Source organism: Aspergillus luchuensis, chromosome 5, assembly GCF_016861625.1.
Source record: "Aspergillus luchuensis IFO 4308 DNA, chromosome 5, nearly complete sequence".
Taxonomy (NCBI): domain Eukaryota; kingdom Fungi; phylum Ascomycota; class Eurotiomycetes; order Eurotiales; family Aspergillaceae; genus Aspergillus; species Aspergillus luchuensis.
This window is the reverse complement of record NC_054853.1, coordinates 1,833,533-1,889,642: the sequence shown is the minus strand read 5'-3', so window position 1 is coordinate 1,889,642 and position 56,110 is coordinate 1,833,533. Positions and strand designations below refer to the sequence as shown.

The 56,110-nt window shown below is 36.8% G+C and overlaps 7 protein-coding genes across 7 annotated transcripts; all 7 read left to right on the top strand.

Annotated features, from left to right (window-relative positions):
- Nucleotides 1–228: 228 nt before the first annotated feature.
- Nucleotides 229–1,044, top strand: AKAW2_50621A (uncharacterized protein; the record flags this gene model as incomplete). Its single annotated transcript, XM_041690460.1, has 2 exons — nt 229–385; nt 434–1,044. The coding sequence occupies 2 exons, from the start codon at nt 229–231 to the stop codon at nt 1,042–1,044; spliced, it is 768 nt and encodes a 255-aa protein (XP_041544042.1).
- A 3,811-nt stretch (nt 1,045–4,855) lies between these two features.
- On the top strand, nt 4,856–5,743 carry AKAW2_50620A (uncharacterized protein; the record flags this gene model as incomplete). The annotated part of the gene is made up of 2 exons (XM_041690459.1): nt 4,856–5,196; nt 5,254–5,743. 2 exons carry the CDS (start codon nt 4,856–4,858, stop codon nt 5,741–5,743), a joined length of 831 nt encoding a protein of 276 aa, XP_041544041.1.
- A 22,983-nt stretch (nt 5,744–28,726) lies between these two features.
- AKAW2_50619A (uncharacterized protein) lies at nt 28,727–29,044 on the top strand (the record flags this gene model as incomplete). The annotated part of the gene is made up of 1 exon (XM_041690458.1): nt 28,727–29,044. One exon carries the CDS (start codon nt 28,727–28,729, stop codon nt 29,042–29,044), a length of 318 nt encoding a protein of 105 aa, XP_041544040.1.
- A 1,239-nt stretch (nt 29,045–30,283) lies between these two features.
- AKAW2_50618A (uncharacterized protein) lies at nt 30,284–30,850 on the top strand (the record flags this gene model as incomplete). The annotated part of the gene is made up of 1 exon (XM_041690456.1): nt 30,284–30,850. One exon carries the CDS (start codon nt 30,284–30,286, stop codon nt 30,848–30,850), a length of 567 nt encoding a protein of 188 aa, XP_041544039.1.
- A 682-nt stretch (nt 30,851–31,532) lies between these two features.
- AKAW2_50617A (uncharacterized protein) lies at nt 31,533–31,874 on the top strand (the record flags this gene model as incomplete). Its single annotated transcript, XM_041690455.1, has 1 exon — nt 31,533–31,874. The coding sequence occupies one exon, from the start codon at nt 31,533–31,535 to the stop codon at nt 31,872–31,874; it is 342 nt and encodes a 113-aa protein (XP_041544038.1).
- A 2,664-nt stretch (nt 31,875–34,538) lies between these two features.
- AKAW2_50616A (uncharacterized protein) lies at nt 34,539–34,892 on the top strand (the record flags this gene model as incomplete). The annotated part of the gene is made up of 1 exon (XM_041690454.1): nt 34,539–34,892. One exon carries the CDS (start codon nt 34,539–34,541, stop codon nt 34,890–34,892), a length of 354 nt encoding a protein of 117 aa, XP_041544037.1.
- Nucleotides 34,893–40,212: 5,320 nt separating this feature from the next.
- AKAW2_50615A (uncharacterized protein) lies at nt 40,213–44,115 on the top strand (the record flags this gene model as incomplete). Its single annotated transcript, XM_041690453.1, has 1 exon — nt 40,213–44,115. One exon carries the CDS (start codon nt 40,213–40,215, stop codon nt 44,113–44,115), a length of 3,903 nt encoding a protein of 1,300 aa, XP_041544036.1.
- Between the last annotated feature and the right edge of the window lie 11,995 nt (nt 44,116–56,110).

Sequence of the window (56,110 nt, the reverse complement as noted above, 5' to 3'; positions counted from 1 at the left end):
CGTATCAATACAGGAATGGCGCGAACATCGACCCTGTGATGACAGCCCAACAGGCTGCAACTGGAGCCCCTTTGATCCACTCCCGCAGTAGCTGGTGTTGTACGGTAGACATTAGAAGCGTAGAGTGCTAATGATGCCCCGCCTTCCGCTGAGGCTTGTCGCTGATGCCCGCAAGACGGTTTCACTTCATTTGATCTGAAGCTTCTCATATCATACTGTTCGAGTGCCATGAGACAGTGGAACTCAAAGATGTCCTCTCCTGCTCTTCGATCTAACTATGAAGGAGCATGCATCGATGATGAAGGAGATTTTCTCTGCAAGTGCGGGTTCAGCATGCGCATATCCACAGTGAGTGACAGGAAAAGCCCAAATTTTGGGAAGAAGTGTTAGTCGACATCTCATGAGCTGAGTCAAAACTACTAATTCATCCAAGATATGGCATGCAGACGAGGAAGAGAAAGCGCAAATCGGTGCCGGATTTTCATTTGGTACGAGGAGCTTCCTCGGATAAAGCTTCTTCTCTCTACGTTTTCAGAACCTGCGACACCAAGAAGAACGTTAGATATCCGACAATTTGGGGTTCTCACACCAGTTACCAGTTCAAGGAAAGGGCATCCACCCATAGACAGGACAACTAGCCGAAACCAATCAAGCCAAGTTACAACCCCAAAACGCCCACTGTTTTCTACATCCGGGCAAGTCAACAAGAAGCCAAGAATATTGGGTACTCCATCACGGTCCCCTAGCCCCGCACAGTCCAAAACTCTCGATGTTGGCAGCCCTACATGGGGTCCTGACACTGAAACTTCCCCATCATTAAGATCAGAAACCATGCATTCTATGAGGGGAAGATCGCGCCGATGGGAAGAATACGAGACGGATTTACTAAACACACCTACCAAGCACAGAACCCATATGGAGAATTTCAAGCCAAATGATGGGAAAACAGAGGTGGCGAAAGGAGAAGACGAAGAAGATCTTCTTTCTGACTGGGATGACACTATCGTCTCAGAAGTGATTCAGATCGCCGATGAATCTACATGAGGCGCGTGACTGTCTCAACCCTCTTGGAACTTAAAAGAAGCACAAATCCTTTGATAGCCTTCCGCCACACACTAGGCACAAAACAAGAATGCTAGAACTTGGGAGAGCTAAGGGCAGGGATGTTTCCTTGAGCACATTTTGGCCTGAGGAGTTTTTCTTTTTTTTTTTTTTTTTTTTTTTTTTTCCCTTGGTTAATTCCAGGATCATATTCTTTTGACATAAATCGACTTGTATAAGGAAGGGGCAAACCAGAGTTCAAGGCCCGACCGGGTTCGAAGCGCTCTTCGTATAGCCCAGTTTAGGCCAATAAGAACGTGTCTTTAGTTACCTGATCTACTTAGTAATCTGTCCCTCACCTAATCGAGAAGGTTCCCTGGGGTTTCTTCCTTGCGGCAACATCTGCAATTGTCAATATATGGGACGAACATCCCTTGGTTACGTAGTAAGTGATCCTCTCAACAATACTGTATTAGTAGTGATTCAATTTACAGACTTTCCGGGAACGGCTTCACTACTTATATCCTTTCATAGTTTCCCAACCCTAATACCAAGATAGCCTATTCCGCCCTTTGATAGACTCCGGATTTTTATGGATCAGGATATGGTAACGTATCGTAATGGCTTCAACGTAGATCCCCGCCCTGTATTTTTACTCGTTTCGTTCCCTACGCCACTTATCCCCATAACTCAGAGGCAATGTCTGAAGATCCTAGGATAATTACCGACCAGCCAAGCTCCCTCGGTCAACTCCTGATCTGATCAGGCTTATTTGATTTGGAAAAGATCCCTCGACCATGATCAGTAGGGACTCACCGTGAGGTTAGGACCAGATCTAATCGTTCGAGTGATCGATAGCTTCGAGCCAATCATTACTTAGAAACCTTAGAAACCTTAGAAACCTTTACCTATTTTCATGCCAGGAGGTTGGTTGCTTCGTCCTCATTAAAAAGAGGAACACGGAAGATTATTAATCCTTTCCCCCCGGAGTAATGGCATCCCTTGATTGAATCCAAGAGCTTCATCTTCCTTCATACAAGGAGCAACGTTCACCATATTTCATTATCATACCTCTTAAAGCCGATGTTATTAGCTTTACCATGGATGACTCAACCGAAGATGTTCATAAGCGCATTCTGCGCCAAGCTCGAGGGATCCTTTTCGATTTTCTTGGAATGATCGGTTCAGGCACGATCCGACTAGTATTCTTAACCAGAAGATTATTTAGGATCTATACGCCCCTTTGCCACACAGGTCCAGGATTGTCTCCATGAATACAATACAGACAATGAGACTCGTTTTGTCGCAGTCAATATCTACGCCGGCAAGCACTCCTATTTTGTGGTTGATCTCAATAATACCAATTATGGGTATCAGACTGCTTATGAATGCAAGACGTCGATACCCGTCTATATCCTTCACCTATCGAAAAGAAATCCGAAGATCTTCAGGAACTGAGAACTGGATAGACAAATTGCCGCGAATATCAGGATCATGCACAATGGCCATGGTCAAGACCCTGTACCTTTGTTTGACAATTATCATGACGAGAATCGACAATACGGCAACCCACGCAGCCTCCAACGTTGAATTTTTAGTTTGCCACTGACGATGCATGTACGATGTATCTCGTTATCATCCTGTTGTCCGTTGAAAGCCGTTATTACCTCCGAACGTCTGCCTGAGGGGATCAAGGCGTTTATTTGGTCGATAACATTATGTAGTTAAAGTAGGTTTAATTCACTTGGTGTTGGGGGTACGGTATGCCCCACCAATTATTTGAGGCACCCCTTGGACCTTGGGTTCTTCGCTCTGTTGGCCTCGACTCGCACGCACAGCCAATCGAAACCCGCCACATCCATCACATCCATCGTATCGTTGCGACTTTTCTTTCCAGTCATAAAGTAGAACAGATGTGTCCAGTAGAAATATCATATTGACACGCTTGGGCCTCAAGGCTTATCTATATAAGGATGTCTGACCATCCCTTCCAGTCTTTCATCTCATCCGTACACTTTCTTTCTCGGTTCGGAAACCCAAGCCCAGGAATTGAACGAGGTCTGCTCACCTAGGTACTTATCGATATCGAACACACTGATACCCGTGACAGATGTGCTATTGGAAGCAGACAGTTTATCAGCTCTGTGGATGCTTGGGTATGGGGGAAAACCTAGGGCACATGGACGAATGCAATGGTATTTGTAATATCAACATGCAGCCATCCAGACAGCAAACTAGGGTGGAAACGAATCCAGGATGATGCAACATCCATACTCACCAAATGACCTCATCGAGCAGTGAAGGATCTTTCACCTAAAACTGGCCTATGTGAACAGGGTACGTTATAGTCATCGACGGAACATTAGATTCGAAACTCTGAAGCATCCAGTGGTTACAAGGAATGAAAACGCTTCTGCTTTCTATCATTTCTGTGGACAGTGGCATACGAGAGTGCGATTGCCTGTTGAGGTCTGACAATCGCGGTCTCATGCTGCACTTACCTGGTGGCTTGGGCATATTTGTCGTGGATGTCTTACCGCAGGTTCTGTCTTTCTGCCCAGATTTGCAGTAACCACCTATATACGTAGTGAAATGAAGAAAGCTTTCATTTTGGGAACCGCCAATGTCAATTACGTTTTGGCGGATGTGACTATAACTAATGTCTAGGCTCACCAAACTTCTCCAGCGATGTGAAGAGCTTCAAGGAGATAAAGGAAGAAAGTAGAAAACCGTGCCTTTATATGTAAGAAGTCTGAACATCCCACGAGCGAGTTCTGGGAGCTGAAGGCCCAACTGTAAGCTTCGTTAAAGACCGCTACGCTTACTGATACGGAGACTGACAGTGGCCATAATTTGTGCATTTGATGACGAGTGTCTAATCAGCAGTAACATAGTTGTTCCGTTCTATTTCTCATTATGAACTGGGCTTCATGAGACTAAGATTCGGGAGACTACGGAAAGGTATAGGTACTACAGTAACAACCTACTATCAGAAGAGTGTCTGCACCAAAGCTCGATCAAAAATGTACCAATACACCAGCCATTACACGTGAGGTTTCATTTATCTGGGTATATTTCACGCGATTGTCTCGTCGAGCTTACACCAGGATCATCAGTTGTGTTCGGAAGTCACATCTTCCGTTCATCGGCTTTATATGATAGCTCACCAGAATCGACATTGAATATCCTTAAGAGGGTTCTTGATTTCTGGAAGCTTTCCCCTGAGACTTGCTAAGGCTACAGAGGGTATTAACTCATATTCGAGGGGCTGTGTCATATACCTGGTTACAATACCGTTGGGTCTTGACGTACTATGCTCTGAGTCACAGTTAATTTGATAGGAAGCCAGAGGAAAATTTGTTAACGCTGGTCTGGAAGGGTCAGACTTCTTAGTTAATCAGCTATCTATGAAGCAAATGCTGGGAATAATCTTGTGGGGAGTCGTATATGTTATATTCCACCACCATTAGTATTACTTTTACTCCGGGAATCGGGATGGAGGCCAGCGACCGTGCGCAGGAGAATGTGGCTTTGTCGCTCAAGAATTCCTTAGCGGACGTGTTCCAGCCAGTCGTCTTACCCTTGTCCCATGCCTGACTGTTTCCGGCTATTTCAGGGTTATATCAAACTGCGTCCCAACGTTTGCTGTCCAGTCAACTGCAGGTAGGACAATAGCGTGCGTCATGACTTGGCTTTTGTATTACCACAGCGCTTTATATACACATGGTTTGACCTGTCTCGCAGACTACATTTTCTTCAGAGGTTATCCTCATCGAACTTTTCGCATATATAGCTTGTGCAAAGTCTCGCAGAAATGGCCAAAAAAGGAAACAAGCACAGAAAAAAGAACCTCGTTCGAGTGGCAAAGCCTGTTGCTGAAGTAGTTTGTGAGACTCTTGAGTGCCCTGCTGCCGAGAACTGGGAGACTACCCCTCCCTGTGACGAGACTGGGGATGCGGAGCCTATCGCTGAAACAGTCTATGACGCCGTTGCGTGTCCTGCTGCCGAGAACTGGGAGACTACCCCTCCCTGTGACGAGACTGGGGGTGCGGAGCCTGTCTCTGAAACTGTCGGTAAGCATGCTGTAACCGCAGGTTATGACAGTTATAACGTGTCAACTCCGGGTATCCATGAATATGACCAACCTGAGACCAGGTAAGTCACTCCACGTTTAACGAGGTTTCAGCAGCGGGCTAATCCGAGATATCTAAGCCCATATGGAGATCTACCAATAGTAATTTCTATCGGCCGGGGAACCCAGTATTTTGTCCCCAGGGACATAGCTGGTCAAATTCTATCTCTTCAAGATCATTGGGACAAGAACGATAGTCGGATAGCGAGGTTTCCTGAGGTTGATGACGACATTGGGCATACCTTCATCCATTACCTATATACAGGTGATTACCAAACCTTGAAGCCAGCGTCAACGAGCAATATGCCTTGGCGCGCAATCGAATACAGACGAAGTGTCCTTGCATATTCTGCTGGTACACGTTGTGGTGTTGATGGACTAGTCCATCATGGAAGAAAATACATGCAGATATTTGATAAGGATGTTTCCCTGTTTGACATGATAGATCTGGGACGCGAATGTTTTCCAAGAATTGATGAGGACCGGTGGTATTCCGAGTACCTCACCAACAGAATTATGACTAGCTTCGAGTCTGAAGAGGGGATTTTTCAGCAAGAGGAGTTCTATTAAGGCTTTGGCGAGAACCCTTATTTTGATATATTCCTTGGGAAGATAATGGCAAAGGCCTATTCCCTTAAGATATCACTTATTCGTGCGACGTCAGACGGGAGGAGGATGGACGAGAGACCAACCATGGCGATGGCAATGAACAAAGGGTATGCTGCTAGTAGCATATATGAATGCGCCCGTACCAGGCCGGAAGGACGCAAAGAACGATACTCACACGTTAAGCCTCAATTAAACCGAACTGATGGATCATCTCCCCCGTTGACTTCAAGAAGACTGGATGAGGCCAGGTCAGACTTTGAGGGGGATGAGAACGAGCTTGAATTGTCTCGGACAAGTGTTGTGACACCAGCTTCGAGTACCGTCGAAGCGTCCAACGGGAACTGTGTTGGAGAGACATCTATAGGAGAAGAGCCTTTTCAGTCAGGCTCTGACCTCGGCCGTGATATTGGTCCGCACTGGGAACAACACATCATGCATGAAAACTCATGGAAGGGCTGCCAGATGTGCAAAAGTTACATCCTGATTATGTTTACTAAATTGTTTGCCTCATGAGAGGAATGGACTGTTTTGATTCGTCTTAGGATCGCTGATCTGTAATCACTATAATATAGGATTTCGTGCATAGACTCGTGGATCAAGCGCTCTGCCGTCTTGAACATATACCAACGGGAAATATAACTGGGGTATCCGACCTCTAATCTTGCCCTTCCGTTGTGAATATACAGTGGGCCTGGTCGACAGGCTGCACAATGAGACGGGTGGCTGGTTCTCGAATCTTTTGGTTTTACCAGTCTTCTACTGCTAAGATAATGTATGTCTCCTGGACCGCATATCTACTCACATACCTTTGGACGGGTCATTCTTGACTGGCAACGTACGAGAAACAACATAGTTTCCAGGACTATTACAGATGTGCCTGTGGAGTTTGAGACGGTAGTCCACGTACTGATGGACTGCCCGAAACTCAGAGACTGGGACAACAATCACGGGGAAGATCGGGGGTGTATTCAGCAATATATCAAGCATGGTGGGGGAGCGCAATCCAGGCAGCGGCTTATTATGAGGGTGAAGAAGTCGTGCATGCTCTTCTGGATGCCAGTGCTCAGGTAAATGCTCAAGGAGGATATCATGGTAATGCATTGCAAGCTGCGGCAAGGTATAGATGAGTATGCTTGGTACAGATGTTACTGAATGCTGGAATAGACAGCAATACTCGTGGGGGGATCTATAGAGATACTTTAACAGCAGCTACAAGATAAAAGAACACAGAGGTTATTAATATTCTTCTGCAAGCTGACGTAAAAAATGACTTAAGTGAAAGTGAGGGTTTAGGTGGATCTGACATGACTGAAAATATAGATAGTAACTTGTTTGATTATGCATATTATTTATCTGCTATATTACTCCCACCACTGTTAGATGCACATAAAAAATGAGATTATAGATTTCTTTATACCATCTATGCAACAAAATGGGACATAATCATTATTAATATCAGTATTATTTATTTACTGAGGCATATATTTGCCCATCGCAACGTGTGGGACTAAAGCAGATAATGATTCAGTCTTTGCTTATTAGTTGACTGATATTGCTTACATCATACATCGTCCCCCATCAGCCGTTAGGGTTTCTTTATAACATACGGGTATTAAGTCCACATACACGTCTATGAAGACGAAATAGAGAATAAGGCCTCCAAGTATAAGTGGGGTCCGTGATATTTCAGCTAAACCTGTGTACCAGCGGTCCAGTACCCAGCACTAGCTTAAAATTAGTATATAAATTATTTCTCTTGATAGAAGCAAAAGAAGACGCCCTGACACTGAAGACGCCACCTTATTCCACGATGTAGCCTTCATATGCAGGAGTCAGATCCTCATTAAAGAGAAAGTTCGCGGTAATGGTATCGGATATGAGTGGGTTCTGGGCACAGGCGATGGAGGACTGGTAATTATTATAGGAAAACTGGCGGTAGATCTTGGTGTATAAAGTTGTATTTAATAGCTATAGAAATATAAAATAATTACCTAGCTATCCCTATGTTTGATGTTATATGGAAGGGTGATACTGTATTAAGGAAATGTCCATGATCTCTGCGGTAATATACTGATACTGATTTTCTATACAGCCAAGTCCTACAGGTCCTTTGGATAGAGAGCTGCGTAGGTGGAGGAGATACTCTTTGAAGAGATTTAATAGCTTGGAAGACCCTTAATTTAAATGTTTTCCTAATTAATTTCAGCAAGATACTGTAAGGAGAGACTTATATAGTAGTATAATTCTATAGTATTATAGCAGCTGGGCAACTTATAACATGAGTATGTTTTATTTATGTTTCTGAGGTTAAACTTCTTATATAGAATAAAGTTATAAATATACTGATTTCCAGCATGGTGTGGAGATATCTATTTATACTAAGAATTAATTCTTAGTGTTTCAATTTTATTTAGTTCTAGATATATAATCTATAATAAACTGAGGATTATAGAACAGAAGCTATAATTTATATGATTTACTTTTAAAAGATATCAGGTCTGTGCCTGTACAATTACTTTATTAAAAGAATAATTAAATCCAGTATTATGCGGGGTAATATAAATAAAGTTAAATAATAAAATAATATATCAGATGCCTACTTATAAAGCATTTTTAAGATCTATATAATATCTGAGATAAAGTAGAATTATTATATTAATTTTACTCAAGCATTAATTACATCCAAAAGTTTATTATCATAATTAAGGGTCTAATCACTCTTCAGTTACACTCAGCTTGCTGCTTAGATAATCTTTTCTTATTCTTCTTTTTCTTATCTAATCCCTGAAATTCTTAATTCTAATTATCACTATCTTTGTAAGTATAGAGAACTTCTGGGTTGGTCTCTTTATAGTTAACTGGAAGAAGCTTAACTGCAGGCTTATTATATGAATAATTTTAATCAGAAGCAGATAAAGATAAGTTATTTACAGTTTTATATATTTTAGACAGTACTTTAAGATATTTTTCTCTATTATGTCCTTCAGTAGGCTCAGATTAGGGTACTGTAAATAATTATTTATATAAAGGCTTGTTATTATTCTTTATCTTACTACTGTTATTAGTAATTCTAAGAATATTTTACAAGCGTGAGGTCTTAGTGGTAAAGGCTTTAATTATAATCTTTATTATAGTTTTGCTGAATGCTGGATTATCTATAATTTCTATATAAAACTTGTTCAGCTAGAATATTGTTTTATTTTCCGCGAAGCTGCTAGCAAGTTTAGAGTCTAAATAATAATAAAACTATTCTTTATTCTTAGACAATTTTAAAAATATTAATTTGGTTCTTTGTAGGACCTGGAAAATTAACAAGATTTCACTGAGAATTATAATATAATTTTAGATAAGTATATTGAGACTGTCTATTTTATACTTTCTAGCAGTATAGTAAACCTGGATATTTCTCTCATATTTAAGTTTAATATAGTATGTCTTGCTTTGATTTTTTATATAAAAAACTATTTTATATTTCTTTTTATATAAAAAATATAAGATAGTATAACTAACATCTGTGTTAACATCTCTAAGTAAAATACAGGGATTCTGAGATTATCTTACTTAGACCAGCAGGTATCTTAAGAGATAATTTTCTAGAATAGAGTAATTCCTTTTTCTGACAGTAATAATAATAATTTTTAATTATTTATAGAAACTATAATTAAAGTAAGAGAATTAGTATATATTAACAAAGACAGGGCATAGTTGTCTTATAATATTTATAGTTAATTATAATTAATTATTAAGCACTTCATAAAAGCCATAAGTACTTTTCAAATCTTGAGCCTTATTAGTAGTTTATTAGAGAATTAGTTATAAATTAGACAGAAGATATAATTTAAGAAAAGTTTAAGAGTAAAGAATTAGAGACTAACTAAATATATGGAGAAGCCAGGTTTTTATAATCTCAGAGCTTTAGAAGAATAAGGATTCTGAAGATCTAATTTATTTAATCTAATATTAAGACCTCTTTCTGAACATTACAGTGGAATTAGGATGACACGGGGCGAAGAATATAATAGAGTATCTTATAATAAGCTGTCTTAATATAAACATGCTATCTGAATAATAAATATCTCTTATATACTAGTCTTGCTAATATTCTAATATTTCTTACAGAAAAGATCTCTAGCTCAAAAGAGAATATATATAATTATATTTCTGGTATAATAAATTCAAGCAAAAGAAGACTAAAGAATATATATTATAAGAACTACTTAATTAGTATATAAAAGAGCAATCTCTATTCAGTAATTAAAAAGCTTTACCAGAAACTTGCTGAGCTGGCAGTCATACTTATATATCTCAATCTTCTACTAGTCTGAAACAGAGGGAATGCTAACATAAACTCCTTGCAGATAAATTCTTAGCCTGGAAAGGAAATCACAAGGGTATACAAAAAATTTACCTTCTATGTAATATAATTATTGCTTAGCATATTATTACTATCAAGATAATATACATGCTTCATAGGTTATTATTTATGTGGATGCCACTCTCGCATAATATATACATAAATCATGATAAGTAAGCTATTGCGTGCAGTGCGTAAGCAGATAATATATATAAATCATGATTACTGTTTATTATAGTGAAATATTTCAGCCACAGTATATATAAATAAAAAATATCTTTGATATTCCAGACTTTATATTGGGGTTAAACTATTCTGGAAGATAAATAAAGTAGTTACTGATCCTGGCTAATTAGAATGAAATAAAATAAGATATCACTATAAAAAATTATAATTTATCTAGAGAATAATAAAAAGATCCATAATCCAGCAGGGCTGTTGTGCTTATACTAAATAATATATTTATCTTTTAATTATTAAGCAGAGTATTGGATAAATAAGTATTTTAGTTATATAGTCTATTATAATAAAAATAATATTAGTTCCAGAGACAGTATCATGCAGGAACTTAAGATCAGGAACTTTTTAAGAAGATTATAAAATAAGTCCTGTACCCAGAGCTTGTCTAAATAATATATAATATACTGAGCTAACTAGTCTAATAATTTATTATATTGTGGGAGCCTGGGAAAGAAGAGTTATAAAATATTAATTACTATAAATTAAGTATTGAGACTATTTGATTTATCTAAATCTATTAAATAAATAATTAACTTTTTATAAGCCAGTTATTAAAGATCAGGAATAAGATAAGTCTCAGAGAATATATATAAATAAATATAAATAAAAAGGAAGTAGTTCTCTAATATAAAATTAATTTTAGGAGTTATATTTTTAAACTTCTTATTAATATCTATCTCCATATCTTCCAGTAAAATTGGAGTCTGTCTAATATTTATTCTGCTGATTATAGCAGAATAATTATCTTAGTATATCTATTTAATAAATCATGTAATTATACTTTCTGCTATATCTTTAAATATATATATACTGTTCTGGCCTTTCTTGAGATTACTATCTAAAATTATAAATAATAATAAGGACTTTATATGGAGCAGCATTCAATAGATTCTAAATAAATATTCTGTTTAAATAACTTGAAAGAAAACAGGATTAAAATCTAGAAATCTGACTCAGATTAATATTTACTATATATATATTTTCTAGAAAGGAGTAGTTTATTTAAAATATAGTAATTTTCATATTTCTTTCATTATACTTATTATTTCTTGAAGGAATGAGATTTGACAAGAAATAAGTAGTAAATCTTTATTTAAAATTAAAGATTCTGAAGAGATAATCAGACTAAGTAATTATAGTAGTTTTTATTTCCTTTACTTTTTACCTGCCATTTCTTTCCTAATTAAAAGAAAGGATAGAGGATCTCAGGATCTGTCTTATCTTAAATATAAATAGTTAATATATATTCTATCATAATGGATAGAAAAATATAATTAATAAGTTAGATATACTGCCTGTAAGGAACCATGCAGGAAGTATATACATGTTATAGTAAGCATTCTAAAAAGAATCTTAATAATCATTTTCTTTTTCGCAATGTCAGGCTTGTCATGTTACTTTTTAATAATTTAGAAAAGAATATCTGAAACTATACAGCATCTAGCTACTGAAGTAACCTATATTTTGCAGAATCCTTACTATAGTTCCTTTTCTCTGTGATTATACATAATTATTCTTAATATTTCAGTGATAGAGATTAAGTGGCTTTACTTATTTATATTAAATAGTTGAATGGGTCTTAGGACTACTTCATTTCTTATTATTATTATTTAGATTAGATATACTGTAACCGCTGATAATATTTTGTTAAGAGTTCCTTGATAAACTAAACATGTCTTCTTCAAACTTTCTGGAGGTACCCATCCGTCTGACACAGACAGTTGTGTTCTTGATAGCTCTTATCTTCTAGAGAGGTAAGTTCAAGACATTTAACATTATCAAGTGTTCTAGACTATAACTCAAAAACTACATTGAAAAAAGCAGAGTAGATAAAGCTAAGTCTTGTCCGAAGAGAGCATAAAGTTTAGAAGTGCTCATTTAGTTGAATCGCGAAGTACCAGAAACGGGAAATGTATGGTCCTATTACTGAGACCTACTAATGCACATGATAGTGCAAGTTACACATCTTCCCGTCATATTGGATATCCAAATGAGCAATATACAGCGATAGTCAATGAAGTAAATATCATTCAAGCACATATAAAGGCATCTGTCATGATATTGAGGAGAGCCAAGACATGCTATTTCAGTTCAAAGCCAGACGGCTTGACCCTTATTAAGGGGGGCCAACCAGAACCGATCATCAAACAACGTCGCCAATACCAAAATTGCTGCAGAGCGAAGCTTACGATTGCTGAAGCTGTTGCCTACAGTCTTTTCTATAACTTTTGGTGCAGCCTTACCTTATCTCCCGGTTTACGCAAGGAAGTGGATTTCCATATGAAGATATATTACTGGTAAGATTGACAGTTATATGGTTTACCGGACGAGCAAGCTAGTCTTATATAGATTCTCAGAACACTTTGGCAACGACAAGGTATATGGCTTCATATAGATAGGACATTGCAAAAACCACATCGATTAAGGCTATGTTCCTAGCGATATATAGTGCAATGAGAAAAGGATAGCGTGATACCTCTATCTGTAGTCTGCACGTACATGCCCCTTAAATGATAAATACAAAGACATGGACTTCGGCCTGTGTTATCACCACAGGCTAGATAAAGGAAGCGGCAGGGAGAAGACTCAGGAAACGCGCAACGTGGTTATCGGGCTGTACAGTATAAACTGCGCTTGCAAGGTTCACGTGTCGGTTGCAGAAGGGGCAAGGAATATATGTAAGTATCGTGACGCTATACACTCCCAACAGTCCCGATGGGTTTGCCTGTAAAGTTGTCACAACCTTGCTGTGATATCCAGCTCAAAATACCAAATTAGAATTGGGCTGCAGTTAGTGGTATTACTTTCATAATTATACCAGCATGTATTTATAAGTATCCGTGACTCTTATAATATATGTTAAGAATAGCCCCCAGAAACTGCAGGGAACATGACTAGAAGAGAAAATCTACCAGCTAATTATAAGCCTGTCGCGTAGCTGAGTTAATAAAATCTTTACTAGTTACTTAATTTTCAGGAATATTATAATATTTTTCTGTTACTAGTCTAAGAAACTAGCAAAGACTCTCATAGATCAAGAATATTTTATAGTAAAATATTCCAGTAAAAAGACCCAAATCTTAAACAGTTATTTAAGACTAACAGGGGATCATATAACTAAGATTTATATTCAGAAAATCCAGAGACTTAAAAGATTATATAGTCCTGGTTATCTTCGGGATATAAATAAATAGTTTAACTTTTTATAAAGACCGAATATCTGGTAAAAATTTATTAATTTTATACTGACTAAGAAGAAGCAGTCTTGGGTTATATATATTTACAAGAATTTAATAAACAAGCTTAAGAAATTTATTATTACAGTTCTTATCTCTCAGTTAAACAATGCAACTGTAGTCCTGTATTATATAAAGATATAATACTAGTAAAATCAGAAACCTGTATTGGCCTGTAGAAGTATACTAAAAAATCTTAAATATAGACTATACTATAATATAACTATTATCAGGTAATTTTCTATTAGTTATAAAGTAACAAACATTATCATGGATATGATGAGGGACGGTAGAAAACTAGAAAAAATAATAAATTTAATACTTTCTCTGTATTTTATAGCTGATTTATTATTCTTATTTCTTATATAATAAAGCAAGTTATTACATGCTCTAATTTAAGCCTTGCTAGACTTCCAGAAATCTTTAAATTATAAAATTATCCTATATTATTATTTTATTAATAAACTAACTTCCTAGCTTATCCTACAGTATATATAGCTGGAATAAAGTCTAAGCCTCTTACTCCTGTATATATTAAATAATCTCCCCTGGAAGACTTTCTTCTCATAACAGTTTATTCTATATTTTCTAGTATTTATAATATTATAGATCTTGAAATGCCCAGAGTAGATATAAGCTCTAGAAAATATTATATATCTAGATAAGAGCCCACTAAATCATATTAAATAATATTATAGATATATTGTATGGAGGTATACTATAACTTACTTCAAATAGAATTATAAATATTACAGATTATTCTTAATTCAGTCTATATATTCTATTACATACTGAGTAATACATTATCAGTAATAATATAAATAAATCTAACAGAGTTTAATTCTTTTAAATTATACTTACTTTATATTACTTTATCTTTAAGCAAACAAAGATCTAGAATAACTGCAGCCCAGTAATCTATAGAAAGCTTAAGATTTATACTATACAAATATTACTAATCAAGAAAAATTAAATAGTTTTCTATTTATTACTTAAAGATAGATAATACCAGTCTCTTACAGTAATCCTCATAATTAATAATAATAATCTTATTATACTTATTAAAGAAGATAGCAGCTTCTATATCAGATAATACAATTATAGAAAGCTATTAATATATAATACTTTAATTACTTAATTCAAGAATCTGTGTATCCATATCTATAATAACCCTGATCAGGGAATATTACTAGCTAATAAGATTAAGTAATTATTCTGCCTGAAATTAAAGACTTATTATATTCTTTATTATAATACAGTATCTGTTTTTCTCTCAGAGCAAAAGACTCAGAACTAATATATTAGTATAAAAAAGTTATAGTAGATCCTGCTGCAGCACAAACTATAGAAAAAGAAATCAGTTATCATTTATCCCGCTAAAACCTATAATAAGTAACTGATTAGATATTAATAACAGATCCCATGCTAAGATACATAATTTATAAAAAAATTCTTTGGTCTCCTTGGAAAACATAACTCTAAAGAGATAAAAATTAATAAGATTTTTTTAGTAATATAAATAAAGATACAGAACCTCCATAAAAATCAAGATATCTTCTAGATTAACACCAGTAAGCACTTGGAATTATAGGATTAAAATAAATCTAGCTCTACAGATCTAGTCCTGGTATTTAACTTCAAAATCATTCTTCTTACCCAGCAGAGTAAAGTAGTGCTAAACTTACTTAAAACTGAGACTATAATAATAATAACTCAGATATATCAGAATAATTATAATATCTGGATAATTAAACTTAGTATACTCAGACAGAATTCTCTTTATACAGAACAAGACTACTATCATGTATCAGCTCAGATAAAGACTATAATCTATAAATTATCTTTTTCCAGTCAAAACAAATATAAGAATACCATGAGCTAAGAGACCTTACAAAACTAGTAATTTCTGTAAAATAATCCCCTATCCAAAGGTATCTCAGAGAAATTAAGACTTCTGTAGTATCAGATAAATAAAATAAATAAAGTTTAGTATTTATTAACAGATCTATTAGCTCTAAAAATACAGTAGTAGTCTTATTAGCCTATACTTATTAATAGCTGAAAGAACTATACTTATTAAAATATTTACTCTGTCTATTCTCAGAAAATAAATAATTAAATACCAGATACCACAGTATTCAATATTCAGACTGGATAAATCCTGATTATAAAATTTAATTATCTATTATTCTACTAATAACAGCAAGCTCTATATAATTTACTATTAATTACTATGCTTATCCAAGGACTGCTGGCTTCTAATAATATATATTAATTAAAATTTCAGGTCAAGAATCTTATTACTCTTATTAATAAGATTATAATAATTATCTTATAGCTATATTTCTAAGTTAATTATCTTCTAAGCTAGTTTTAGTATCTGTTTAATCAGGTCTAGTCTGACCAAGTAAAAAAATAATATATATTCTAGCAGTATAATTAAGACTCCCTGATATTTCTGATATTGTTTATATATCTTTCACAAACTTTTTAATATCTTCTTATCCAGAGGTGTATTCCTGGAGAAAGAGATATAATAGATCAGACAGTTTAGAATATGACCTAGTACTTGTATAAGTAGAGTTAGACTCTATTAAAGAAGAAGCTTTAAGACAATAATTCACAGTATTATAAAATCATTTACTAAATTCAGTATAACTATCAGAATAATCACAGTAGTCTTTCCTTTACTTATATTTAATTATAAGACAGTATTGCCAGGCTGGTCAGAGTAAATTATATATTATATAACTTCAGCTTATTAAATACAGATAATAATATTATTTTTAATTTCAAGTAGAAACTATTCTAGGCTTCTTATAGTATCCTAGTCCTTACTTTCTGCTATCTCAGCTTCCTTATAAAAGCTATTAATATTAGATTAGTTATAATAAACTAGCAGACACTTAGATCAGTATAAAAACATCACACTCTAAATAAATATTAGTAACATAGATTTCTATAAATCTGGAACATACTACTATTAGTCAGTAATAAGAAGCAATAAAATTAAGAATATACTGATATATAATTAAAGCAGAATACTAGAAATATATTCTACAGATCTACTAATAATAATTAATATTTCATAGAGACAGTCCCAGAGATTATCTCATTATCATATATAAATATAGTAATATTATTTAAGAATATCCTACTATACAGACAGTGAAGTAGGCAAATATAGCTATTTATATACTTTTAAAGTCTCAAGACTATCTCGCAGGCCTTCTTCTAATTCGTAATAATATAAATCAGAATTACTATAAAACTTAGAAATAAAAGAATCAAACTCCAGAATAATATTATTATTATAGCACTGTAAAATACATAATCTGTTAGATATAAAGAATATTAATAAAGATAAGATTTCTATCAGAATATCATATGTCCGTAATAAGTCTAGAAGTAAAGAAAAGAAGAAAAATCTCTTTATAAAACAAGTCTATAAAAAGAAGATAAATAGAATACTCTAGTTCTACTTATTAAATTCAATACTTAGTATCTCTAAGCGGGCCTGGACTTCTTATAAGAACTGAAGGAATATATAGTTTTAATATTACTAGATACACAGCAGAGTACAGGCCTCTGAGACATTCTAACAGTCTAGACAAGGAATATCCAGTAACTAGAATCTTTTATACAGCTATTAATTAGTAACAATATTCTAATATTAATAGATATAATTCTTCTTTTTATCTAAATATTTTTCTTACTTTTCTTAGATTTCTCTTTTATATACACCTGACAGACCTGACAGATACAGTAGATCTTAAAATAATATATAATAGAGACTAACTTAATCTATTATTTTAGATAAAATAAGCTCTTTCCCCCGCTGCAAGTAAAGTACAGATTACTCTCTGAAATCAGATATTATAAAATTAATAAATTAACTAGAAAATATAATCATAAATAATAGATACAAGCTGAATAATTATTCATCTCCCCGGAATACAATAATACAAAAAAAAGATATAAGATTATATAAGTTTTATTACTAGTTTAGTAACCAGCACAGCTTGTACAGAGTACTTTATATATTTCTGAATAATAATTATAATAATTTATTACAGATAAGACTATTAACATACAGGTTAACTAATTATATATACTCCTAATTACTAATAATTACATAGAAATCTAAATAATAAAGTACACCCGTTGGCCAGTCATGAACTAGACTGGTAATTTTATAAATATAATTACTTTATTCACTCCCGCTGTTATAATCATATATTAAATATAAAGATAGTTTTAATATACAGTATACTATATTATCTCCAAACTCAGTAGAATAAAACTATACATAGCGCAGATAAGTCCTTGTAATTAGATATAGCTCTTCCTGGTTCTAGTAATATTATACATACATTTCAAGATCTTTAATACTGATATTATATAATATAAAGAATAATTATATATAATTAATAATCTTCTGAACAAGAAACTGAAAATCATTATATTATATTAATTCTCTAAGATTATTATTCCACTCAATCATCTGCATATATTATAGATAAGATAGATAATATTTTTAACAGAATATTATTACTACAAGATATTCTAACAGTTTAATATAATTTCTTTTAAGAAATAAAAAAGAACGCAGTCTTATCTGCTATAAGATCTAAAAAATCTCTATAATTTCTAATTAGTAGATAACAAGATCTTTAAGAATAAAACTAGTAAATATATATATATAAGCTTAATATAATATTTCTAATATATCAGAAGATTCTTGAAGCTCCTGTAACTTATTATCAAGGAAATACTAGAAATAATAATTATAAGAGTCCTCTGGTAGTTCAATATAAATAACTGTATAATATTTTTTCTTCAATAATTAAGTATTACTATATAATATTAATACTGATTACTAATCTTTTTCATTAACATCTTACAAGATAAGTTTATTCTTTAAATTATAAAAACATCTAATATTCTGGTTATAATTCACAGTAACTTAAAGCTTTAAAGCTTCTAATAATCCTTTTCTATTAATAAAAAACTATAAATATACCTTGGCTAACTCTACTATAACCATATTTTCAGATATCTGATATATAATTATATAATCCAGCTTATCTAATACTATCAGGATCTTAAACAGTTATACAAAAAGCTGACTGTATATATTAATTATAATATAATAGAATTATATTATAACTACCAGTCCTGCACTTGTAAGACTTATCAACAGATACTAGTTACTAAAATTAGATTATTATACCTGTATCACCAGATAAAATTCTAATATTTTATTTTTTAGATTAAGCTAGTACACATAATCGAGAAGTAGACATTTAGAAAAGTTACTAATAAATTAATCATATAGAATAAATCAGAGCATTTAACTGTCTTATTAAGCTGTAATAACCAGATAATCTTCTTTTATTCTAAAATAAATCTGGAAAATATAATAAGATTTCTAGATCTACCAGTGCTCGCTTAGAGAAAAAAAATTATCTAGTAATTCTTGAATAACTATACAGATATAAATCTGGATCCGGGCAGATTTAATAAAAATATAATAAATATTTACTAGGGCAGTCAGCATAAATATATTAAAGAAAAAAATTTATAATTTCACACTTACCAAACTAAAAAGATATCAAAAAATCAGATATTATATATAGCTCTCCAGAAGACAGCCAGGAAGAAAATTATTAATAAAAAGTTTATTATTAAGTAAATTATATTATACCTACTACTTCTATCATACTCTATTAAGTACTAACTAATTTATCACCTATCAGATTAAGCTACTATAACTAAAATTTCATAAAATAATAATAGCCGTGTTTAATACACTTTTTTAAATTATATAATTAAGACCTAATACATCTTACTGGATCAGCTGATATATATATACTTCAACATAGTATAGAATTCTGGAGATCTATATTTATATAACAGTTACTGTTAGATTATTCTCTCTTATCTCCAGTGATATACTCTCAAAGATAATAATAGAAGCACAGATAAGATAAAAGAGATTCTTTATATTATATAAAAGTATCAGAATAAGATATAACTTAATAATATATATAAACTAGTAGATTTCTCTGATTTAAATAAGTAATTACTATTATATATAACCCTGTATACCTGTCTATAAATCTAGAATAATAATAAGACTTTCTATCTACTATATTATAACCTGCTGGCTGTAATATAAAAATACAGCTACCTATTTAATTATAATACCTACTTCAGATAGGCTGAGGGTGCAGAGTATAAGAATAATCAGTATTTCCAGAGTATAATATTTATTTTAATTTATTTTAATAAAGTTAAGCCGGCATTCCAGAATCTCTAGTAAATACTTACTAAAAAACTTATTCTCAAAAACACAGTGGGCCTCTCTTAATTCTATACTTTTATTAAATATATCTAGCTTCTATACTATCTAATAGATAAAAATACCAACAGACTCTTTATTTAATAAGAAAATAAGAAATACAAGTTTATATATAATATTAAGTTATTATATATATTCACCTGTATACAAGCAGCCAAAAGCAATGAATTCATATAAATTCAGTAACTAGTAGTAGTATACTTAGTCCACAAAAATCTAATTCTAGATATATTAGAAAAAATCTATTATATATTAAAGATTAAAATAGCACTTTTATAGAAAACAAAATATACATAATAATTTAACAGTTAAAAATTCTATCTAGTTAGTAATCTAATTATTCCCATTACTATTACTGTCAAGAAGCCGGAGTTAAAAAAAATACAGTTAATTAATTTTCTGAAAGTCCACTGGAAATATTTAATAATTATAATAGATCTATTACCATAATTTTATCTTTAAATTTAGAATAAGGTACTAGTCCTACTTGACAGTAAACCTGTAGATTCTATTATAATTCAACAGATTCTGTTTTATATCCTGCACTTTCTTCAGTTCATATTAATTAAAATCCTGAATAATTTTCCAGGTCAAATTATACTATACTATAAACTAATAGAGACAGACTAGCTTAAACAGTACAGATCTTAAATTATTTTTATTATTTAGAAGAGATTATTTATAGCTTTTAATAATAATATCCTCAGTCTGTTCTATATATAAGCACTTTTTATATAACTATATATAATTATAATATCCTCACAAGTTCAGCTTTATATTATGTTTAAGTTATGCAGCTTAAATATATAACTTATAGTATTTATTTAATTTTAGATTTTATTTTATTTTTTTTTTAGTTGGCCCTGGGCATACTACTTAATCTTTTATTATAATAATAAAAGTTTAATAGATAATTTATAATATAAGACTATAAAGCTTTTACTTCTAGAATTATAATATATTAAACTATATTTTTAGTCCTGATACCAGATATAAATATAATTCTTAATTTCTTTTGCTCTGCATATTTGGTAATAGTATAATAAAAATAATAATTCAAGAAAATTGACTAGAATCTCAGGAAAATACTTTTTTAGAAGTAGATATACTGTAGTATATATATAATTAAAAATAATCTATAACTTTAACTGGATTAGTTACATGACTAATATTGTCTCAGGATTACCTGTGAAGAATTCAGTTATATATTTATTATACTAGCTAAATTAATCTGCTATTATATAAATAAAGTTCCCTGATAAAATCACTGTTTTAGTCTAGATATCTATATTATATTTAACCTAATACTCAAAGTCTAAAATAGAGATAAAATCATATTTCTTTAATATAAAAAGATTATAATAATCATATTAGTTACAAGTCTAGCTATGAGAATTAAACTCTAGGATTCTTATAATTATAAGATCTAGTAATATTACTGCTGTAAGAACAGTAATTAATTAAGAAAATATTAAATAGAAATCTTACAGAGTATATATAAATCTTTCTAAAATAATAATCAAGTTACTTTCCCTGAATCTTATCTGAATATTTACTAATCTGGTCTTAAGTACTTTTTCTACTGAAAATATATATTATACTATAAAATTATTAACCTTATCATCAAGTTTACTGATATAATAAGTAATCTTGAACTGGATTACCTGTAGCTAATCAGTATAAAAAGTACTTAATATAATATTAATATTCAGGGTAATTTAGATAATGAGATAAAACATGAAATTCTTATATTAGTAATATCTTTTAATATCACTAAAAGTATATTGAAGAACAGTCTATAGTATAACTTATATTATAAATTAAAGAAGAGATTATCTCCAGGAAAGTCTACTATTTCTTCAGTTAATCTTATCGTACATGTACTTGTCAAAGGATAGCTAATTATTATAAATTTCTTATACTAAAAGCTGGATCATGAGATTTTTAGTAATTATTCCAGAATAAATAATATCACGCTTCTCAAGAATTTATATTCCTACTTTCCTAGTAGTAGAGACCATCTTATCTATTATCTTACTAAAGAGATAATTAATCTCTTCTGTTAATTAGAAGCAGAATTTTAACTTATTAATTATACAAGCTAAGACAGCTATGCTTAATCCAGGAAATTACTAAAAAAGACTTCTCTCTGTAGATAAAATATCTGCTGCACAGGAAAATGCTTTAAATATATCAAAAATTAACTTATTATTAGTCTGGTTATAGTAAACTAATTAACTATAATTCTAAATCCAGATATGAAGTACCACAGTCCCTGTTCACTAATATTAATCAAATCCTGGAAAAAAAAAAGAATAACTATATTATAAACTTATATATTAGAGAAGACATTTCTTAAAGTATTTTTATATAAAATATCTCTTTTTACAGTTAATATCCAAAAATTTAATATATTAATTATAATATTCCAGGATTTTATTAACTCTGGTAGATAATTACTAGTAAAATCTTTCAGGATGCTTAAGATTAATTAATATAACTCTTGCTCTAATAGCTCCTTCTAGTCAGAAGCTTCTGTCTTATTATACTAAAACAGTATTAAAGAATAAACAATATAGTAATAGATGTATTTAATTACACGTATAGATATTTTAAATAATTAATTATAATTAATATACTAAAATTAAATAGTTATTTTTCTTATTTTTTTTTTTCTATATCTGGATTGTCGGCTTTCTTCTCTATTATGTCTTTGAACAAATAATTTAATATTCTTAATCCTCTTCCTTAGATTTATATTTGTGCTTTCTACAGCTTAATTCTATTATACAGCATTATTGGTTCTCTGTCAATGTATAAATATTAATAATAATTATCTATAAGGCTGGATAAGGCAGTCATCAGAGTATTAAATGCTGAACTCTAAAAGAAGATCTAGACATAGCATTTATTATATAGGATCCCTTTATTCTATGTTTGTATGATATACTAATATAACCTTATATAACAAAGATCAATTGTCTATAACCTTTCCGTGGTTCAAGCTCGGTGTATAATTCGGTCTCCGTAGGAGACAGACATTCTCTGAATGTGAATCATTGAAATCATGCTTTGTAACTAACATAGGACAAATATTAATATTTTATTATCTGTCTGCCGACGCAGTGGCTAAGTTCCGCGAGTTTTGGCGGGCGAGCAAATATAGCGTCCATTCAACAATTAAAATTCACAGGCCCAGCCTTGGTGGCATCTAGATTACAATGTGTCATTTTATATCATTTAATTTGCATTAGTGGATCCATTGATTTGCTGCGCGTATAGAATATAGATAGTAGATAATATATTATAAAGTATGGCAGTAAGTAATCTTTTTATAGCAGGATCCATTTTATATATGATTTTACTAGAATAAAACCCCGGTACTAGACAGATCTTATATTACATGAATCATACTATTCACAATCTTTTCTGTATTACCTCTGCTATAGAAGAGTAAAAGACCTGAATAACTAGATATTTTATATTACTAAGAACAGTGTGCTTCTTTACTGAATAAGAATTAGTTATATACTGTAGAATAACCATAGTAGAAGACTATAGAGTCTCCAGGTATTATACAGTTAAGTTATATATATTCTTTATTATCTGCTGTAATTTATTTAATTATCCAGTCCAGGCTTTCATCTGGGCCTAGTTATCATTAATTATTAAATATATATTAAAGACAGGAATATCATGTTTAATATTTAAACTGATTTCTTTAAGAATATTTCAAGTCCATATTAAAGCAGAGTCTGGTGTAAATATATTCTGAAAGTCTTTATTATGATTCTTGTATAGATTTTATAGTAGGATTATAGATATATAATAATATCTGACTACTAATTAAACATTATTTTTATAGTAGTTTATATCTAGTTAATAATATTCTTAAAGCACTTTAGTGCCCAAGAATATAGGATTATTATTACCAAGCTGAAGCTACTGATATATAGTTACTAGTAGAATCTTTACTAATATTATATCTGTGATATTATATAAATCCATAATATTAGTCTTGTATATTAGTTGGAGCTATTCAAATAATATAACTTTATTAGTCTTAAGTATTATTCTATAAGACAAGGAGAAAATGCTAACTAATAAGAATAATATATTATATTTATAAGAATCTATATTACTTAAAGTTTAGGAATTTAAACTAACCCTTAGCTTGCTGACCAGAGGCCTGCTGGTATCACTGGTTCTGGCTAGTTATAGTTTAAACTAAGTTTCAGCCTGTTAAAATGCCCATTATGAATTTATTTTACTGGAAGCTTCAGTAAATAAGTAAAAGTATAGATATTATACTTATAAAAGCCTTTTCAATTCATCGGATGTAATAGTATTATAGTGATATATTTATAATTTATAAATATACTGAAGAAAAGATATATCTTTGCCTATAACTTAGCAAGTGAATATAACTTGGTTAGGTAAATAGTGATATCTTCTTATTCAGGGAACTGAGGAATAAAATTACATTTCAGATACTGTGTATTCCTCTGAAAGCACTTGATACTAATTATAGACGGATTCTCCTCAGATATATTAAATTTTAGTATGGGCCTTAATTTCCAATGGCATTGCCTTATTCCTTTCAAGGATTATATGCCCGCCACAACATGTCTCTAGTATATTCAGCAGTCAACATTCTGGTCCCTTCCAGGACTAGGAAAGTTTCAATCAAACCGGCATGATAAAGGCAAAAGGAAGCATCACGACACCGTCGCAAGAAGACTCAAGCTGTGGATCTTCTCATGCGTCTGAAAGTCCCACAATAGTCTTGCTATACAAAACCATTGTCAAATAACATGGAATAACATCTCACTGACGCGGAAAATAGAGCATTCTTGCCACCAGTTTTAAAAACATGTATATTGTAATGTCATTCATCCCAATACTATCCTCTAAGTTGTCCAACTACTGTACTGACTCTGTATTCATCAATCTCCTGCTAGGATGATGACTTATTATACTTGCACAGAAGATGGCAATATCTTTTAGACTGATACAGATTTAATCAAATATTTATAAAAGCAGCACCATGCTAAATTTATCAGAAGACCTGGTTACCCGGGAATCATGGACGGCTATGGGCATATCTAGTATTACTTTAAATATGAACAGTCTATAAGTAATCATAGAAGTTTCAACTTTAATAAAGCTATGCTGAACCATCTTAAGCATTACCATTGAGATCTTACAGCTTCTGTCTGTGAGCATTAGCCCGAAGTACTTCGGGTATCATTATGTACAGTTGGCTTCACATAAAGATTCAGATTGACTCACAGAATCTGTCGCTGGTTACAGTGGATGATGTTGACGCTGATGAAATTCATAGGCTGACCCTCTTGCCGTAATTAGGACCTCAGCTGTTGCCGGCTCATTTTGTCCAGAGGACAAAGGTGATAGCAGCGAGGTTTCGTATAGTGACCCGTCATGGCTGTTTCTTAGGCCCCGTTTTCAAAGTCGAAGTTGAAACCGTCTTCGGCAAAATACACGTAACCATATGTCTATTTAATTTATGGTGTGATTAATCATATAGCTATCATCTACTATTTACATATCTTCGGGCTAGTGCAAGGACCTATATCCAGATTTGTTGTCATACTTAGCTTGCGGTAGCAAAGGATTGCTTTTGTGTATCACTGCGCCACTTTTTTCCATTGGATTACCTAAGCCCGACTGCGTTTGAACATCTATCATTTTTGCACACCCATCAAATTTCATCACCCGTCCTTTTGTTAAGTCTACCGTCGTGGGTTTGTTCTATTCTGGTTTTCAGGCTATCAAAAAGATGCATCCCGACTTTAAAGGGACTTTCGCCATGTGTCTTACAGCCGATTGGTATTCAGTATGGAGACCTTCTACATTTCTTTTGCCAAAGACAATCTGGCACTGTTCGTGAAGGGCCTGAAGTTATGCAGGTACGATCCTACATTTACTTGAGAATCTTTCGATTAAGTCTTATATTACTACCAGTCCATATTCCTTATTTCTGCACACGCGTGCAGTACCTCTTACCTATATTATTAGGCGATACAAAGTCGTTTTCACCTGTACAATTCTCCTCTATATGGATGCTTTCCACGTGACTCCGCCCGCCTTTTCGTAGGTTGGTAAATTAGTTTTGAGTAATGGAACTCAATAATCAGGGCCCGTCCCAGCTCAGCGTTCCACAGAATATTGGCCAGCCGGAGGTCCTGGTGCAGGATTCCCAGTGAACGAATCTCCTTCTTAGACCTTGCAATCTTACATGTCCTCTTGTCATGCTCAATCTCAGGTATAGGTTCACCTCCCTAGGCCATGATGAGCATGTGGCAGATCTCGCCAGCTCCATGTATGTAGTATGTAATGATTCGCATCATCCAGTTCAGTGGGGCGATTGAAGGATTGGTAGCGCCACCAGGCTACCCGCCTCTGTCCTGGGTACAGTTACCCATCCAGCATTAAATCCGCACCGAACCCACGCGGAGACAAATTCGGCAGAAGAGGTTATGACGAAAGAGTCACTTTGGGCATCGTACGAATACTCTGGTGCCCTCATTTCAAGAGAATCGGATTTTGCCTTTGATGCGCAATAGGCTGGAAAGGAATGTAAACGCCTCTGAAAAGCCAGCCTTATCAGGTATGACGCGGCAGTTGGTCTAGGTCAGCGAGAGGTAATTGCGAGGAGTTCATAGACTCATCCCAGCTCATCTTAGACGTGACTTTGGTGCTTGATGGACAATGCCGTGGGAATGAGGTGAGAGCGGACCCTTTGCGCCATGATATGATGGAATAAATGGCCACAGACTTAGGAAGATCACGATACAGGACCTTTTCAACTTTCCTAGAGCCCCCAAACCACTTTTTCGCATCCTCAACATTCATCTGTATTAGGAAAGTGTTTAATGAACTGGGAGCTCCGCTCTTGCATGGTACGCAGAACGGGGGAGTGAGTCTGGAGTGAGTAGGCTGCTAAATGCCGCTCGCGCGATAATTTGAATGTTGATAGACTCTGACGTGTCAATGGATTGTCCCAATGATATGAGAATGACACCACTTTAGGTAGCAGCAGTCAAGTCGTGCATACGTGCATTGCATCTTATGGTACATTATGGTGCAGACCCCAGCTTCTGAGGAACGTACCGCTACGCAAGGCGATTGACTACGCTTTTCTTTGCTGCGACAAAGCCGCGAAGCCCACAAAGCCGCAGGAAAGACAACACGGGCCATTATTCGGACGCTTATCAGCCATGGTGCTTAGACCAATGCCACGAACTACGAACATAAGACTCCCTTATTAGTCGCCGTCGCTGAGAAACCCGTCAATGAGCTCAGACACCCCTTGACATCGGGGCCAACGTCATGGGAGAGACGCCGAGGGCAATACCGTACTTCACTTGGCTGCGGCGTCACCGAGCGGCGGTCCTGGTATGCTGACCTGGCTTAACGGGGAAGGGGATGACGTTGAACGCGGTTGGCAGAACAGCGAAAGAAATCACCGATCTTCAGCGTCATCCGGCAAGGGGGTAACATCGGCGGGATCGAGTAACGGGACGGAGTAGGATCCGCCCAGACTCTTCTATCGCTGGGTGCGAATTTCAACACCCAGAACGTGGCAGTGTTCACACCGCTTTCTCTTTCCGCACAAAGGGGATATGTCAGGCCGGCTAGTTACACTGGTACTCAACCCTGGAGCTTCTTTGTGAACCTGCGGGATAGCCAGGGGCGAGCACCTCTGCACCATGTTGTCCAGAAATGTAACTGGATATGAGGCGAGGGAACCGTGCTCGCTGCTCATTGCGAACGGGGCGGATATCCACAGCCAAGACCATCTGGGCCACACGGTTTTGGACAGACTGATTGATTGGACGAGAATCGTGGGAAACCGTTGGAGAGTTGTTGAGGGCTGGGCCGGACAGATACGCCCTGACGCACGATGGTAAAATCCCATTGGAAATCGCCCCTCCGGGCCTCTGGGCGGAGACGGTGCGGCTCTTCGCCTGTTATTATGCATACCAATCTGACTACTCAGCTCTACTAGTTCAAGCCAATGTTAGCTCTGTCCAAAAAGCCTCAATCCGCCCACCTCTGATGGCCTTCTCCTCATACCGTAGATACTGGGCTGAGGCATGCAGGACAACATCTGACCCAGTTCCCCTGAATCTATCAGAACTCTTCGTCGAGTGAATTTTCATGACACGGTACATATCAGTGTGACTTTCGATAAATGTGCTGTATAAAAGATCATCTACAGGCTCAAGTACAAGGTAATACTCTAAGTTTGATTTGAACGGCTAGGATTGGTTGCGATTGAGCTGGTTAGATGTTCACTCATCTCCTATTCAGGTATATAGTTATATGAACTCTACTAGGTAGAGGAGGCCGGCTAATTGAGGATGAACGCCAGGGTCACTGCAACAGAAACGCGTGAAATCGACCAGGTACTCCGTACCACAGCAAGGTCAGCGTTGGTTGGCATCCCGAACCTGTGTGTCGTCCGCCGTTTGATCGTATAAAGCGGTTGCCGGCGTGCAAATCGTCGGCCGTGGTCTTCCAACGCAACCAGTGACGTATATAACTATTGTGCATCCCCTTCGGTCGGTCGCAGGTAGCGGCAGAATTTCCCGCTGTTTATCCTCACAGTCAGTCCACGGAAGCAGCCGTATGGGACATCGTTTCCCGATAGGAGCGGAAATTTTGCCTGTCGTGGAGCGAGACGGTGTTTGGGCTCGGAGTGGCCTCCAAAGGAGATCGTGGCAATGTTGGATGAACCCGGGGAAAGTCGTCGGTCGGTTGCGTTCCCTCTATTGTCCCTCTCGTTCTTCTGCCTGCTTCTCCCGTTCCTCTGCCTGCCGTCTCAGCTCGGCTTCCTTGAGGAAAAGCGCTTTGTAGTCTGGAGAGCTACTTCCATTCATCGCTACCGCAAAATAAGGGATGGAAAAGATGGAAAACTCCAGGGCAGTGTTGGTGATCAGACTGTCCCTTCTCATGGTCAGCTGAGCGGCCCTTCGGTGGAAGTATTAATCCGTCACCCGCGAACCGCCCTCTGGGTACGCAGCCCTGGGCCTCTGCTCTAAGGCCTGAAACTACACTTTGCGGGGGGACGTTACTATACTAGCATTCTGAGCCCTTTTGTATGAGAAAACCTATTCTAGTGAGCGCGTTTCGCACGTATATACACTTGTCCGAAGACGACACATTGACTATCAAGTTGAGATTCCTAGACTAAGTATATTTGAGCTTGACGAGTACTCATTTTCTTTTCGCTATTCAATCCTGCAACTCCTCGTCGGAAAAATATTTCTTTGGGGCATCAGGATTCACAAGATGACCTCTGCAATAGTTCGTAGAATCCTTGCCTGGCTCCTTCCTTACAGGCTTGCATTTCACATTCGTCCCTTGACGCTCGGCGCACTGGACGAACTCCATCTCTTTTCTGCACCCACAGGTATACTGTATGTAAAACGAAGTGCACATTGTGAAACCTGAGAGACGTTAGGCATAAGAGTTACATTAATCACAAAATGCCGTTTACCGTGATTCGTAGGTTTCCAACGAAAGACGAATTAGAAAGTCCCTTAGCAGACGGTGGAGAGAAATCAGATGGGCTTGGTGTATTTTGGGCGCTCTGGGGTGTACCGGAAGAAAAGGGTCAACTGGGAGGAAGCAATAGAGAATGAGCAGATTGAGCTTTACTACGTTCTATTTGTGAGCCTGCAGGCGCCTATTTATATACATGAGCAGGGCTGCTGTCAGATTGCTGTTTTGCTGCTGACATGAGTTGAGCGCTTAGGCTGCCCACTATCCAATAAAGACCAGTAATTTGTCAGTAGGACGCATAATGGTCACATCACATCACATGGATCACACTTCACTAGATTTAACCTATCATTGAGGCTAGAGGATGCACATGTACCTATCTTGGAAAAGATCATCGGCGCTGTCGCTTTCACCTATGTGACTCAAGAACTGTTTCGACCTCCGCGGTTAAGTCTTTGCATTTTCTTGCGTCTCTTGATTCTCTTGATGTCCTCCTGATATTGCCACCTAATTAAAAAAAGATCTTCTCCTTTGCCTTTGTCCAGATGAGTCAGATATCCTCACCTCCTCGCATACTTTCGATGGAGGTATCGAGCAGGGATGACAGCGAGTACAGAATATTAGTTCAAAATCGGGTCAGATATTTGATCATCAGCGCCGGTACATTCGAACGGTCAACACTTTCCATGCCCCTCAGCTCATTGCCTGAATTTCCTAAAGATTATACCTGGAATGTTGCATACGTCAGTCGAGATACATCGAGCGGTGAGGTCGCAATGAATCTACAGCACAGAAACTTCATTGGCATAACAGAGCTTTGGCATCCTGTGCTAGTTGACTGTCTCGATTTAAAAAGGATCAAACAGCTCACCGCTACCACTTACGAAGCAACTTACTCCTGTAACGTGTCGTTGGCTACTACGAGATCGCCAGTTGTCATTGCGAAGGTTGCCCGATTTGAGTGGGAAATACCTCGTTTATTGCTGGAGACTCTCATGTATAGTAAATTGGAAAACACAGGTCTTGCCCCAAGATTCATTGGCCATGTCCACGAGCATGGCCGTGTAATCGGCTTTATGCTAGAAAAGCTCCAAGGGCGTGAAGCAAAAATCCAGGATCTTTCGTCTTGTCAAGCTGCCCTCCAGCGCCTACATGACATTGGCATCCTCCATGGGGATGTCAACAGATACAACTTCATTGTTCAAGATGGGACGGTGCGACTGATTGATTTTGAGAAAAGCCAATTTTGTAATGGCGATACTGCAGCTATGCAAGCCGAGATGGATAGTCTATGTGATCAGTTAGTGGAGGACACCGGACGCGGTGCAGGTTTCGCTCGGTGAAATTGGCCTGACTGGGAAAGCCGTAAGTTCCTCTCGGGCTGATTCCAGGACCATGTTAACCAACTAGTTAGGCAATCCTCTGTTACGCCGATCGCCCTTGCTTATAGGTCAGAGAATGATCGCGATTATGCTAATTGATTTGTACTCGCCTTGTAGTATAATAGTTATTGCAATAAAGAATCCCCACCTTTCCCCAATTTATAAGGAGTCAGCACTATTCGAGTGCTAGTAGGCAATATACCAGTCCGTTGGAAGGAGCGTGTATGTTGATTCCGCGTGCTATTTGCTGTCAAAAGACATAATAACATCCCTTTTTCTGAACCAACCTCCACGCCTGACGAATTCCGAGACGTTAGCGACATCGACCCCTTGATTACTCAACATCCATAGGTTTTGGGCTTCTCGACATTCCCAGAAGTGTTCCATGAATTCTTCATAAGAGTACACTTTGTCTCGTAGAGCACAAGCATTAGACTGAACCCTTGATGACCTCAGAGCCTTTTCCAAAGCAATTTGGCAACCACTACAGCATATCCCATTCTGTACATCACCGCTTTTAATATCGAGATACGGTAGGGCGGTAGTCACCATATAACGTAGTAACGCCTTTTCCTTTGATTGTGCCACTCGCGCCCTCTCATTTGCTTCACGTAAGGACAATCTGCTAATAAATTCTGCCGGCATGATTTGGGTTCTTTTCTTTCGCACAATCTCGTCCATTGAATATATGCCAGGCAATGACCTTATCGTAGGCACCAAGCTGTATAGGCCACGCGGGCTCGAGTTGAAGCGGTTTTTCACGACAGATGATGGTAAGAGGGAGGGAAGAGAATCTTCCCGAATGCAAGAGAAACAACATCTCGTGAACGACAGAAGAAATATGAAGCCACCAAAGGAGCCGCAGAAATGGCAGTCCCTCGTACAGAGTACTTTGAACAGGTCAGAAAGTGTGAACCAAGACGCAATTTTGGTTTTTAGTATAACACACAGAGCCTCAAAGGCATGGGTAATTGTCACTTCGTAGCCACGGGTCGTTCTAACGATTTGGTGCGCACGGCGATTGACATGACGCAAGTTGAGCAAAGATTGAATATCAAGGAGGAAGCATATCTCATAGACAATTTCAAGGGGCAGAATCTGAAGATGTCCAAGTCCTGAGGACGTAGCATTGATAGATCGAAGCAGCGAGCTGCGTACTTGGTCGTGGTCACGGGAATTTGTTCTGGCAACCGCTAGATCGAAGTCATGCCGATGATATGAACAGACGCGGAGAATCTCCATTCCAGGTGCTCTTTCGAACTCGCAAGGTGATGCGGCTACTTTTCCTGATTCCATAGCTGGGCATAAGTCACCGTTTGATATCTGACGCTGCTGAACTTCGAGACACGGTCGGTATTCCGTTTGTTCCGTCGCTTTTTTAGGAAGAGAGCCTTGAATTGGGGTGAAATAGTACCGGGATGCGTTCGTTTTGTTTCCAAAGAGTGGGATAATATTAAAATTCCGTCGAGTAGGAGATAGGGCAGAAGGGAGATGATGATTTGACTCTGTAATTCACAAGGAAGGGGCGCACTGGTCAAGAAATCACGTGATCCTTACTGCCTGGGGCATCAAAGGGCCTTGGCAAATGCCCAACTGGAGCCAAGCCTTCGATTTATGCAAACATCAGAGATGATAGGTATTATTGACCACCCCTACTGCTCACAAACGGTGGGGCAGTTCCCGCATAGTCATCGCCTGTGATAGGCTGGGACGGCGAATGAATAATACCGATACCGACCCCGCTTTTGGAAAACGCCCACACCGCTTAGTGGAGCAATTGGGCACGTTGTTCAACTCTCAACAAGTGTCAATCTCAATATTGGATAACTTGTGCTGTCGAGTTACCCATGTTTGGCATAAGATATTTTCAGAGCATTGTATTCCATAGGCGAGGGTTTTTATCGGCAAAGGTCAGCCCCTCGTGCAAACAACGACACAGCTATTTCACCATCAAGCAAACATTGTCACCATGTCAGCGATATCTCATGGCAGATCAAATTACGCCCCCTTGGGAGTTTTGCTAGCTCTCCCCTAAAACCGCCGATTGATGGGAAAACCGCGTCTAATATACGCTCAATCCTTGACTGATTTGAAAGCCATTACTGAGGATCCCCCCGACTCCTTGGCTAGTTTACCCTCTTAGACAGGAGAAGTACGAGAACGTACTGCAGGTCTTGAGGTCTGATCCGGGCCTATTAAATAAATTCACCTCGTATCCCACGGCCATAACTTATCCGCCTTCTCAACCGTCATATTCTCATCCCCCCTCTCCTCCGCCTCTCTAGCCGTCTCCATCCACTGCTCATACGCAGTCGATGGGCCTCCCGCGCAGCCTCCCATGCCTCATTCGGAACCCACCTATTAGAATTCGTATCCAAGGACTTCATAAGCCAGACTTTTAACTTCTGCACCGTCTCGAAGTCCTCATAGTCCCTGGAATGCCGAGCCAGCTTTTCCTCTGTCGGTATATACAGACACGAGCCCTGTAATCCGAGCTCTTACTAACTATTAACCCGAAAGCTTAATCAGCTCCTGCCGAACAGCCGCAGCACTATCTCTCCATAAGGTATGTGCGTAATAGAAAAGTCGGAATAAAGTCGGGTCTTAGAGTCTAGCGGGTCAGAGCTTTGGGACGAGGCCTTTCATGCATACGTTATATGTTTAGTGGTAGATTGAGGCGTCTTTACTTTCTTTCGCTCGTTATATTTCAGGTTTCTCGTCTTCTAGTGTGCCCTCGTCTTCTGAGTCAGGGGGAGCTGTAAAGTCTGGCGTCTCGTTTTCGTATATGAATGCCGGCTCGATACTTGCCGTTTACTAATCTATAAGACCGGTGATGACCGTTGGGTCATCTGCCGAGACGTAGATATTACTCTTATAAAAGTCGGGGTGCAGGAGAGTAGGGCTAGCTGTGTCTTGGATACGTTTATCATATAATAACCTTTCGAGAACATCTTTGCTCGTTTGAAGTAATTGTTAATGTTTATGAACCTGTCCTCGGTAGGAGAGAACACCTTCGTTAACGGACTTCTCTCGTGGAATTCGAGCACGTCCAGTGTCTATTAAGCCAGAGCTAATATTTCTGAGTTCGTTCCCTAAATTCCAATGTTTTCCATTAGTCAGTCATCCTCGAAGCACATATAGCAGTGTATTTGAAGGAAAAGAATACAAGGAAAAAAGAAGGTAAAAGATAGGAATGTGGTACATGGGACGCGTTAGGGGCGTAGAAAAAGAATTCACACTTACATAGACTGTAACTCAGACTAAAGTCATAGTTTGATTCAAAATGAGAATAATCCCTTAGTATACTGGGTTCTATCGCTAGATCAACGTGGAGCGGCTTCCCGGCCTATGCACTTCCAAGAAATGGCCACTATTCTGCGGCCACTTATCTAGATATCCAGCTTACTAAGTAATGACTAAGCGAGGTCGAACCCCGGTGCAGGTGCCACGGCTAGGCTACGGCGAGCTAAAGCTACCAACGATGCACTGAGATATCCGTGTGCCAGAGGGACTATTCGACCATCAAGCAACATTGTTGCCATGTCAGCGATATCTCCCTGGACAAAAGAGACAATTGCACCGTTTTGCCCAGAACGCGCACAGAGCCAGAAGATGTTTATACCGCTCTGCGCAGCAGAAAGGGCTGGCCATGGCTCGGCACCAGATCCAACAACTCGAACAAGACCTGGATGGTCAAGCCGAGCCCTCGCCTACGATGGCCGGTGGTGCCCGGACGATATTGGCGCTGGCGCAAAGATATCCCATTTGCATTCGGATACCCTCGACCCTCGCTCCGGTGATGCGTTTCTTACCAGACAGGATTAAACGGTTACTTAATCTCCTTGACCGCGCAGACTTGGCGAGAGTCTTCGTGGCCCTGGTTAGATACCGGTTATCTAAGGCTGGCGGAGAAGTGGCTTTGACCACCTGGGGAACTATGAAGCAGCCTGCGAAGGCTGAGGAGTCGGGCGAATTAGTTGACATAGAACAGACCGTGGGCTAAGACGACTGCATTCTGGGTGGTGAAAGCATGACACGCAAAAGCCGTCTCTTTATATCCGTTGCAGCGAGTATCCTCAATTCCCAACCACCGTTAGCTACTTCTCAAGTCATTCATTAGAAATTTATAAGTTTCGTATGTCACCACAGCCGCCCAAACGATTGCCGCCTGTGAGTTTCAAATGGGGTGACATTCGCTCCTGCTGCTATACAGATGTCCACTAGATCTATTACGGCGCATGACAATGAAATCGTCTCCACAGAGTCTGCCAGAATTGTCAACCAGCCTCCGTCCTCCACTCGTGCTGGATCAGGTCTGAATGGTGTTACTGTACTTATCCCCCCCACAGCTTGAGTGCACGCAGCTATGGATCAACAAAGCTCGGATTCTTCAAGATTTTTTATTTATACTAGTTACGTTGGTTGAACGGATATGGGGTTTAACTAATAAAGAGATAGTCTTTGCGCGACTCCGGATTTATAGGCTGTTTATAATAGACTGGATACAGCATATTATCCCGGACCTCTGTCTGGTACAGATAATAATGGTCTAATAGATTGTGGAATATAACTAAATAATAATAAAGTATCTTAAGCCGGTTGTCTCTGGATTGCACTGTATACTGTAACGGCTTATCATATTAGATATTATTATAAGACTCTTAAATCTCTCCGTCTCACAGCAGAGGTGTGTCAGTCGACGGCTTTAGTCTATGAAAAATATTTAGAATCTGACTGGGTGATATTTTTACTCTATAACTGATTGACTATAGAGTGCAGTGATGCAGATAGAGTAATAATAGTAGCAGTTTTTCTAGCTAGAATAATTATATAAAAGACCAGTTACTCTCAGCCAGGTTATGGGTATTTTCTTTCTTCTTAAACTGGATGCCGTGGACTAGATCACGCAGTTTCTCAAGCGGCGGGCATGGTGTGTAGGAAGGACGTCTGCTATATTAGAGAATATAATGTTGTTTCTAAAGTAAGAAAAGTGTGTCTTAGATGCGGACATACATTATACGCGCAGGTGCTTGGGGCTGATGCAGGAACACACTAAAGATTGCACGCCCATTGGCGGGAAGTGAAAGTAGTATGGAAACTAATCTCTTCTTCTTCGTCTATTCTCTTAAACCAAGAATATGTTCTGTAACATGCCAGGTCAGGCTGGATATTCCTTGACAGAACCTTCCCCCGTAATCCTGAGTACATATCATACCCACCGGGACGAAGGCATTCCCATGCGCGGCATGTTCTATTACTTCTTCTACTTATATTCTGCTACTGTCTCCTGCTCCTGTGCTTGCCGTAGCATGTTATATAGCTTCTGGACTGCTTCCTAAACGTGAGGATAGCCGGCCAGGTTTATCTCGGGCTCAAATAACTGAAGTAGGGATAGTTCCTGCGATACATTAATTACTACTGTGTTTATATTCTGGAAAATATGCAGGCAGTGCTCATAAAACTAATTCTTGTGTTTTTGCAGCTTCTACTATTATTACTTATCTTTCAGAGTTTCGGGAATAGACTGTTACTGAGTAAATTTGACTGCTTGGAGACGGGCGCGTGTGGTGTCTAGTACTATTATAGATCCACGGGCCAAGATAATCCGGTGGTTGAGTGAGTTAATGTCTGGAAGATTAAAGCCCGCTGGCGGGCATACAGGCGGTGCTTGAATTATTAATCTCAGTTTAAGGGAATTGGGCGAGTGACTGTAGATACTTGCATTGTCTTTACTGCTAAGTATAAAGGGGTAGGATGACATTTCTTTTACTTGCAGATCTTGTAAAATATATAATATTGTTGTCCATGACAAGTATAAGGGCTTTCAAAGTGGCCAGCTGTGAATGTCTCAGGTATATCAGGCCTCATGACTGCAAAGGCCGCGTACTTATAATCTGTCCTCAGTCTCTGTGGCTAAATCTCATATTGGTCCCGGAGCACCCTTATACCTGCTGATGTTCTGATACTGATCTGCAGCACTTTTCACCCATCGAGAGCCTCATCTTCCAGTTACATATCCACTCTGTGGATCCCAGGATAACGTGCTGCGAGCTAGGACCCCTTGCGGTCGCGAATCCATACGACCCTTCGTTTAATTTTGTCTATGAAGGAAGGTACGCACTGTAGGCAAGTCATCTTTTTGAGGCATGTTAGCTTTTGTACTTGGTCTTCACCTAGCTCGGAAGCGTGCCGGGTGCAGCCAGTGCCACCATTGCCATGTCTGGGTCAGCACATATGATTCTGCAACATCTGCCGGTCCCGACTACTCGTAAAAAGCCAGGTACAGTATTAAGTTATGTATCTACTGATCTGTCTTATTTGTTTTTATTAACTGATACTGCTTCTCATTCGTCGATTATTGAAGGGAAGAATAAGACCCACTAGTTATATATATATATATATATATATATTATTATTATATAGAATGTCAGCAGTGTATAATCCCGGAAGATCTCCTCAAAGACCATGAAACTAATTTTATATAATTAAGAATCTCTCTTCGTGGTCACTCTATTAACATCTTATATTATTAATGTCGGACCGGCCCAGGGGCGCTAGTCCTAAAAGAGAAAGCGGTCGAGCGGGACTACGCCGGTCAAGGGTAAAGGAGGTGTGGATCAGGAAGTAAGTAGATTTGATAAGTAATATAGCACTAAGTCTAAAAAGGGAATGATACTAGCCAAATTAGGAAGCTAGATATCAATCTAATAAAAGTAAATACAATTGACAAAGTTGTCAAAGGGAAGCAAACTTCCTAAATGGGAAATAAGTGGATCCTTTAGATAGGAAGTGAATAAATTCAATTTGCTTGCTTCTCCTGATCCAGCTAGGGGTAGAAAGACGTTATTTATCGTTTTCGGTTGATGATTCTAGATCAGAATCATAGATCATCAGTTTGATCATTAAACAAAGAAAGTGGAGTAAGCAGGTGGGGTAGATGACAGTGAATAAAGAAATATGAATAAAATGATCAGAATGATATCAGTAATACGAGATTTCACATGAAAAAATCCTTGTAAAAATGATCCATAATGATTCATCTATTTCGTATCTATCTGAGCTGGGATTGGAGTGGTTAACGGCCAGGGTAGGGTAGGTTAATGGGAAAATCTATACTTTCCGTCAGGTTAACGGTTAGGTATAACCACTCTAGCTGGGATTTCCATGTAATTTATATGGGAACTTCAGCTAGGTTGGACATTTTCAAGAAAGATTCTTTCTGATATTTTGATTAGTAATTTGATAAGTCAGAGATCTCAGTTTTCCAGCCAACCAGCTATTGCAGAGGATTTCCATTTGCAGTTAATAATATATCAAGTATGAATCGCAGACAAGACTCAACCATAGTATCTAAGAATAGTTGTAGAATCTACAGGGAATTAATTTAAGCGCCCTATGGGGTCCACAGTCTATCAGCGAACACATAGGCTAAATGAATAGCCACAGAATCTTTTTGTAACAGTAACGTGAGATATTATAATTAGATAATTCTAAAACTCAAATTTAATTTTCCTGAAGTTGCGTGACCATTTTCCTAATAAATAAATCGGCGGGGTCAATCTATACTTCCTAAGAAAGTACTAAGCGAGGGCGCTGTTAAAGTCGTAGACACTAACCAGGCCAGTCAGCTGATCCTGATCGGGCCGGTTCTGATCGGTAGGGCGAGAGTGCTGGAGTCATCAATAATAAAAATTACTTTACTAAGTATATCTGCTAAGATTATTTAAAAACCTCCTGTCAGCTTAGCTCTGACATACTCAGTTCATGAAGATTGATAAGACGGATAAGTAGATATATAATTTGATACGCTAAGAAAAGTACAGGCCCTCAGTTCCAAGCAGGTGGTTCACTATAGTATATTTACTAAGTGCTTGGCAGTGGGTCCGGAAGACAAGTCTCTCTTGTTTGAAGGTCAGAGCGATTTCGAGACGGACTGTACATTTCACGGAGAAAAGTACTGTATGACCCGAAGAGTTGTGCAAAGTACTGTATTGCAGAGAGGACCGTTGAAGAGAGAAATTCGTATATCAAACCATCGTGAGTAAGTGAGGTGTTGTGGCTGTCATTGTGTGCCGAGCGGGCACTAGTCTCGGCCCGATGGCGATCCCGGCAGGGGTTACCGAACCCCATCCCACAAACACCCAAGAAACAGCGACAATTTTCAGCGACTATGACTTTCGCCCAAGGATCCCAGCAGCAAGAAAACGCCGCAGGCGCGGCCTCGACGGAGAGGAAAATGAGCCGATCGCGAACCCTGAATTTGCGACCGGCGGAGAAAGCAACGGGCGGGTGACGAACCAAGACGTCCGACAGTATTTCAACAGCTTCAATGAGGCACTCAAACACCAGACTGAAATAATTGAGACAGTGAGGGCGGAGGTCCAAGAACTGAAAGCTGAACAACAGCTCCTGCGAACCCACAATAAGGAACTGCAGGAAGAAATCGAAGCCCTACGGGCCAAACTGGAGGCACAACCGCTGAACGCCCCCGTGAACAGATCCTGGGCGGAAGTGGCTGCTGGCAACCCTCAGCCAAACCCAGCGAGAACCGTCCCGCGCCCCAGGAAGGAACCCAACTGTGTCCGAATTAGTACCGCACCAACCCTCGATCAAGATGTTGACAATGACCGATTCTCAAGAGCCCTTCCTACTGAAGCAGCGAACACGCACATCAGGACCGCCCTGCTGAACGCAGAGACCACCAAAGAAGTGCAAGTCGCGGGCATTGGTACTACCAAAACGGGGTATGTCATCCGATTCCGGGACACCCAGTCTGCTGAGACAGCCCGGAACAGCACCGAGTGGCTGGAGGAGTTGGGAAACAACACCAAAGTAGTGAAGCCCCGGTTTGGGATCGTGGTTCACCGAGTCCCAACTGAGGACTTTGAACTAGAAGGAAACAAGAAACAGGGAATCGAGAAGATTATGGCTGAGAATGACCTCCATGACAAGAAATTCCGGGTCGAAGATATTGCATGGTTGAAGAAGAGGGACATGCCTTTAGGGAAATCAGCCTCGATGGGGGTCTGGTTGGACTCACCGGAGGCAGCAGAATGGATTATAGATAACGGAATATTAGTGGGGCAAAGGTTCATCGGGAGCGTGGAACCCTACCGGGTGGAGAAGAAGAGGTGTCGCCGCTGCCAACAATTTGGCCACCTAGCCTGGTCATGCAAGGAACGAGTGAAGTGCGGACATTGCGCGGGTCACCACGACCAGCGTCACTGCTTCCCAGGAATAAGACCCAGATGCTCAGACTGCAATGGAGAACACCCAACGGGCGACCGGGCATGTCAGGCATCCCCTAACCCCAGTCCATTCCAATGACGGCAACCCTTCGCATCTTACAGTTGAACATCATGAAATCGAGGGCAGGGATGGAAGCCCTCATCAACGACCATCAAAGCCAAAACCTGGACCTACTTCTGATTCAGGAACCGCCAAAGACAGCATACCACACCCATGTTAACCACAGTGCTTGGCGACTCTACCGACCGACACACCCGGAAATACCGCGGTTCCGCAGCCTCCTCTATGTCAACCGGAGGATCTCCACATCATCACACCGCCAGATCCACTGCAATCACCCAGACGTGGTAGGCATCAAAATCTGGACTTCAGAACTACAGTACCTGGTATTCTCAATCTACATCCCGCCAATAGCGATGCATGAGCCGTTCGAAGCCAGCAGCGCCCAGGAGATACTGGAGGAAATCCAGAAAATTATCCAAGAACATACAGAGCAGAATAGCCGTACGACAAAACTTATCTTAGCAGGCGACTTTAACCGTCACCACCCTGCATGGAGCCATCGCGCGGTCCATCACCGCTTCGCACAACATGCGGAGGAACTGATCAACTTCTTTCAAGCCCACGAGCTACAGTGGTGCCTGGCTAAAGGCGACATAACATACTGGTCCCTTAATCAACCGGGAAAGACATCAGTTCTCGACCTCACGCTTACCAACGATGTAACACGCTTGATCAAATGCCAACTCTACCACGACCACTATGGGTCAGACCACCGAGGAACATATTCGGAATGGAATCTCCAGGCAGAGCAAACTAGAAAGCCCAAACCGAAAAGGGCGTATGACCGAGCTGACTGGGCCCGAGTAGCTCAAGATATACTAAGACAGATCGACCCACCTGTGAATATTCAGTCGGCCCAGGATCTAGACTACGCGGTCAACAACCTAATCCAGACCACAGTAGCTGCCCTAGACCGACATGTGCCGGTGCAGGCCCCGTGCCCATACTCGAAGCGCTGGTTCACTACGGATCTCAAGGCCCAGCAGATTGAGGTTAACCAGATCCGGCGACGGTGGCAAAACAGATGCGCCCTGCTAGGGCCTAACCACCCAATGACGAAGATACTTTTCGAAGAAATGCGGCAGAAAAGACGAGAGTGGACCAGAGCAATTGAGAAAGCAAAAGGTAGACACTGGAAGGAATTTCTTGACAAAGCCGGCGAAGGCCATCTGTGGAAAGCAGCTACTTACACGCGGCCCCGGGATACCTACATGAGCATCCCCACCCTCAGAGTAGGCACTGAAGAGGTGACAGATAACCAAGGGAAAGCAGAGGCATTCCTGCAAGCCTTCTTCCCCATGATGGCTGAACCCGAGCCAGAGGAACTGGTGAACCCCGCGGAGGAGCTACCATGGGAACCGATTACTGAACAAGAGATCTACCGGTCGCTCAGAGTGGCCAAGGGGACTACAGCCCCTGGTAGAGATGGGATCCCCACGCTTGTCTGGAAACACTTGTGGACCTACCTTAAAGATATTATCACCATGATCTTCACGAAATCAGTGGACCTGGGCCATCACCCCAGACAATGGAGGCAGGCGCGGATTGTCGTGCTGCGGAAACCAGGCAAACCCGATTATTCAGCCCCGGGGGCATACCGACCGATCTCACTGCTCAATACCCTAGGGAAGGTCCTGGAGGCAGTCATGGCGCGCAGGCTGTCGTACTGGGCAGAGAAACATGGACTTCTTCCAGATACACAGTATGGAGGCAGGCCAGGACGGAGTACAGAGCAAGCCCTGCTTGTCCTTGCCAATGCGATAGACCGAGCATGGGCACAGTCCAGAATAGTCACACTTATTGCGTTTGACCTGAAAGGCGCGTTCAACGGAGTGTACCAGTCTAGCCTGGACGTTCAACTACGGGCCAAAGGCATTCCGTCAAAGGCCCGACAATGGATCAGCAGCTTCATGGAGGACCGACAAGCTAGTATCACATTCGATGACTTTGAAACAGACGACCTTCCCCTAGGAAATGCAGGCCTGGCCCAAGGATCCCCACTCTCGCCAATCCTCTTTGGATTCTATAATTCAGATCTAGTTAATCAACCGGTCAACAGTAATGGTGGAGCATCAGCCTTCATCGATGACTACTTCCGCTGGCGGATCAGCTCGTCAGCGGAAGAGAATATCAAGAAAATCCAAGAAGAGGACATTCCGCGGATTGAACAATGGGCGCGTCAAACAGGCGCGTCATTTGCCGCTGAAAAAACCGAGCTGATTCACTTGACCCGACGCAAAACGGCACACAGAATCGGACAGATCCGGATGAACGGCCAGGTTATTCAACCAGCCGACACTGCCAAGCTTCTAGGAGTCATCTTTGACAAGGAGCTGCGGTGGAAAGAGCACGTACAGAGAGCAGTTCAACGAGCAAGCAAGGTAAACATAGCCCTGAGTGGGCTACGGCACCTTCGGCCGGAACAGATGCGCCAGCTCTACCAGGCCTGCGTGCTACCAGTGCTGGATTACGCATCCACAGTCTGGCATAAACCACTCCGAGACAAGATCCATCTGAGGCTTCTTGAGACAGTTCAACGGACCGCCCTCATCCGGATCCTGTCGGCCTTCCGGACAGTATCCACGGCAGCTCTCGAAGTCGAAGCCCACATGCTGCCTACCCACCTGCGACTCAAGCAACGGGCACAGATAGTGATAGCCCGCTTCAGCACCTTACCGGAAGACCACCCAGTCCATGATGTCATCAGCCGGGCAAGAGTACGCAGCACCCAGGTCGGCAATAGGGCGCGCTTTCCCCTGGCAGAAACCCTACGAACAATGAACCTCACGCGGCTGCAAGCCCTGGAAAGAATTGACCCCAGACCACTAGCACCTTGGCGAGCCCAATCTTTCACCGATATTGAAATTGAGCCGGATCGGGAGAAAGCACAGACCAATGCTCTAGCAAGAGCGGCCACACCCAACATTACAGTCTTTTCGGATGCCTCGGGCAAAGAGAATCAGCTAGGAGCCGCGGCGGTGGCTCTCGACCACAACCAGCGGATCGTAGGGTCTCGACAAGTCAGCATTGGTTCGATGGAGTTCTGGTCCGTCTACGCAGCTGAGCTAATGGCGATCTACTACGCGATCGGGCTGGTTTTTCAGCTCGCGCAGAAGAACCAGAGATCCAGAGCAACAGACGCAGAACCAGCGACAATCCTTAGTGACAGCATGTCGGCCCTGCAGGTTATCAAAAACTCCTGGAACAAATCAGGCCAGCGTATCATTCAGGCGATTCACCAGTCGGCCGGGGAGCTCAGGGCGCGAGGGATCCCACTGCGACTACAATGGGTTCCGGGTCACTGCGGCAACCCTGGAAACGAAGCAGCAGACCGCCTAGCCAAAGCCACGGTAGGGGGTGAAAAGAGACACCCCTTTAGACATCTTCTGTCACGAGAGAAAAGGTACATCCGCAGGAATATTAGCGACGAATGGCACCAAGAATGGAGGGCCTCTCGAAACGGAGGACATCTCCGCCGCATTGATCGGGCCCTACCGGCCAACCGGACCCGCCGGCTCTACGGCTCGCTCCCCCGAAACCGAGCCTACTTACTCACCCAACTCCGGACCGGCCACTCATGGCTGGCGACACACGGAAAACAGCGCGGGCTCCGAGACGATGAGAAATGTGAATGTGGGGCAACGGAAACCGTGGTCCACGTGTTAATCGATTGCCCGCGGCTTAGTGGGCTACGCCAAGCCCTCCGACGGAAGATTGGAGGGGCATTCAACAATATTTCAGATATGCTGGGAGGAGCAGGACAAGGTAGGGAGGGTAGGTTCCAAGATGGTCCGCAAGACAGTAGCGTCCTCGGGGCGGTCCTGGACTTTGCGGAGGCATCGCAGAGATTCCGAAGTCGCGCGCCACGAGGGCGGCAAAACACAACCCCAGGCACTGGCCACCACAGGCCTTGACGAGGCTCCAAGTTCGTCAGGAAAGTAATAGTCTACGAGGAATGGATGTACATAGAGTGTGGAGATAGTAGTACCCTGCATGTCGCTCAGGCGAGGGGTCAGCGTATGAATCAACAACAACAACAACAACGACTGTAAAGAACCGGAGGTACACAATGGAGAGAGTTCGAGGAGCTTCCGCAGATTAGAAAATACGAGTCTCGATAGTCTCGAAAAGCCGGGGACTATGAATTGAGCTTTGAACGGATTGCTGCGACTGTTTCTCGAACATGGGGAGGAAAAATGTCAGGATAGGCTGAGATGCAAACCCCTGAACCGCCTGATAACAACAAATATGAAAACTTACTACTGTGATTAGTAAGACTGAAATACATAATAAGACCACCAGTCTACTATATTCAAGAACAAGAAATCAATACTGAGCAGAGAAATATATATTTCCAGTAAAAGAAAAAGAACCAAGATAAGCTAGTCATCTAATATAATATAATAACTTCAGACAACTCCTTAGCAGAGAGTAAGAACTCAGATACCTCTAAATTTATAAAAAAAATTATTAAGCTCAGGAGAGAAATCAGATAATAAAATAAATTATATAAGAAAAAGCTTTATAGAGTTAAAAAAGAGTTTGGCACTGTTCTTACAGAGTTTTAATATAAATTACAGACTCTAGTAAATCAACCCCTGATATTATATCCTGAGTCATGCACTCAGAACAGCCACAAGAAGATCCTTTATGAAATCTAATTCTTGTATATTATAATTAATCCTTCAGGATTCTTATTCTATATAGATATTATTTATATATTCTCCACCAGCTAACTAAGTAATATATAGACTCTCTTATCATAAAATATGATACTGATTATCTTTATTAATATGTTATATTGCATGATAAACATCTTAAAGATAATAAATACTAAAAATAAGAGACTATTAACAGGTTTAATTAAAATAGCAGTTAAGACTAAGATCTGGATAATAAAAAACTACATGAGCTGGCAGTACCGCGCTGTCATAATAAATTCAAAGAATACTAACTAGATCAGAATTACTTACTGAGATAAGACTAAATACCAGCTGGTTAAAAAAATAGCAGAAACCAAGATTAACACAGAAATCTGAGTATTTTATAATAAATTATATCTAATTAAAGTCAACAGCATTAACAAAACTATAGTATTTAATAAAAATGGTAATATTTAAGCAGAAGCTATAACAGCCTTTAATAAAAAAAATAAAGTTTCTATTATTAAAATTATATAGCTTAGCAGAAAGGAGAATGTAAAAATCTATAAATTAATAATTATTTATTTAATTAAAGACAGTAATATACAGAGACTCCTGGCTGACGGGTTTTTTTATACTGGGAAAGAATCTAATATAATTAATATTTTTAAATACTGATTTTAACTGATGTAATGCTACAACTGCTAAAAAACTAAATATAAAATATTTCAGTATAAGAATGTGCAGAAACATGTAAAATATACTGTGGAGGACTATTATTATAGTAACTATAATTAAATAATTTTAAAGTATATTTTATGCAGAGGCTCTTATAAATTATACAGTAAATATTATCAGAAGCTTTATCTATTATATTATAAATAAATCTTTTCAAATTATTTAACTAAATATAAGAAAACAGGGGGCAGTGCATGAAAGCTTAATAAATAACAAAGAAATTCAGAATATAATAATATTAGTAATTCAGGAATTCTAAGCAAGAAGGATTCAAGGCTAGCTTCTAATTATTTTAATAGAATACCACAGATGGACAAAGATAATTTTCTTTACTTAAAAAAAAGATAGATAAACAATTCAAAGTATGCTCTGGATTAATAAAGATATTAAAATAAAATAAGTACTAATAAAGTTTCTAGATCTTATAGCAACAGTTATTAGACTTCCTGAGCAACTGATTTTCATGGTATTAATTTATATTAAAGAAGAAAATACCTCAACTTTAGATAATATATATAAATACTTAATTAATATAATTACAAAAGTACAGCGAGATACGGGTACAGTAGTAGAGATTTTAATTATAAAAGACTTTAACTAGCAGGACTAACTCTGGGGAGGAGATAACATATTTTTAAAAAAATAAGATAAAATAAATTTAATTATTAATCTTATAAATAATTATATTCTTAGTAGTCTTCTTAAATAAGATATAAAAATATAATATAGTAGAGAATATAACAGATACTATAAATTAATAATTAATCTAGTTCTAGTCTCGGATAATCTAACAGACTCTATAATTAAATATATTATACTCAAAACAGAGTATAGCTCAGACTATTATATTATTAAGACTGTATTTAATACCCTCTGGTCACTCTTATAGTATCAGAAATAATTTATATTAAAAAATACTCCATAGAAAAAGATTAATATTAGAATAGTAAATACTTTTATTACTATTTCAGTAGAGAGTACAGTATAGCAGAAAACTAACTAGTTTATATTAGCAGTCTCAGAAGCAGTATATATATTAATACTAAAATTAAAACTATTATTATATATAAAACAGTAGTAGACTGCTGATTTAATATAGCTCTGTTATATATATATATACTGGAAAAAATATGCCTACTCTAAGTAATAAGCAGGATAAAAAATATTTTACTTAGAGATAATAATCTAAGATATAATAAAATAATACTATAATATTATCTAGTAATAGAAGAAAAAACACTAGAATTAATTTTTTACTAATAATAATAATATATAGAAAGCTGCTAGATACCTGAAATTAGAAAAAGATATAATATTCAGAAAAATCCTACAGCTCCTTAAAATAAATAAAACTATAATTATTAATTATATAAAACAGGCAGAAGAATTACTAACTAAATTTTCTTTATCTTTACCAGATAATATTAATAATAAAGAAATTTAATTATAAAGAGTACCAGTCAAGATACCTGCCATTATAATAAAGAAGATTAAATAATAACTAATAATAGTAAAGTCTTGGAAAGTATCTAATAAAGATAGTCTATTAATAATAATCTAAAAGATAATTTAGCCTACAGTTAAATACAGAGTTCTAGATTTTTTCTGGGTATTACTAGAAGAAGATACATTACTAAGATAATAAAGATATATAAAAATTATATTACTTAAAAAACTGAATAAAGAGAATTATACTATTACTAAAATATAAAGACTGATTTTACTTTTTATAATACTGGACAAGATACTGGAATTTATAATTATAGAAAGAATCTTATATATAATAAAGATATATAGTTTATTTCTAACCAGCTACTTTAGTATCCAAAAACAGTAATCTGCTAAATAAGTACTTATATTCCTGCAGGAGTAAATCTATATAATATAATATAGCTGATAAGTCATGAGCTTAATCAGCTTTAATATTAAAAGTATCTATAATGGAGTGTGTAAAGAATAGTTACTTTAGAAGATAAAAATATAAGATATACTGAAGAATCTACTCTGGTAGATTAAGATATTTTGCTTTAAATAAACAGTAATTATCTAAATTAATAGATAATTATCTGAAACCCATAGCCTGCCACAGGCTGGACTACTACAGGATTTATTATTATCTTTAATTCTGTTTCTTTTTTTTAATACAGATCTTATACAACATCAAATCAATAATAAAAGAGATATAATTATATTTATAAATAATTTTACTGCATGGGTGACTAGATCAAGTATATAAAATAATTAGAAAGATATTAAGAGAATTATTAAAAAAACTTTTAACTGGAAAAGATAAAGTAAAATAATTTTTAAAATAGAGAAAACAACTATTATATATTTTATTTTTAAGACTTATAAATTAGACCGGGAGCTCTTTACCATTAAAAAATAAATTATTAAACTCAAAGATTATATTAAGATTCTGGATATTCTGATAAATATAAGTTTTAAATATAAGAAATATATTATAAGAACAGTATCCAAGAATCTTAAAACAATAATAAAGCTTTGATAACTTTGAGGTCTGTTTCCATCAATAGTATAGCAGCTATTTAAATCTATAATAGCTCCTGTAATAGACTATACTTCTAATATTTAAATATATATATTTAAAAATAAGACTATAGAATTAATTAACTGAGTTTAAAGAATAGAAGCATAGGTAATTATCAGGATATTTCTTACTATTATAACCAGTGTTACGGAGGCAGAGGCTTATATTACTATAGTATAATACTGTTTTTAGAGACGGGCTATAAAAATATGAACTAATCTTTATATACTTCTAGATATTAATCTGCTCTGCTGAACTACAGCTCAGATCAGGAAATTTAAATAGTTTTATTGTTTACTGCTGTACCAGGTGGTAGATATACTAAAGAATATTAATATAAAAATACTAGAGATTATTAACTTATTTATATTAGTATTATGGGAGATATATATACAAACAGATAATAAAATAATACTAGACCTGCAGTCTGCACTAGATAGATTAATATAGATTATGATCAGCAGCTTAGCATAGAATAGAATAGTAGAATTTGGGATAATAATTAAGAAACAGCCATTTTAATATCAGAAACTGAAATTAAAGATCTTTTCTATGATACTGGATATAAGATCAGAATAAAATCTATTCTTTGCAGAGCTAGCAGCTATAACTTATATATTGAATAGGTTAGTAGGACTGAAAGATTTTAGACTTAGATTATTTACCAGTAATAAAGCTGCAGTCTTTATATTATAAAATCCTTGATAATAGTCAGGCCAGGAGTTCATCTGCTATATATATAAATTAATAAATAAATTATAAAGAAAAGAAAACCATATCAGAATACTTTAAATCTTTATTAGTAAAGATAATAAACTGCTGGACCTAATTAAGAAACAGGCCTAAGCTGTAATCCACAAGAATATTATTTTATAAGTACAGGTTTCTAGAATAAAATTAATAATATTAAATCTTATATAATTCTAAGTAGTTATTATAAAAGTCTTGCCAGAAGACATAGGAAGATATATTAAATAAATAAATATTATACTTCCAGGAAAGTATATCTGACAGCTGTATAATAGATTATTATAAAAAAAAGTAACTATGCTGGCTTAATTCTGGACTAGTATAACTAGATTAAATAAATATCTTTACTGGATTAATATTGTATAAATAGACTAGTGTGTATATAGATAAATAAAAGAAACTGTAAAGTATTTTTTTTTTTAGTATTAGAAGTAGACCATGCAATGGATTGTACTATTATAATATACTTGAACTTAGCAGGGTAATCTTTCCCTCTGTCTGGGCAGGAAATTACCTTTTAATAATTAGTAATAGATGCTGAACTTGGAGGCAGTATGAGTCTTAATATAATTTATTATCATTACGGGCTGACTCGATGCTACCTAATTATATTAACCAAGATATTGATATTCTTTCTCTAACTAATTTATACCAACTATCCTGTGCCACAGATAGTAGACGCGCTTCAACTACTAAGAATAGGATATTAAATACTTAAAGAAGCGCCTTCAAGCTAGTCTATTAATAAATATATTAACCCACAGAGATTTCTATGATAGTGACAGCTGAGAGGACATATACTAAAAGGATCTATGTATAGACTTAAAGAAGATACCACAGATGTACATTAGACTTTGTGTTGATAAATTAGTAATAGTTGCCCTTTCGGCTGAGCCGCCGGGCGTTAATGAATTGTGTGTGTGTGTGTGTATGAAGCTGTTTATCTCTCACAATCTACCTTAATATGATACTGAACAATGATGCACGTATCAGACACAATGAAGCTTCTCTACCGATGTCATATGCACTTGTTGCTGTAGGTTGAAGGATAATTACACGGATACCAATTATTAGCTGGGTTCCGTGCCTTACCAGTTGGCAGATACCCATACCAAATGATCTATAAAGCAGGAAAGTGGCTACAGGTGGTCCTATAACATAAGGAAATGTGGAACAAATATGCGAAGTATTATAGACAAAATAATACTGAAGTATCAAAAAGAAAGATGGGATCTAGCGGGAGCCTTTTTGTCACCTATTTTGAAGCATATAGATAGAAGGAATACCCAACTCTCGACTGTACAAATCTCCGCAGAGAACTTGGCCAGCATTATATCTTATTATACTGGCATTAGTCCTTTATTTTTCTCTTTCTAAATGAGCCCGTTAGCCGTCACAGTAGAGTGCACAGACTGTAGATCGTTTATTCCAAATGCTATATTCTTCTCTCTGGCATGAGGGTCTAATGTTTGTATGCGGTAACGAACTGGATCCTCCTAGTACAGCTCAGAGAAAGAAAAAATGGTATGGTAATGTATCCCAAGACAGTAAGAAATATCATAACAGGCAGATAATTCTGCTGTCTATATGCGCAACACAGCGTAGAAATCATATAAAGAAGTAATGACCTGAATAGAGGACTAACAGCCCGCAGGATTTTCTATTCTAATTCTTTAAGTATAGTTGATATCTCTTCTACTTCTCATTCGGTCATAAATATTAGGACTGAATATAATAGATCCATTATAGAGCTAATGATAGAGTACTGCCTTTTAGCTGTGATTAGTTCTGTTAATTACCGGGTTAGCTTTCTATCTATTAATAAAATATGATGTTACTAATATTATTAGAACTCCAGGATATACTATATATATAAGCATACCATAGCCCAATTATGCTCATGGAAGCTAGCACATGGTATTTCAAAGTATCTCTTGAAAATATAAAGTAATTAGTCTTCAGTTATGTGTTTTTACTATACCACAACAGCTTCTTGGATGATATTTTATCTTATATTATAAGAAATTGGAACAATGACTAATAGAATTCTCTAGCTGGAGGAGAAAGTCTGTATATTACTAGTAAAAGAAAAATTAGTATAATTAACCTGTGTTCCATCATTTTTGGTAGTAGAATAAATAACTTGGCTATTATCCTGTTTCAAGTTCTCCAAGACATAATACCTGGATGTCTGATACTGTGGCAAGCTGAGAATCTGTATTATGAGTATACAGTTCGCGTGTATATTAAGGTTTTGCTGATATTACTTGCTGTAACAGTACATAAAATACTGAAATATGTGCAGCGGCGTGTATATTCCTGACAGCCAGTTCAGTTATAGAAGCCAGAGTATATATATGAAAGTACTTTTTGATATTTAGTAAAAACAATATATAAAATATATTAAAGGAATAGCTCTATATCAAATACTATATATAATAAACTGTATGAAAGTCTTTCTAGCTAAGCCAGTATATTATAATATTTGAAGTACATATATTCAGTTCTAAGTCACCGCTGAATATTTACATAGTAAACTGGAAAAGATAATTATATAAGTATCTTCCAGAACAGGGGCTGTAAGTGTCCAGCTTAATACAAAATTAAAACTAATAGTTCTGAGTGCTGTATATTTATAGTAAATATGATTTTATCTTAGATATCTCAAGATATTCAAACATAGCGGGTTCTCTCTATTGGAGATTATTTCTAGTATACTTAGTAAGTTCTTTTAAAACAGCCTTGCTTTATAATATATTCATGCTAGTACTAGCCAGAAAGAATATTTCAAGCCTGATCTATAATAACAAGCCGTGATGTTAGCTAAACAAGTATATTAATAATAGTCTGTATCTGAAGTCAGTTTATCTCTATAATAGCTTAAATTATATCTGTAGTATCCTGGCCTTCTCCACTATATTTCCCTACTGAAAAACTAGTTTGTTGATTCTTATCTTCCTGGAATCTACCTGTATATCTGCTCTTTTTACTACGCTTAACTTTTATTATTAGCTTAATATCTTGCTGTCTATTAATTGTACTGCCGGTTATTGATAGCCCCTGAATCTTAGCATAACTACGGCCAGGAAGTTATTCATGAGAGAGTATTTAAGCCTACAGTGGAGTTATATTACACTGTTTATAGAAATTATTAATTTCTTGATTAGCAGTCTTTCTTTTAAGTATATTGTATAGGACAGTTCAGTTTAGGATATTTACAGAACTATTGTAAAAACAGACTAGGTTATATAAAGGAGATAGAGCTCATCAGTATTCCCAGTTAGATAGAAATATATTAGATGGAACTTGATAATCTTATTCCAGAATCTGATTATAATTATCCTGCTGGTCTTTCCCATAGTGGTTTTATAAATAATAGATATTCTTTTTCTGTGACTCAGGGAGCTCCAGGTATAATCTAGTTGTATTATATTTAATATCCTGTGACTATTTTATGGTGATTCTATTAAGCTGGCTTTCTATGAAGAAAATAGTTTACTGGCTGCTTACATATGGCAGATAACTAAATATTTAGTATATATTATTAGTTTTGCCAGGTCCCTGGTTATTATTACTGTTGCTGTTACTAATAGCTGATAGAAGCTTCCAAATTTCTGGATAACTGTATCTTTTTTATATATTCTCAAACTGGCTTATAATTCTACGCAGTATTTTCAACTGTTTTTTATTAATAGTTCTATCCTGGACCATGTCAGTTGTCTTATTATATTTATTGTGGATACCTGTCAGCAGATTTATCTTAATTAAAAAGTTATTTTCAGACCGGCTGTGTTTCCGGTTCTCTTCTTTAATTTTCTAGTTGAGGTCATTGATTTTTTCATGTATTTCATGGATAACGGACGTGTCTTTTACTGCGAGATATTTATTAATATAGATAGTAGTTTTAGAGTAAATTTCTAAAACAGTGTGGTCAGGGGTCTCTGGTTTATTTTCTTTATTAGCTGAGTAAATCTTGCTAGACTTATTACCTGAAATATTATTTATAAACTTCTTCCTGAAGAGATTATGTGGATTAATACTTTCTTTATTCTTATAATAGTTATGCTGTTTATTAAAGGCAGTCTATTCTTGTAAATTACTGAGTATTTAGTAGGCTTAGCTAATCTTTTATCAAGCAGACTTATTAGTAATAATCTAATAAGATCTTACAGCAGTTATAATAATAATTATAATATTACTGACCACTTGAATACTTACTTTTAAATATGATTTTTATATTATTATACTTATTATGATCTGGGTGTATTAGCAGGACTAAGATTTAATAGACTTATTAGATATTTTATATATTACAGGTCCTCTCAAGTCCCAGTATACTGTAATAATTCTTGTTACTATAGTTCCGGATCTGTATCGTGGTCGTGTGCTGCTTTAGACTATAGTTCTAACAGTGCTTTTTCCTATACTTTTAAGATTCTACTGTATTCTCTTCTGATTAATATATTTATATATCCCCGTCTGTGTCCTGATATGATGAAGAATCTTCTCTAACTTATAATAGGAAGAACTTATTCTCATTGCTTTTATCTTTTATACTATAAGGAATATTTCTCTTAGACAGTTTTTTCTTTTGACCCATGGCCGCCGAGTGCTAGTAAGCACCAGGTGGTCAAATACTAAGTTGACAGAAGAATATAATATTCATAGAACAAGGTTTAAGAATATCCTGGTGTGTGCAGTCACTAGCTTATACAGTATTCCCTAGTTTTTGTACAGGGCAGTATATAATATCAACTATTATAGCTTTTATACTATAGTTTCTTTAACCAGGTGCTGGATAGCCCGCGGAAATTACAGATATTGAATAGAATATATAAATAACTATATTATAATATTTACCATCTCTACTTATTAGTTCATATCTGCTGGTTTAAAGAAGATAAGAAAAAAATATATTTATCTCTTATTTAATATTGAATATAAGTCCTATTTTAATTATATATATTTATAAGTCTCTCAGGCATGATATATATCCTACTTCCAGATGGAGCAGGACGTGTACTCCTGTCTCTCCAGAATATAACTATATTTATTATCTATTATATACCTCAGAAACAGGAAAAATATCTACAGATATCTTACCAGAACAAAATAAGGTCTAGTATTAAGGAAAAATGGAAGTATATTCCGACCAGTGTGGAACCAGGAAGCAGTAATACTTATCTTAGAAAAGATATCTTTGCACCATTAACTCTTCTGATAATAAAATATCAATTTGCTTCTGCCCTCAGGCTTGTCTGTGATACAGTAATATTAGATGATCTTAAGATTACTCCTGTTAAAATGAAGACAGTTCTATTTTCTAGCCTACTGCACCCGAGGGCATGAAAGTCCGCAGACAAGACCTGAACCCAGACATTCCAGCCTGACCTAGTCAAACTCGGGAGACACATGAATTCCGGACAGTATGTGAGCGATTAGAGTAGGTTTGACAAGACCCTCCTGTGAGTTACAAAGATTGCGTCATTTGGACCTCAGTATACTTAGCAGTTATAGCTTTTATTCTAGCTAGGTCCTGATCAAATTTATCTATTTCAAGTAAGAGATTAAGCGCTGCATGGTTAATCCGCTCTGGGGAATATTGTACAAGATAATAATAAGATAATAATTAATAAAATATCTTTATAATAAAAACCATGTTATATATAATATGTGATTAGTTTAACTTTTTATAATAAAGGAGTTTATTTTAGTACAGCAGCTATAATTATTTTTAGTTCAGTTTTATTGGAGAGTATAAATCAGTAATTGTGTTACAAGTATATGCTAAGCTGTATTTAATAGTAGAAGATAATGTGTGGTAAGCTAGTCTGTCTTGGTATATTATACCCGGAAATCTTAATAATATATTATTTTAACTTTATAGAGTCTGTCACAGAAGACTAAGTAAGATTTTCTGCTGTTATAACTGTTGAGATGGTCGGTAAAATAGAGAAAATATCTGAGCTTGGACTAGGTATTATATAATATAGTAATATACTAGTATAGATACTGCCAGTCTTGGGTAAGGAGTAATCCGGCTATATTATATATATCTGTAGAAGGATAGATTTGAAGGAGATGAATTATATTCTATTTATTGTACTAAGAATTTAAATATATACTATAATACTAAATACAAGTGCTTAATTGTTTCTTTTGATCTTGGTGGGATAATGCTTATTTTACAGACTGAAGATAGGTGATACAGCTATAAAGGAAAGATATTAAAGAAAAAGATTTAAACTCTTATACTGATTGTATCCTGTTTTCCTTTTATGAGGGGGTTATGGAAACAGCACTCAGCATTCTGTATAAGTAAAATAAGACTGTATATTAGTCTCTGTGAGTAGTAGTATTAATGTAAGTTCTACTTGTAGAGTTTAATCTAGCAGGATATGAGTAAGGTTATTATTTAGAGTAAAAGGCTCTCTGATTATTGCTCAGCTGTCTGTAAGTATTTTTATAGTCAGATCTAAAAAGTGCTTGATAGGCTTGTTGGACTGATTAATTTTTGCTGGTTAATTAATAGTAATTTTAAAGCTCTTAGGTGTTAAGAGGCTGACTAATAGAAAAAGTCATCTTTATAGATAAATTAATTAGTATCTAAATGAGCTGATTGATATGTGTTTCAGAATATATAATCTGTATATATGTCAGCGGAAATTTTCGGTCTGGGATACTTTTGTATTCTGTTATGCTATCTTAATAGTTCTGGATAAGTATATATATCTTAGTATTAGCTAAGAGAGTGTAGTTATAAAGATTCTAGGTAAGATAGTCTTTTCATTACTTAAGCTGTTTCTGAAGGTTTTTAATTTTTTTTTTTCCTGCTCTTGCTCCTGCTTTGAAATTATTAAATCTATTTATATAATATTCTAGTCTTATATACTGATTTGGAATTATCTACCTGCAGCAGAAATTCTTTAATTATTATAGCTTTTAGCTAGAGTTACTCAGCTCCTAGAGCTAATCTATAAAAGTAATATTTATGTATTAAAAGTTATATCTCTGATATGTTCCCTATACTAATTATAAAATAATCTGATAGTAATTAGTATATAAAGTCTGATTACTTTAATAATTATAGATATCATAAAATATATATATATTTCCTGGATTAAATATAGATATATACCATTATAAATAAGTTGATTAAAAATTCTAAATTTCTGTGTATATATACTGGAAGCCTTATTTTCTGTTAACCAAACTGGATGCCTTTAT